Source organism: Coregonus lavaretus, assembly GCF_964263955.1.
Source record: "Coregonus lavaretus genome assembly, chromosome: 27".
Lineage (NCBI taxonomy): Eukaryota > Metazoa > Chordata > Actinopteri > Salmoniformes > Salmonidae > Coregonus > Coregonus lavaretus.
The window spans coordinates 45,364,509-45,426,825 of record NC_140014.1 but is presented as its reverse complement, the minus strand read 5'-3'; the positions used below and the strand labels follow the sequence as shown (position 1 = coordinate 45,426,825).

General features: G+C 47.9%; 1 protein-coding gene across 1 annotated transcript; it reads left to right on the top strand.

Annotated features, from left to right (window-relative positions):
- Positions 1 to 1,962: 1,962 nt before the first annotated feature.
- On the top strand, positions 1,963 to 43,558 carry LOC311103037 (dynein axonemal assembly factor 9-like; the record flags this gene model as incomplete). The annotated part of the gene is made up of 12 exons (XM_084144529.1): positions 1,963 to 2,109; positions 24,340 to 24,428; positions 24,827 to 24,961; positions 26,861 to 26,986; positions 30,564 to 30,737; positions 30,841 to 30,927; positions 35,597 to 35,703; positions 36,842 to 36,916; positions 40,543 to 40,724; positions 41,606 to 41,671; positions 43,002 to 43,095; positions 43,206 to 43,558. 12 exons carry the CDS (start codon positions 1,963 to 1,965, stop codon positions 43,310 to 43,312), a joined length of 1,389 nt encoding a protein of 462 aa, XP_084000655.1. The 3' UTR covers positions 43,313 to 43,558.
- Between the last annotated feature and the right edge of the window lie 18,759 nt (positions 43,559 to 62,317).

The window sequence follows — 62,317 nt, the reverse complement described above, 5'->3', positions numbered from 1 at the left end:
TGATTCCATATGTGTTATTTCATAGTTTTGATGTCTTCACTATTATTCTACAATGTAGAAAATAGTAAAAATAAAGAAAAACCCTTGAATGAGTAGGTGTGTCCAAACATTTGACTGGTACTGTGTATAAATATATATATATATATATATATATATATATATTTGGATTGAAAAAAGAAAACTGCTTACAAATGCTCTCTGTGAGTTTCATCATCTGCCAACATGGCTGGTAAGGATAGACAGTGGCTGGTGGCTGGTGGCTGGTGGCTGGTGGCTGGTGTTCATTTGGCTGATGGCTGGTGTTCATTTGGCTGGTGGTTGGTGTTCATTTGGCTGGTGGTTGGTGTTCATTTGGCTGGTGGTTGGTGTTCATTTGGCTGGTGGTTGGTGTTCATTTGGCTGGTGGTTGGTGTTCATTTGGCTGGTGGCTGGTGTTCATTTGGCTGGTGGCTGGTGTTAATTTGGCTGGTGGCTGGTGTTCATTTGGCTGGTGGCTGGTGTTCATTTGGCTGGTGGCTGGTGTTCATTTGGCTGGTGGCTGGTGGCTGGTGTTCATTTGGCTGGTGGCTGGTGGCTGGTGTTCATTTGGCTGGTGGCTGGTGGCTGGTGTTCATTTGGCTGGTGGCTGGTGTTCATTTGGCTGGTGGCTGGTGTTCATTTGGCTGGTGGCTGGTGGCTGGTGTTCATTTGGCTGGTGGCTGGTGGCTGGTGTTCATTTGGCTGGTGGCTGGTGGCTGGTGTTCATTTGGCTGGTGGCTGGTGTTCATTTGGCTGGTGGCTGGTGTTCATTTGGCTGGTGGCTGGTGTTCATTTGGCTGGTGGCTGGTGTTCATTTGGCTGGTGGCTGGTGTTCATTTGGCTGGTGGCTGGTGTTCATTTGGCTGGTGGCTGGTGTTCATTTGGCTGGTGGCTGGTGTTCATTTGGCTGGTGGCTGGTGGCTGTTGTTCATTTGGCTGGTGGCTGGTGGCTGGTGTTCATTTGGCTGGTGGCTGGTGTTCATTTGGCTGGTGGCTGGTGTTCATTTGGCTGGTGGCTGGTGTTCATTTGGCTGGTGGCTGGTGTTCATTTGGCTGGTGGCTGGTGTTCATTTGGCTGGTGGCTGGTGTTCATTTGGCTGGTGGCTGGTGGCTGGTGTTCATTTGGCTGGTGGCTGGTGTTCATTTGGCTGGTGGCTGGTGTTCATTTGGCTGGTGGCTGGTGTTCATTTGGCTGGTGGCTGGTGTTCATTTGGCTGGTTGCTGGTGTTCATTTGGCTGGTGGCTGGTGTTCATTTGGCTGGTGGCTGGTGTTCATTTGGCCGGTGGCTGGTGTTCATTTGGCCGGTGGCTGGTGGCTGGTGTTCATTTGGCTGGTGGCTGGTGTTCATTTGGCTGGTGGCTGGTGTTCATTTGGCTGGTGGCTGGTGTTCATTTGGCCGGTGGCTGGTGGCTGGTGTTCATTTGGCTGGTGGCTGGTGTTCATTTGGCTGGTGGCTGGTGTTCATTTGGCTGGTGGCTGGTGTTCATTTGGCTGGTGGCTGGTGTTCATTTGGCTGGTGGCTGGTGTTCATTTGGCTGGTGGCTGGTGTTCATTTGGCTGGTGGTTGGTGTTCATTTGGCTGGTGGTTGGTGTTCATTTGGCTGGTGGCTGGTGTTCATTTGGCTGGTGGCTGGTGTTCATTTGGCTGGTGGTTGGTGTTCATTTGGCTGGTGGCTGGTGTTCATTTGGCTGGTGGCTGGTGTTCATTTGGCTGGTGGCTGGTGTTCATTTGGCTGGTGGTTGGTGTTCATTTGGCTGGTGGCTGGTGTTCATTTGGCTGGTGGTTGGTGTTCATTTGGCTGGTGGTTGGTGTTCATTTGGCTGGTGGCTGGTGGCTGGTGTTCATTTGGCTGGTGGCTGGTGTTCATTTGGCCGGTGGCTGGTGTTCATTTCCCACCCTCCCTGCCAACAGCCCAATTGTTCTCTCATTGAACCACCCCAACATGTTTCCTAATGCTGCTGCGTTCGACAGGTTCCTGCAGCACTTTGCTCTGAGCAGTGTGGGTCAGGAGCCCATCCAGGATGACCACCTGGGGGCACTGTTCCCCACGCCAGACACCAGGAACCATCTGGCAGGACGCACTGACAAGGTAACTAACCCTCTGGCAGGACACACTGACAAGGTAACTAACCCTCTCACAGGACAGACTGACAAGGTAACTAACCCTCTCACAGGACGCACTGACAAGGTAACTAACCCTCTCACAGGACACACTGACAAGGTAACTAACCCTCTCACAGGACACACTGACAAGGTAACTAACCCTCTCACAGGACGCACTGACAAGGTAACTAACCCTCTCACAGGACACACTGACAAGGTAACTAACCCTCTCACAGGACACACTGACAAGGTAACTAACCCTCTCACAGGACACACTGACAAGGTAACTAACCCTCTGGCAGGACAGACTGACAGGGTAACTAACCCTCTCACAGGACACACTGACAAGGTAACTAACCCTCTCACAGGACAGACTGACAAGGTAACTAACCCTCTCACAGGACAGACTGACAAGGTAACTAACCCTCTCACAGGACACACTGACAAGGTAACTAACCCTGTCACAGGACAGACTGACAGGGTAACTAACCCTCTCACAGGACAGACTGACAAGGTAACTAACCCTCTCACAGGACAGACTGACAAGGTAACTAACCCTCTCACAGGACACACTGACAAGGTAACTAACCCTCTGGCAGGACAGACTGACAAGGTAACTAACCCTCTGGCAGGACACACTGACAAGGTAACTAACCCTCTCACAGGACACACTGACAAGGTAACTAACCCTCTCACAGGACACACTGACAAGGTAACTAACCCTCTGGCAGGACAGACTGACAAGGTAACTAACCCTCTGGCAGGACACACTGACAAGGTAACTAACCCTCTCACAGGACACACTGACAAGGTAACTAACCCTCTCACAGGACACACTGACAAGGTAACTAACCCTCTCACAGGACAGACTGACAAGGTAACTAACCCTCTCACAGGACACACTGACAAGGTAACTAACCCTCTGGCAGGACACACTGACAAGGTAACTAACCCTCTCACAGGACAGACTGACAAGGTAACTAAAGCTCTGGCAGGACAGACTGACAAGGTAACTAACCCTGTCACAGGACAGACTGACAAGGTAACTAACCCTCTCACAGGACAGACTGACAAGGTAACTAACCCTCTGGCAGGACACACTGACAAGGTAACTAACCCTCTGGCAGGACAAACTGACAAGGTAACTAACCCTCTCACAGGACAGACTGACAAGGTAACTAACCCTTTGGCAGGACACACTGACAAGGTAACTAACCCTCTCACAGGACAGACTGACAAGGTAACTAACCCTCTGGCAGGACAGACTGACAAGGTAACTAAAGCTCTGGCAGGACAGACTGACAAGGTAACTAACCCTGTCACAGGACAGACTGACAAGGTAACTAACCCTCTCACAGGACAGACTGACAAGGTAACTAACCCTCTGGCAGGACACACTGACAAGGTAACTAACCCTCTGGCAGGACAAACTGACAAGGTAACTAACCCTCTCACAGGACAGACTGACAAGGTAACTAACCCTTTGGCAGGACACACTGACAAGGTAACTAACCCTCTCACAGGACAGACTGACAAGGTAACTAACCCTCTGGCAGGACACACTGACAAGGTAACTAACCCTCTCACAGGACAGACTGACAAGGTAACTAACCCTCTGGCAGGACACACTGACAAGGTAACTAACCCTCTCACAGGACAGACTGACAAGGTAACTAACCCTCTCACAGGACAGACTGACAAGGTAACTAACCCTTTGGCAGGACACACTGACAAGGTAACTAACCCTCTCACAGGACAGACTGACAATTCTCACAGGACAGACTGACAAGGTAACTAACCCTCTCACAGGACACACTGACAAGGTAACTAACCCTCTGGCAGGACACACTGACAAGGTAACTAACCCTCTCACAGGACAGACTGACTAGGTAACTAACCCTCTGGCAGGACACAGTGACAGGGTAACTAACCCTCTGGCAGGACACACTGACAGGGTAACTAACCCTCTCACAGGACAGACTGACAAGGTAACTAACCCTCTCACAGGACAGACTGACAAGGTAACTAACCCTCTCACAGGACAGACTGACAAGGTAACTAACCCTCTCACAGGACAGACTGACAAGGTAACTAACCCACTCACAGGACAGACTGACAGGGTAACGAACCCTCTCACAGGACAGACTGACGAGGTAACTAACCCTTTGGCAGGACACACTGACAAGGTAACTAACCCTCTCACAGGACAGACTGACAAGGTAACTAACCCTCTCACAGGACAGACTGACAAGGTAACTAACCCACTCACAGGACAGACTGACAGGGTAACTAACCCTCTCACAGGACAGACTGACAAGGTAACTAACCCTTTGGCAGGACACACTGACAAGGTAACTAACCCTCTCACAGGACAGACTGACAAGGTAACTAACCCTCTCACAGGACAGACTGACAAGGTAACTAACCCTCTCACAGGACACACTGACAAGGTAACTAACCCTCTCACAGGACAGACTGACAAGGTAACTAACCCTCTGGCAGGACACACTGACAAGGTAACTAACCCTCTCACAGGACAGACTGACAAGGTAACTAACCCTCTCACAGGACAGACTGACAAGGTAACTAACCCTCTCACAGGACACACTGACAAGGTAACTAACCCTCTCACAGGACACACTGACAAGGTAACTAACCCTCTCACAGGACACACTGACAAGGTAACTAACCCTCTCACAGGACAGACTGACAAGGTAACTAACCCTCTCACAGGACACACTGACAAGGTAACTAACCCTCTCACAGGACACACTGACAAGGTAACTAACCCTCTCACAGGACACACTGACAAGGTAACTAACCCTCTCACAGGACAGACTGACAAGGTAACTAACCCTCTCACAGGACACACTGACAAGGTAACTAACCCTCTCACAGGACACACTGACAAGGTAACTAACCCTCTCACAGGACACACTGACAAGGTAACTAACCCTCTCACAGGACAGACTGACAAGGTAACTAACCCTCTCACAGGACACACTGACAAGGTAACTAACCCTGTCACAGGACAGACTGACAGGTTAACTAACCCTCTCACAGGACAGACTGACAAGGTAACTAACCCTCTCACAGGACAGACTGACAAGGTAACTAACCCTCTCACAGGACACACTGACAAGGTAACTAACCCTCTGGCAGGACAGACTGACAAGGTAACTAACCCTCTCACAGGACAGACTGACAAGGTAACTAACCCTCTCACAGGACAGACTGACAAGGTAACTAACCCTCTGGCAGGACAGACTGACAAGGTAACTAACCCTCTCACAGGACACACTGACAAGGTAACTAACCCTGTCACAGGACAGACTGACAAGGTAACTAACCCTCTCACAGGACACACTGACAAGGTAACTAACCCTCTCACAGGACACACTGACAAGGTAACTAACCCTCTGGCAGGACAGACTGACAAGGTAACTAACCCTCTGGCAGGACACACTGACAAGGTAACTAACCCTCTCACAGGACACACTGACAAGGTAACTAACCCTCTCACAGGACACACTGACAAGGTAACTAACCCTCTCACAGGACACACTGACAAGGTAACTAACCCTCTGGCAGGACAGACTGACAAGGTAACTAACCCTCTGGCAGGACACACTGACAAGGTAACTAACCCTCTCACAGGACACACTGACAAGGTAACTAACCCTCTCACAGGACACACTGACAAGGTAACTAACCCTCTCACAGGACACACTGACAAGGTAACTAACCCTCTCACAGGAGAGACTGACAAGGTAACTAACCCTCTCACAGGACAGACTGACAAGGTAACTAACCCTCTCACAGGACACACTGACAAGGTAACTAACCCTCTCACAGGACAGACTGACAAGGTAACTAACCCTCTGGCAGGACACACTGACAAGGTAACTAACCCTCTCACAGGACACACTGACAAGGTAACTAACCCTCTCACAGGACACACTGACAAGGTAACTAACCCTCTGGCAGGACAGACTGACAAGGTAACTAACCCTCTGGCAGGACACACTGACAAGGTAACTAACCCTCTGGCAGGACACACTGACAAGGTAACTAACCCTCTCACAGGACAGACTGACAAGGTAACTAACCCTCTGGCAGGACACACTGACAAGGTAACTAACCCTCTGGCAGGACACACTGACAAGGTAACTAACCCTCTCACAGGACAGACTGACAAGGTAACTAACCCTTTGGCAGGACACACTGACAAGGTAACTAACCCTCTCACAGGACAGACTGACAAGGTAACTAACCCTCTGGCAGGACACACTGACAAGGTAACTAACCCTCTCACAGGACACACTGACAAGGTAACTAACCCTCTGGCAGGACACACTGACAAGGTAACTAACCCTCTGGCAGGACACACTGACAAGGTAACTAACCCTCTCACAGGACAGACTGACAAGGTAACTAACCCTTTGGCAGGACACACTGACAAGGTAACTAACCCTCTCACAGGACAGACTGACAAGGTAACTAACCCTCTCACAGGACAGACTGACAAGGTAACTAACCCTCTCACAGGACACACTGACAAGGTAACTAACCCTCTGGCAGGACAGACTGACAAGGTAACTAACCCTCTGGCAGGACAGACTGACAAGGTAACTAACCCTCTGGCAGGACAGACTGACAAGGTAACTAACCCTCTGGCAGGACACACTGACAAGGTAACTAACCCTCTGGCAGGACAGACTGACAAGGTAACTAACCCTCTGGCAGGACACACTGACAAGGTAACTAACCCTCTCACAGGACACACTGACAAGGTAACTAACCCTCTCACAGGACAGACTGACAAGGTAACTAACCCTTTGGCAGGACACACTGACAAGGTAACTAACCCTCTCACAGGACAGACTGACAAGGTAACTAACCCTCTCACAGGACAGACTGACAAGGTAACTAACCCTCTCACAGGACACACTGACAAGGTAACTAACCCTCTGGCAGGACACACTGACAAGGTAACTAACCCTCTCACAGGACAGACTGACAAGGTAACTAACCCTCTGGCAGGACACAGTGACAGGGTAACTAACCCTCTGGCAGGACACACTGACAGGGTAACTAACCCTCTCACAGGACAGACTGACAAGGTAACTAACCCTCTCACAGGACAGACTGACAAGGTAACTAACCCTCTCACAGGACAGACTGACAAGGTAACTAACCCACTCACAGGACAGACTGACAGGGTAACGAACCCTCTCACAGGACAGACTGACGAGGTAACTAACCCTTTGGCAGGACACACTGACAAGGTAACTAACCCTCTCACAGGACAGACTGACAAGGTAACTAACCCTCTCACAGGACAGACTGACAAGGTAACTAACCCACTCACAGGACAGACTGACAGGGTAACTAACCCTCTCACAGGACAGACTGACAAGGTAACTAACCCTTTGGCAGGACACACTGACAAGGTAACTAACCCTCTCACAGGACAGACTGACAAGGTAACTAACCCTCTCACAGGACAGACTGACAAGGTAACTAACCCTCTCACAGGACACACTGACAAGGTAACTAACCCTCTCACAGGACAGACTGACAAGGTAACTAACCCTCTGGCAGGACACACTGACAAGGTAACTAACCCTCTCACAGGACAGACTGACAAGGTAACTAACCCTCTCACAGGACAGACTGACAAGGTAACTAACCCTCTCACAGCAAACACTGACAAGGTAACTAACCCTGTCACAGGACAGACTGACAGGGTAACTAACCCTCTCACAGGACAGACTGACAAGGTAACTAACCCTCTCACAGGACAGACTGACAAGGTAACTAACCCTCTCACAGGACACACTGACAAGGTAACTAACCCTCTGGCAGGACAGACTGACAAGGTAACTAACCCTCTGGCAGGACAGACTGACAAGGTAACTAACCCTCTGGCAGGACAGACTGACAAGGTAACTAACCCTCTGGCAGGACACACTGACAAGGTAACTAACCCTCTCACAGGACACACTGACAAGGTAACTAACCCTCTGGCAGGACAGACTGACAAGGTAACTAACCCTCTGGCAGGACACACTGACAAGGTAACTAACCCTCTCACAGGACACACTGACAAGGTAACTAACCCTCTCACAGGACACACTGACAAGGTAACTAACCCTCTCACAGGACAGACTGACAAGGTAACTAACCCTCTCACAGGACACACTGACAAGGTAACTAACCCTCTGGCAGGACACACTGACAAGGTAACTAACCCTCTGGCAGGACACACTGACAAGGTAACTAACCCTCTCACAGGACAGACTGACAAGGTAACTAACGCTCTGGCAGGACAGACTGACAAGGTAACTAACCCTGTCACAGGACAGACTGACAAGGTAACTAACCCTCTCACAGGACACACTGACAAGGTAACTAACCCTCTCACAGGACAGACTGACAAGGTAACTAACCCTCTCACAGGACAGACTGACAAGGTAACTAACCCTCTGGCAGGACACACTGACAAGGTAACTAACCCTCTGGCAGGACACACTGACAAGGTAACTAACCCTCTCACAGGACAGACTGACAAGGTAACTAACCCTCTGGCAGGACACAGTGACAGGGTAACTAACCCTCTGGCAGGACACACTGACAGGGTAACTAACCCTCTCACAGGACAGACTGACAAGGTAACTAACCCTCTCACAGGACAGACTGACAAGGTAACTAACCCTCTCACAGGACAGACTGACAAGGTAACTAACCCACTCACAGGACAGACTGACAGGGTAACGAACCCTCTCACAGGACAGACTTACGAGGTAACTAACCCTTTGGCAGGACACACTGACAAGGTAACTAACCCTCTCACAGGACAGACTGACAAGGTAACTAACCCTCTCACAGGACAGACTGACAAGGTAACTAACCCACTCACAGGACAGACTGACAGGGTAACTAACCCTCTCACAGGACAGACTGACAAGGTAACTAACCCTTTGGCAGGACACACTGACAAGGTAACTAACCCTCTCACAGGACAGACTGACAAGGTAACTAACCCTCTCACAGGACAGACTGACAAGGTAACTAACCCTCTCACAGGACACACTGACAAGGTAACTAACCCTCTCACAGGACAGACTGACAAGGTAACTAACCCTCTGGCAGGACACACTGACAAGGTAACTAACCCTCTCACAGGACAGACTGACAAGGTAACTAACCCTCTCACAGGACAGACTGACAAGGTAACTAACCCTCTCACAGGACACACTGACAAGGTAACTAACCCTTTCACAGGACAGACTGACAGGGTAACTAACCCTCTCACAGGACAGACTGACAAGGTAACTAACCCTCTCACAGGACAGACTGACAAGGTAACTAACCCTCTCACAGGACACACTGACAAGGTAACTAACCCTCTGGCAGGACAGACTGACAAGGTAACTAACCCTCTGGCAGGACAGACTGACAAGGTAACTAACCCTCTGGCAGGACAGACTGACAAGGTAACTAACCCTCTGGCAGGACACACTGACAAGGTAACTAACCCTCTCACAGGACACACTGACAAGGTAACTAACCCTCTGGCAGGACAGACTGACAAGGTAACTAACCCTCTGGCAGGACACACTGACAAGGTAACTAACCCTCTCACAGGACACACTGACAAGGTAACTAACCCTCTCACAGGACACACTGACAAGGTAACTAACCCTCTCACAGGACAGACTGACAAGGTAACTAACCCTCTCACAGGACACACTGACAAGGTAACTAACCCTCTGGCAGGACACACTGACAAGGTAACTAACCCTCTGGCAGGACACACTGACAAGGTAACTAACCCTCTCACAGGACAGACTGACAAGGTAACTAACGCTCTGGCAGGACAGACTGACAAGGTAACTAACCCTGTCACAGGACAGACTGACAAGGTAACTAACCCTCTCACAGGACACACTGACAAGGTAACTAACCCTCTCACAGGACAGACTGACAAGGTAACTAACCCTCTCACAGGACAGACTGACAAGGTAACTAACCCTCTGGCAGGACACACTGACAAGGTAACTAACCCTCTCACAGGACAGACTGACAGGGTAACTAACCCTCTCACAGGACAGACTGACAGGGTAACGAACCCTCTCACAGGACAGACTGACAAGGTAACTAACCCTCTCACAGGACAGACTGACAAGGTAACTAACCCTCTGGCAGGACACACTGACAAGGTAACTAACCCTCTCACAGGACACACTGACAAGGTAACTAACCCTCTCACAGGACACACTGACAAGGTAACTAACCCTCTCACAGGACAGACTGACAAGGTAACTAACCCTCTCACAGGACACACTGACAAGGTAACTAACCCTCTGGCAGGACACACTGACAAGGTAACTAACCCTCTGGCAGGACACACTGACAAGGTAACTAACCCTCTCACAGGACAGACTGACAAGGTAACTAACGCTCTGGCAGGACAGACTGACAAGGTAACTAACCCTGTCACAGGACAGACTGACAAGGTAACTAACCCTCTCACAGGACACACTGACAAGGTAACTAACCCTCTCACAGGACAGACTGACAAGGTAACTAACCCTCTCACAGGACAGACTGACAAGGTAACTAACCCTCTGGCAGGACACACTGACAAGGTAACTAACCCTCTCACAGGACAGACTGACAAGGTAACTAACCCTTTGGCAGGACACACTGACAAGGTAACTAACCCTCTCACAGGACAGACTGACAAGGTAACTAACCCTCTGGCAGGACACAGTGACAGGGTAACTAACCCTCTGGCAGGACACACTGACAGGGTAACTAACCCTCTCACAGGACAGACTGACAAGGTAACTAACCCTCTCACAGGACAGACTGACAAGGTAACTAACCCTCTCACAGGACAGACTGACAAGGTAACTAACCCACTCACAGGACAGACTGACAGGGTAACGAACCCTCTCACAGGACAGACTGACGAGGTAACTAACCCTTTGGCAGGACACACTGACAAGGTAACTAACCCTCTCACAGGACAGACTGACAAGGTAACTAACCCTCTCACAGGACAGACTGACAAGGTAACTAACCCACTCACAGGACAGACTGACAGGGTAACTAACCCTCTCACAGGACAGACTGACAAGGTAACTAACCCTTTGGCAGGACACACTGACAAGGTAACTAACCCTCTCACAGGACAGACTGACAAGGTAACTAACCCTCTCACAGGACAGACTGACAAGGTAACTAACCCTCTCACAGGACACACTGACAAGGTAACTAACTCTCTCACAGGACAGACTGACAAGGTAACTAACCCTCTGGCAGGACACACTGACAAGGTAACTAACCCTCTCACAGGACAGACTGACAAGGTAACTAACCCTCTCACAGGACAGACTGACAAGGTAACTAACCCTCTCACAGGACACACTGACAAGGTAACTAACCCTTTCACAGGACAGACTGACAGGGTAACTAACCCTCTCACAGGACAGACTGACAAGGTAACTAACCCTCTCACAGGACAGACTGACAAGGTAACTAACCCTCTCACAGGACACACTGACAAGGTAACTAACCCTCTGGCAGGACAGACTGACAAGGTAACTAACCCTCTGGCAGGACAGACTGACAAGGTAACTAACCCTCTGGCAGGACAGACTGACAAGGTAACTAACCCTCTGGCAGGACACACTGACAAGGTAACTAACCCTCTCACAGGACACACTGACAAGGTAACTAACTCTCTGGCAGGACAGACTGACAAGGTAACTAACCCTCTGGCAGGACACACTGACAAGGTAACTAACCCTCTCACAGGACACACTGACAAGGTAACTAACCCTCTCACAGGACACACTGACAAGGTAACTAACCCTCTCACAGGACAGACTGACAAGGTAACTAACCCTCTCACAGGACACACTGACAAGGTAACTAACCCTCTGGCAGGACACACTGACAAGGTAACTAACCCTCTGGCAGGACACACTGACAAGGTAACTAACCCTCTCACAGGACAGACTGACAAGGTAACTAACGCTCTGGCAGGACAGACTGACAAGGTAACTAACCCTGTCACAGGACAGACTGACAAGGTAACTAACCCTCTCACAGGACACACTGACAAGGTAACTAACCCTCTCACAGGACAGACTGACAAGGTAACTAACCCTCTCACAGGACAGACTGACAAGGTAACTAACCCTCTGGCAGGACACACTGACAAGGTAACTAACCCTCTCACAGGACAGACTGACAGGGTAACTAACCCTCTCACAGGACAGACTGACAGGGTAACGAACCCTCTCACAGGACAGACTGACAAGGTAACTAACCCTCTCACAGGACAGACTGACAAGGTAACTAACCCTCTCACAGGACAGACTGACAAGGTAACTAACCCTCTTGCAGGACAGACTGACAAGGTAACTAACCCTCTGGCAGGACAGACTGACAAGGTAACTCACCCTCTCACAGGACAGACTGACAAGGTAACTAACCCTCTGGCAGGACACACTAACAAGGTAACTAACCCTCTCACAGGACAGACTGACAAGGTAACTAACCCTCTGGCAGGACACACTGACAAGGTAACTAACCCTTTGGCAGGACACACTGACAAGGTAACTAACCCTCTCACAGGACAGACTGACAAGGTAACTAACACTCTCACAGGACAGACTGACAAGGTAACTAACCCTCTCACAGGACAGACTGACAAGGTAACTAACCCACTCACAGGACAGACTGACAGGGTAACGAACCCTCTCACAGGACAGACTGACGAGGTAACTAACCCTTTGGCAGGACACACTGACAAGGTAACTAACCCTCTCACAGGACAGACTGACAAGGTAACTAACCCTCTCACAGGACAGACTGACAAGGTAACTAACCCACTCACAGGACAGACTGACAGGGTAACTAACCCTCTCACAGGACAGACTGACAAGGTAACTAACCCTTTGGCAGGACACACTGACAAGGTAACTAACCCTCTCACAGGACAGACTGACAAGGTAACTAACCCTCTCACAGGACAGACTGACAAGGTAACTAACCCTCTCACAGGACACACTGACAAGGTAACTAACCCTCTCACAGGACAGACTGACAAGGTAACTAACCCTCTGGCAGGACACACTGACAAGGTAACTAACCCTCTCACAGGACAGACTGACAAGGTAACTAACCCTCTCACAGGACAGACTGACAAGGTAACTAACCCTCTCACAGGACACACTGACAAGGTAACTAACCCTTTCACAGGACAGACTGACAGGGTAACTAACCCTCTCACAGGACAGACTGACAAGGTAACTAACCCTCTCACAGGACAGACTGACAAGGTAACTAACCCTCTCACAGGACACACTGACAAGGTAACTAACCCTCTGGCAGGACAGACTGACAAGGTAACTAACCCTCTGGCAGGACAGACTGACAAGGTAACTAACCCTCTGGCAGGACAGACTGACAAGGTAACTAACCCTCTGGCAGGACACACTGACAAGGTAACTAACCCTCTCACAGGACACACTGACAAGGTAACTAACCCTCTGGCAGGACAGACTGACAAGGTAACTAACCCTCTGGCAGGACACACTGACAAGGTAACTAACCCTCTCACAGGACACACTGACAAGGTAACTAACCCTCTCACAGGACACACTGACAAGGTAACTAACCCTCTCACAGGACAGACTGACAAGGTAACTAACCCTCTCACAGGACACACTGACAAGGTAACTAACCCTCTGGCAGGACACACTGACAAGGTAACTAACCCTCTGGCAGGACACACTGACAAGGTAACTAACCCTCTCACAGGACAGACTGACAAGGTAACTAACGCTCTGGCAGGACAGACTGACAAGGTAACTAACCCTGTCACAGGACAGACTGACAAGGTAACTAACCCTCTCACAGGACACACTGACAAGGTAACTAACCCTCTCACAGGACAGACTGACAAGGTAACTAACCCTCTCACAGGACAGACTGACAAGGTAACTAACCCTCTGGCAGGACACACTGACAAGGTAACTAACCCTCTGGCAGGACACACTGACAAGGTAACTAACCCTCTCACAGGACAGACTGACAAGGTAACTAACCCTTTGGCAGGACACACTGACAAGGTAACTAACCCTCTCACAGGACAGACTGACAAGGTAACTAACCCTCTGGCAGGACACACTGACAAGGTAACTAACCCTCTGGCAGGACACACTGACAAGGTAACTAACCCTCTCACAGGACAGACTGACAAGGTAACTAACCCTTTGGCAGGACACACTGACAAGGTAACTAACCCTCTCACAGGACAGACTGACAAGGTAACTAACCCTCTCACAGGACACACTGACAAGGTAACTAACCCTCTCACAGGACACACTGACAAGGTAACTAACCCTCTCACAGGACAGACTGACAAGGTAACTAACCCTCTCACAGGACACACTGACAAGGTAACTAACCCTCTGGCAGGACACACTGACAAGGTAACTAACCCTCTGGCAGGACACACTGACAAGGTAACTAACCCTCTCACAGGACAGACTGACAAGGTAACTAACGCTCTGGCAGGACAGACTGACAAGGTAACTAACCCTGTCACAGGACAGACTGACAAGGTAACTAACCCTCTCACAGGACACACTGACAAGGTAACTAACCCTCTCACAGGACAGACTGACAAGGTAACTAACCCTCTCACAGGACAGACTGACAAGGTAACTAACCCTCTGGCAGGACACACTGACAAGGTAACTAACCCTCTGGCAGGACACACTGACAAGGTAACTAACCCTCTCACAGGACAGACTGACAAGGTAACTAACCCTTTGGCAGGACACACTGACAAGGTAACTAACCCTCTCACAGGACAGACTGACAAGGTAACTAACCCTCTGGCAGGACACACTGACAAGGTAACTAACCCTCTGGCAGGACACACTGACAAGGTAACTAACCCTCTCACAGGACAGACTGACAAGGTAACTAACCCTTTGGCAGGACACACTGACAAGGTAACTAACCCTCTCACAGGACAGACTGACAAGGTAACTAACCCTCTCACAGGACAGACTGACAAGGTAACTAACCCTCTCACAGGACACACTGACAAGGTAACTAACCCTCTGGCAGGACACACTGACAAGGTAACTAACCCTCTCACAGGACAGACTGACAAGGTAACTAACCCTCTGGCAGGACACAGTGACAGGGTAACTAACCCTCTGGCAGGACACACTGACAGGGTAACTAACCCTCTCACAGGACAGACTGACAAGGTAACTAACCCTCTCACAGGACAGACTGACAAGGTAACTAACCCTCTCACAGGACAGACTGACAAGGTAACTAACCCACTCACAGGACAGACTGACAAGGTAACTAACCCTCTGGCAGGACACACTGACAAGGTAACTAACCCTCTCACAGGACAGACTGACAGGGTAACTAACCCTCTCACAGGACAGACTGACAGGGTAACGAACCCTCTCACAGGACAGACTGACAAGGTAACTAACCCTCTTGCAGGACAGACTGACAAGGTAACTAACCCTCTGGCAGGACAGACTGACAAGGTAACTAACCCTCTCACAGGACAGACTGACAAGGTAACTAACCCTCTGGCAGGACACACTAACAAGGTAACTAACCCTCTCACAGGACAGACTGACAAGGTAACTAACCCTCTCACAGGACAGACTGACAAGGTAACTAACCTTCTGGCAGGACAGACTGACAAGGTAACTAACCCTCTGGCAGGACAGACTGACAAGGTAACTAACCCTCTCACAGGACAGACTGACAGGGTAACTAACCCTCTCACAGGATAGACTGACAAGGTAACTAACCCTCTCACAGGACAGACTGACAATGTAACTAACCCTGTCACAGGACAGACTGACAAGGTAACTAACCCTCTCACAGGACAGACTGACAATGTAACTAACCCTCTCACAGGACAGACTGACAAGGTAACTAACCCTCTCACAGGACAGACTGACAAGGTAACTAACCCTGTCACAGGACAGACTGACAAGGTAACTAACCCTCTCACAAGACAGACTGACAAGGTAACTAACCCTCTCACAGGACAGACTGACAGGGTAACTAACCCTGTCACAGGACAGACTGACAAGGTAACTAACCCTCTCACAGGACAGACTGACAAGGTAACTAACCCTCTCACAGGACAGACTGACAAGGTAACTAACCCTGTCACAGGACAGACTGACAAGGTAACTAACCCTCTCACAGGACAGACTGACAAGGTAACTAACCCTCTCACAGGACAGACTGACAAGGTAACTAACCCTGTCACAGGACAGACTGACAAGGTAACTAACCCTGTCACAGGACAGACTGACAAGGTAACTAACCCTCTCACAGGACACACTGACAAGGTAACTAACCCTGTCACAGGACAGACTGACAAGGTAACTAACCCTGTCACAGGACAGACTGACAGGGTAACTAACCCTGTCACAGGACAGACTGACAGGGTAACTAACCCTGTCACAGGACAGACTGACAAGGTAACTAACCCTCTGGCAGGACAGACTGACAGGGTAACTAACCCTCTGGCAGGACAGACTGACAAGGTAACTAACCCTCTCACAGGACAGACTGACAAGGTAACTAACCCTGTCACAGGACAGACTGACAGGGTAACTAACCCTGTCACAGGACAGACTGACAAGGTAACTAACCCTCTCACAGGACACACTGACAAGGTAACTAACCCTCTGGCAGGACAGACTGACAAGGTAACTAACCCTCTGGCAGGACAGACTGACAAGGTAACTAACCCTCTGGCAGGACAGACTGACAAGGTAACTAACCCTCTGGCAGGACACACTGACAAGGTAACTAACCCTCTCACAGGACACACTGACAAGGTAACTAACCCTCTGGCAGGACAGACTGACAAGGTAACTAACCCTCTGGCAGGACACACTGACAAGGTAACTAACCCTCTCACAGGACACACTGACAAGGTAACTAACCCTCTCACAGGACACACTGACAAGGTAACTAACCCTCTCACAGGACAGACTGACAAGGTAACTAACCCTCTCACAGGACACACTGACAAGGTAACTAACCCTCTGGCAGGACACACTGACAAGGTAACTAACCCTCTGGCAGGACACACTGACAAGGTAACTAACCCTCTCACAGGACAGACTGACAAGGTAACTAACGCTCTGGCAGGACAGACTGACAAGGTAACTAACCCTGTCACAGGACAGACTGACAAGGTAACTAACCCTCTCACAGGACACACTGACAAGGTAACTAACCCTCTCACAGGACAGACTGACAAGGTAACTAACCCTCTCACAGGACAGACTGACAAGGTAACTAACCCTCTGGCAGGACACACTGACAAGGTAACTAACCCTCTGGCAGGACACACTGACAAGGTAACTAACCCTCTCACAGGACAGACTGACAAGGTAACTAACCCTTTGGCAGGACACACTGACAAGGTAACTAACCCTCTCACAGGACAGACTGACAAGGTAACTAACCCTCTGGCAGGACACACTGACAAGGTAACTAACCCTCTGGCAGGACACACTGACAAGGTAACTAACCCTCTCACAGGACAGACTGACAAGGTAACTAACCCTTTGGCAGGACACACTGACAAGGTAACTAACCCTCTCACAGGACAGACTGACAAGGTAACTAACCCTCTCACAGGACACACTGACAAGGTAACTAACCCTCTCACAGGACACACTGACAAGGTAACTAACCCTCTCACAGGACAGACTGACAAGGTAACTAACCCTCTCACAGGACACACTGACAAGGTAACTAACCCTCTGGCAGGACACACTGACAAGGTAACTAACCCTCTGGCAGGACACACTGACAAGGTAACTAACCCTCTCACAGGACAGACTGACAAGGTAACTAACGCTCTGGCAGGACAGACTGACAAGGTAACTAACCCTGTCACAGGACAGACTGACAAGGTAACTAACCCTCTCACAGGACACACTGACAAGGTAACTAACCCTCTCACAGGACAGACTGACAAGGTAACTAACCCTCTCACAGGACAGACTGACAAGGTAACTAACCCTCTGGCAGGACACACTGACAAGGTAACTAACCCTCTGGCAGGACACACTGACAAGGTAACTAACCCTCTCACAGGACAGACTGACAAGGTAACTAACCCTTTGGCAGGACACACTGACAAGGTAACTAACCCTCTCACAGGACAGACTGACAAGGTAACTAACCCTCTGGCAGGACACACTGACAAGGTAACTAACCCTCTGGCAGGACACACTGACAAGGTAACTAACCCTCTCACAGGACAGACTGACAAGGTAACTAACCCTTTGGCAGGACACACTGACAAGGTAACTAACCCTCTCACAGGACAGACTGACAAGGTAACTAACCCTCTCACAGGACAGACTGACAAGGTAACTAACCCTCTCACAGGACACACTGACAAGGTAACTAACCCTCTGGCAGGACACACTGACAAGGTAACTAACCCTCTCACAGGACAGACTGACAAGGTAACTAACCCTCTGGCAGGACACAGTGACAGGGTAACTAACCCTCTGGCAGGACACACTGACAGGGTAACTAACCCTCTCACAGGACAGACTGACAAGGTAACTAACCCTCTCACAGGACAGACTGACAAGGTAACTAACCCTCTCACAGGACAGACTGACAAGGTAACTAACCCACTCACAGGACAGACTGACAAGGTAACTAACCCTCTGGCAGGACACACTGACAAGGTAACTAACCCTCTCACAGGACAGACTGACAGGGTAACTAACCCTCTCACAGGACAGACTGACAGGGTAACGAACCCTCTCACAGGACAGACTGACAAGGTAACTAACCCTCTTGCAGGACAGACTGACAAGGTAACTAACCCTCTGGCAGGACAGACTGACAAGGTAACTAACCCTCTCACAGGACAGACTGACAAGGTAACTAACCCTCTGGCAGGACACACTAACAAGGTAACTAACCCTCTCACAGGACAGACTGACAAGGTAACTAACCCTCTCACAGGACAGACTGACAAGGTAACTAACCTTCTGGCAGGACAGACTGACAAGGTAACTAACCCTCTGGCAGGACAGACTGACAAGGTAACTAACCCTCTCACAGGACAGACTGACAGGGTAACTAACCCTCTCACAGGATAGACTGACAAGGTAACTAACCCTCTCACAGGACAGACTGACAATGTAACTAACCCTGTCACAGGACAGACTGACAAGGTAACTAACCCTCTCACAGGACAGACTGACAATGTAACTAACCCTCTCACAGGACAGACTGACAAGGTAACTAACCCTCTCACAGGACAGACTGACAAGGTAACTAACCCTGTCACAGGACAGACTGACAAGGTAACTAACCCTCTCACAAGACAGACTGACAAGGTAACTAACCCTCTCACAGGACAGACTGACAGGGTAACTAACCCTGTCACAGGACAGACTGACAAGGTAACTAACCCTCTCACAGGACAGACTGACAAGGTAACTAACCCTCTCACAGGACAGACTGACAAGGTAACTAACCCTGTCACAGGACAGACTGACAAGGTAACTAACCCTCTCACAGGACAGACTGACAAGGTAACTAACCCTCTCACAGGACAGACTGACAAGGTAACTAACCCTGTCACAGGACAGACTGACAAGGTAACTAACCCTGTCACAGGACAGACTGACAAGGTAACTAACCCTCTCACAGGACACACTGACAAGGTAACTAACCCTGTCACAGGACAGACTGACAAGGTAACTAACCCTGTCACAGGACAGACTGACAGGGTAACTAACCCTGTCACAGGACAGACTGACAGGGTAACTAACCCTGTCACAGGACAGACTGACAAGGTAACTAACCCTCTGGCAGGACAGACTGACAGGGTAACTAACCCTCTGGCAGGACAGACTGACAAGGTAACTAACCCTCTCACAGGACAGACTGACAAGGTAACTAACCCTGTCACAGGACAGACTGACAGGGTAACTAACCCTGTCACAGGACAGACTGACAAGGTAACTAACCCTCTGGCAGGACAGACTGACAAGGTAACTAACCCTCTCACAGGACAGACTGACAGGGTAACTAACCCTGTCACAGGACAGACTGACAGGGTAACTAACCCTGTCACAGGACAGACTGACAAGGTAACTAACCCTCTGGCAGGACAGACTGACAAGGTAACTAACCCTCTCGCAGGACAGACTGACAAGGTAACTAACCCTCTCACAGGACACACTGACAAGGTAACTAACCCTCTGGCAGGACAGACTGACAAGGTAACTAACCCTCTCACAGGACAGACTGACAAGGTAACTAACCCTCTCACAGGACAGACTGACAAGGTAACTAACCCTGTCACAGGACAGACTGACAAGGTAACTAACCCTGTCACAGGACAGACTGACAGGGTAACTAACCCTCTGGCAGGACAGACTGACAAGGTAACTAACCCTGTCACAGGACAGACTGACAAGGTAACTAACCCTGTCACAGGACAGACTGACAGGGTAACTAACCCTCTGGCAGGACAGACTGACAAGGTAACTAACCCTCTGGCAGGACAGACTGACAAGGTAACTAACCCTCTCACAGGACATACTGACAAGGTAACTAACCCTCTGGCAGGACAGACTGACAGGGTAACTAACCCTCTGGCAGGACAGACTGACAGGGTAACTAACCCTCTCACAGGACAGACTGACAGGGTAACTAACCCTCTGGCAGGACAGACTGACAGGGTAACTAACCCTCTCACAGGACAGACTGACAGGGTAACTAACCCTGTCACAGGACAGACTGACAGGGTAACTAACCCTCTCACAGGACAGACTGACAGGGTAACTAACCCTCTCACAGGACAGACTGACAAGGTAACTAACCCTCTCACAGGACAGACTGACAAGGTAACTAACCCTCTCACAGGACAGACTGACAAGGTAACTAACCCTGTCACAGGACAGACTGACAAGGTAACTAACCCTGTCACAGGACAGACTGACAAGGTAACTAACCCTCTCACAGGACAGACTGACAAGGTAACTAACCCTCTCACAGGACAGACTGACAAGGTAACTAACCCTCTGGCAGGACAGACTGACAGGGTAACTAACCCTGTCACAGGACAGACTGACAGGGTAACTAACCCTCTCACAGGACAGACTGACAAGGTAACTAACCCTCTCACAGGACAGACTGACAAGGTAACTAACCCTCTCACAGGACAGACTGACAAGGTAACTAACCCTCTTGCAGGACAGACTGACAAGGTAACTAACCCTCTGGCAGGACAGACTGACAAGGTAACTCACCCTCTCACAGGACAGACTGACAAGGTAACTAACCCTCTGGCAGGACACACTAACAAGGTAACTAACCCTCTCACAGGACAGACTGACAAGGTAACTAACCCTCTGGCAGGACACACTGACAAGGTAACTAACCCTCTCACAGGACAGACTGACAGGGTAACTAACCCTCTCACAGGACAGACTGACAGGGTAACTAACCCTCTCACAGGACAGACTGACGAGGTAACTAACCCTCTCACAGGACAGACTGACAAGGTAACTAACCCTCTCACAGGACACACTGACAAGGTAACTAACCCTCTGGCAGGACACACTGACAAGGTAACTAACCCTCTCACAGGACAGACTGACAGGGTAACTAACCCTCTCACAGGACAGACTGACAAGGTAACTAACCATCTCACAGGACAGACTGACAAGGTAACTAACCCTCTCACAGGACAGACTGACAAGGTAACTAACCCTCTTGCAGGACAGACTGACAAGGTAACTAACCCTCTGGCAGGACAGACTGACAAGGTAACTAACCCTCTCACAGGACAGACTGACAAGGTAACTAACCCTCTGGCAGGACACACTAACAAGGTAACTAACCCTCTCACAGGACAGACTGACAAGGTAACTAACCCTCTCACAGGACAGACTGACAAGGTAACTAACCTTCTGGCAGGACAGACTGACAAGGTAACTAACCCTCTGGCAGGACAGACTGACAAGGTAACTAACCCTCTCACAGGACAGACTGACAGGGTAACTAACCCTCTCACAGGATAGACTGACAAGGTAACTAACCCTCTCACAGGACAGACTGACAATGTAACTAACCCTGTCACAGGACAGACTGACAAGGTAACTAACCCTCTCACAGGACAGACTGACAATGTAACTAACCCTCTCACAGGACAGACTGACAAGGTAACTAACCCTCTCACAGGACAGACTGACAAGGTAACTAACCCTGTCACAGGACAGACTGACAAGGTAACTAACCCTCTCACAGGACAGACTGACAAGGTAACTAACCCTCTCACAGGACAGACTGACAGGGTAACTAACCCTGTCACAGGACAGACTGACAAGGTAACTAACCCTCTCACAGGACAGACTGACAAGGTAACTAACCCTCTCACAGGACAGACTGACAAGGTAACTAACCCTGTCACAGGACAGACTGACAAGGTAACTAACCCTCTCACAGGACAGACTGACAAGGTAACTAACCCTCTCACAGGACAGACTGACAAGGTAACTAACCCTGTCACAGGACAGACTGACAAGGTAACTAACCCTGTCACAGGACAGACTGACAAGGTAACTAACCCTCTCACAGGACACACTGACAAGGTAACTAACCCTGTCACAGGACAGACTGACAAGGTAACTAACCCTGTCACAGGACAGACTGACAGGGTAACTAACCCTGTCACAGGACAGACTGACAGGGTAACTAACCCTGTCACAGGACAGACTGACAAGGTAACTAACCCTCTGGCAGGACAGACTGACAGGGTAACTAACCCTCTGGCAGGACAGACTGACAAGGTAACTAACCCTCTCACAGGACAGACTGACAAGGTAACTAACCCTGTCACAGGACAGACTGACAGGGTAACTAACCCTGTCACAGGACAGACTGACAAGGTAACTAACCCTCTGGCAGGACAGACTGACAAGGTAACTAACCCTCTCACAGGACAGACTGACAGGGTAACTAACCCTGTCACAGGACAGACTGACAGGGTAACTAACCCTGTCACAGGACAGACTGACAAGGTAACTAACCCTCTGGCAGGACAGACTGACAAGGTAACTAACCCTCTCACAGGACAGACTGACAAGGTAACTAACCCTCTCACAGGACACACTGACAAGGTAACTAACCCTCTGGCAGGACAGACTGACAAGGTAACTAACCCTCTCACAGGACAGACTGACAAGGTAACTAACCCTCTCACAGGACAGACTGACAAGGTAACTAACCCTGTCACAGGACAGACTGACAAGGTAACTAACCCTGTCACAGGACAGACTGACAGGGTAACTAACCCTCTGGCAGGACAGACTGACAAGGTAACTAACCCTGTCACAGGACAGACTGAAAAGGTAACTAACCCTGTCACAGGACAGACTGACAGGGTAACTAACCCTCTGGCAGGACAGACTGACAAGGTAACTAACCCTCTCACAGGACATACTGACAAGGTAACTAACCCTCTGGCAGGACAGACTGACAGGGTAACTAACCCTCTGGCAGGACAGACTGACAGGGTAACTAACCCTCTCACAGGACAGACTGACAGGGTAACTAACCCTCTGGCAGGACAGACTGACAGGGTAACTAACCCTCTCACAGGACAGACTGACAGGGTAACTAACCCTGTCACAGGACAGACTGACAGGGTAACTAACCCTCTCACAGGACAGACTGACAGGGTAACTAACCCTCTCACAGGACAGACTGACAAGGTAACTAACCCTCTCACAGGACAGACTGACAAGGTAACTAACCCTCTCACAGGACAGACTGACAAGGTAACTAACCCTGTCACAGGACAGACTGACAAGGTAACTAACCCTGTCACAGGACAGACTGACAAGGTAACTAACCCTCTCACAGGACAGACTGACAAGGTAACTAACCCTCTGGCAGGACAGACTGACAGGGTAACTAACCCTGTCACAGGACAGACTGACAGGGTAACTAACCCTCTCACAGGACAGACTGACAAGGTAACTAACTTAGATGACTATTCTTCGCAGCTCCCACTACTTCCCAGTGTGTTGATTGTCCAGGAGACTGATGTACCTGTGTGTTTGTATGATAACAGGTGGTTATAACCATCATCTCTGGACTACCAGGCAGCCACAAGAACAGACTGGCTAACTTCCTGGTCCAGCTGAATAGAGAAGGAGGAAGGTGAGACAAGTCAATAGGAACTATGACCCTGACCCACTGTACAGTATGTGGCTGACTGTGGTGTTTGAACTATGACCCTGACCCACTGTACAGTATGTGGCTGACTGTGGTGTTTGAACTATGACCCTGACCCACTGTACAGTATGTGTCTGACTGTGGTGTTTGAACTATGACCCTGACCCACTGTACAGTATGTGGCTGACTGTGGTGTTTGAACTATGACCCTGACCCACTGGACAGTATGTGGCTGACTGTGGTGTTTGAACTATGACCCTGACCCACTGTGGTGTTTCTAGCTGTGTGTGTGTATATTCAACCAGGTGGGTTGTCTACTGATCAGGTCCAGACAGCAGTGATGGTGTCTAACTAGTGTTTCTCCTGTGTGTGTTGATGTGTAGGTGGGTGGTATACCATCCAGAACCAGACAGCAGTGATGGTGTCTCCACCTCCCACCTGCAGCGCTACCTGTCCTGCTTCCTGGAGACTCAGAGAGCACCTGGAGGGAAACCCCGACTACTGCTGCTCACTCCTGGGTATGTCCACATTAAGCTGTGTACCGGTGTCTGAGATCATAATGTCCCATGTAGCTTACAAAAGACAAGTCAACCAGCCAGACAGACCCTCCATCAGCTGCTGGTGTCACTGTTTAAGTCTGTGTAGATGTATTAAACGTGGTCCAGGCGGTGCTGTCCCACTGTTTAAGTCTGTGTAGATGTATTAAACGTAGTCCAGGCGGTGCTGTCCCACTGTTTAAGTCTGTGTAGATGTATTAAACGTGGTCCAGGCGGTGCTGTCCCACTGTTTAAGTCTGTGTAGATGTATTAAATGTGGTCCAGGCGGTGCTGTCCCACTGTTTAAGTCTGTGTAGATGTATTAAACGTGGTCCAGGCGGTGCTGTCCCACTGTTTAAGTCTGTGTAGATGTATTAAACGTGGTCCAGGCGGTGCTGTCCCACTGTTTAAGTCTGTGTAGATGTATTAAACGTAGTCCAGGCGGTGCTGTCCCACTGTTTAAGTCTGTGTAGATGTATTAAACGTAGTCCAGGCGGTGCTGTCCCACTGTTTAAGTCTGTGTAGATGTATTAAACGTGGTCCAGGCGGTGCTGTCCCACTGTTTAAGTCTGTGTAGATGTATTAAACGTAGTCCAGGCGGTGCTGTCCCACTGTTTAAGTCTGTGTAGATGTATTAAACGTAGTCCAGGCGGTGCTGTCCCACTGTTTAAGTCTGTGTAGATGTATTAAACGTGGTCCAGGCGGTGCTGTCCCACTGTTTAAGTCTGTGTAGATGTATTAAACGTGGTCCAGGCGGTGCTGTCCCACTGTTTAAGTCTGTGTAGATGTATTAAACGTAGTCCAGGCGGTGCTGTCCCACTGTTTAAGTCTGTGTAGATGTATTAAACGTGGTCCAGGCGGTGCTGTCCCACTGTTTAAGTCTGTGTAGATGTATTAAACGTGGTCCAGGCGGTGCTGTCCCACTGTTTAAGTCTGTGTAGATGTATTAAACGTGGTCCAGGCGGTGCTGTCCCACTGTTTAAGTCTGTGTAGATGTATTAAACGTAGTCCAGGCGGTGCTGTCCCACTGTTTAAGTCTGTGTAGATGTATTAAACGTGGTCCAGGCGGTGCTGTCCCACTGTTTAAGTCTGTGTTGATGTATTAAACGTAGTCCAGGCGGTGCTGTCCCACTGTTTAAGTCTGTGTAGATGTATTAAACGTAGTCCAGGCGGTGCTGTCCCACTGTTTAAGTCTGTGTAGATGTATTAAACGTGGTCCAGGCGGTGCTGTCCCACTGTTTAAGTCTGTGTAGATGTATTAAATGTGGTCCAGGCGGTGCTGTCCCACTGTTTAAGTCTGTGTAGATGTATTAAACGTAGTCCAGGCGGTGCTGTCCCACTGTTTAAGTCTGTGTAGATGTATTAAACGTGGTCCAGGCGGTGCTGTCCCACTGTTTAAGTCTGTGTAGATGTATTAAACGTAGTCCAGGCGGTGCTGTCCCACTGTTTAAGTCTGTGTAGATGTATTAAACGTAGTCCAGGCGGTGCTGTCCCACTGTTTAAGTCTGTGTAGATGCATTAAATGTGGTCCAGGCGGTGCTGTCCCACTGTTTAAGTCTGTGTAGATGTATTAAACGTGGTAGTATACACCCGGCTTAACCCTGACTATGTCTCTGTCTCTATCTGTATACACCCGGCTTAACCCTGACTATCTCTCTGTCTCTATCTGTATACACCCGGCTTAACCCTGACTATCTCTCTGTCTCTATCTGTATACACCCGGCTTAACCCTGACTATCTCTCTGTCTCTATCTGTATACACCCGGCTTAACCCTGACTATCTCTCTGTCTCTATCTGTATACACCCGGCTTAACCCTGACTATCTCTCTGTCTCTATCTGTATACACCCGGCTTAACCCTGACTATCTCTCTGTCTCTAGATGTACAGATGTGTTAGACGTGGTCCAGGCGGTGCTGTCCCATCCAGACGCTGTGGTCCAGGCCTGTTTCACCATCGGGGCGGTCACAGCCTGCGTGAACCCTCTCAGCTCATACATGGAACACAGGTCAGCACACCTTTCACTGGTCACACCTAGGGCTGTGGTGGTCACACCTAGGGCTGTGGTGGTCACACCTAGGGCTGTGGTGGTCAGCACACCTTTCACTGGTCACACCTAGAGCTGTGGCGGTCAGCACACCTTTCACTGGTAACACCTAGGGCTGTGGCGGTCACGAAACTTCGTCAGCCGGTGATTGTCAAGCAAATAACTGTCGGTCTCACGGTAATTTACCGTTAATTAACAAACACATTTAGCATCTCCTGGCTTCCACACATAGCCTACAAGCCACTGATGCAGACCTTTGGAACATCTACATTTTAAAAAGTCTAATAAATCCATGTAATATAGCCTACACCTTCACAATAAATCCATTATTTATTTTAGACAGGTCTAAAGAAACATGATATGAAGAAAATGCAGTCTATTTCAGAAGAACAGAATAGCATCCTCTGAGTTGTCCTTATGTTAGGCCCTGATCTGGCCATGCCATATGGCTGTGGGCTACACTAGTTCATTTAGCAGACAAGATTAGCTTAGAATTCCATGGCATTATTTTATATTATTTTATAGTATGAAGAATAGAATTGAACAAAGCTGAATAAAATAGAAAGGATATTTTCTCCAAACGATTTGAGGGATTGTGCACAGGCGGCTATTCTGTGTTGAGCGGTTAACAAAGAAACAGGTCCTCCTATATGCTTAATTTAGAGTTATTCATGTAACTTTAGTTGTTCTACATGTTTTGATTTTTAATACATTGTAAGGCTGCATGTTGCGACTAATGATGATTTTAAAAAAGTTGCTTGAAAGGCATGAGCTAGCTCTGCTTTGTTTTTTGGCGCAGGCTGTACACACGGTCGTGACGTGACTTACTTTAATGTATGACTGTTATTTATTGAATCACCGAACTATGTTAAATTATCACTTGATTGAATTAATCAGTTAACAATTAACTCATTAGGAATTTGGGGCACCACGGAATAAGTTGTTTAATGAGTTACCATCTCCCGAATTAAACTCTTAGAAGATATGTTATATATCGATAACAGTCACTTGTCACATAATTGATGGTAGCCAGTAGTTTTTAACTGTAATGCTGTTGATTGGTGACGATGACATGAACATGAGTTGGTGTTGACGTCCATACAGGCGTTATACTCTGATTTTTACCTCAACATAGTGTGAAATACAGTTAATACTTTACTTTACACCAAGCGTCATAACCTGTTACAATAGGGTCATAACACTGTCATGACACCTGCTGTGACATATTGCCTCATTTTACGGCTGGTTATGACACCTACATAAGAGTGTAAATCCCATATGACACTATGACACTGTCAAGAAGCATTATGACCATCTTAATCATATGAGCCAGATAGGTCTATCACCTACAGGCCTTTACATCAGTCATCAGTCAGAAAGAGGGTGTCTTGTCCTGCTCCTGAAATCTGCTCCTGCATTCATCCCAGTCATCAGCAACAGAGCATCGGGGTCGGTGCATGTCTGACATCAATGTGTGATTTATAATGATAATTTTAATATGGTCAATAAAAAAATATGAAGTAAACATACTGTTGACAAGTAGGCTATGGTGTAATGGAATGGTTTGCCCTGTGTGGTAGGTTTGGTGGTGTTATGTAGGTGTCATAACCAGCCATAAAATAACGCAATACACTACATGGCCAAAGGTATGTGGACACCTGCTCGTCGAACATCTCATTCCAAAATCATGGGCTTTAATATGGAGTTGGTCCCCCCTTTGCTGCTATAACAGCCTCCACTCTTCTGGGAAGGCTTTCCACTAGATGTTGGAACATTGCTGCAGGGACTTGCTTCCATTCAGCCACAAGAGCATTAGTGAGGTCTGGCACTTATGTTGGGCGATTAGGCCTGGCTCACAGTGGACGTTCCAATTCCTCCTAAAGGTGTTCGATGGGGTTACATTTACATTTTACATTTTAGTCATTTAGCAGACGCTCTTATCCAGAGCGACTTACAGAAGCAATTAGGGTTAAGTGCCTTGCTCAAGGGCACATCGACAGATTTTTCACCTAGTCGGCTCAGGGATTAGAACCTGCAACCTTTCGGTTACTGGCACAACGCTCTTACCCACTAAGCTACCTGCTCTGTGCAGGCCAGTCAAGTTCTTCCACACCGATCTCGACAAACCATTTCTGTATGGACCTCGCTTTGTGCATGGGGGCATTGTCATGCTGAAACAGGAAAGGGCCTTCCCCAAACTGTTGCCACAATGTTGGAAGCACAGAATCATCTAGAATGTCATTGTATGCTGTAGCGTTAAGATTTCCCTTCACTGGAACTAAGGGGCCTAGCCCGAACCATGAAAAACAGCCCCAGACCATTATTCCTCCTCCATCAAACTTTACAGTTGGCACTATGCATTCGGGCAGGTAGCGTTCTCCTGGCATCCACCAAACCCAGATTAGTCCGCCAGACTGCCAGATGGTGAAGTGTGATTCATCACTCCAGAGAACGCGTTTCCACTGCTCCAGAGTCCAATGGCGGCGAGCTTTACACCACTCCAGCTGGCGCTTGGCCATGGAAACCCATTTCATGAAGCTCCCGACCAACAGTTCTTGTTTTGCTTCCAGAGGCAGTTTGGAACTCGGTAATGAGTGCTGCAACCGAGGACAGACTATTTTTACGCGCTACGTGCTTCAGCACTCGGCGGTCCCGTTCTGTGAGCTTGTGTGGCCTACCACTTCACGGCTGAGCCGTTGTTGCTCCTAGACGTTTCCACTTCACAATAACAGCACTTACAGTTGACCGGGGCAGCTCTAGCATGGCAGAAATTTGACAAACTGACTTGTTGGAAAGGTGGCATCCTATGACGGTGCCACGTTGAAAGTCACTGAGCTCTTCAGTAAGGCCATTCTACTGCCAATGTTTGTCTATGGAGATTGCATGGCTGTGTGCTTGATTTTATACACCTGTCAGCAATGGGTGTGGCTGAAATATCAAAATCCACTAAATTGAAGGGGTGTCCACATACTTTTGTGTATATAGTGTATGTCACAACAGGTGTACATATATGGGTCATGACAGTGTTACGATATATGACATGGTTATGACTGTGTTATGATATGACATGGTTATGACTGTGTCAAGTAAAGTGTTACCGGAATACACATGTAAGCAATAGCATAAATGGAGACTCATTTTGCTGGGGGCAATGAGGAGACTCACGGCCTTTTCCCCCACCCGTTTCCATGGCACCTTTTACCCCACCCGTTTCCATGGCAATTCCATTGTTTCAGTCGAGGTCCATTGACCTCTTAACCATATCTATGTTAACTGATGTGGCTCATGCAATGGAATGGAATTTTTTTAATGTCAATTGAGTTGATTCAACAAATCACAGCACAGATTGATGGGTAAACTTCCTGTTTTGCTTCTATGGGTACAATCGCAATGGCCGCCAGTCCACCCATTATGCCATCATTGACTTAAATGGGGACGTCCGTTCTCTTTTTATGGGGCTAACTGGGTGTGATTAGCCTAATGCTGAACTAAACCCATCTGTACCATAACTGATGGATATCTGATTCTACCTGTATAGGTTTGTCTTCCCTAAGCTGGTGGAGCAGTGCAGCCAAGGTATAGTGAGTACAGTCGTCTTCACTGGACTGACAGCAGACCAGAAGAACCCTCTCCTCCAAAGTGTACAACAGCTGATCCGGTCAGCCAATCCCAACGCTGTCTTTGTCCTGGCAGAGAGAGGAGCTGTTACCAGGTAGATTAGCCTGATGGAGTCTTACCTAATTTCTATCTGAATCTGAAGTCTTTCAGTGATTCTCATGGTTCCTTGTGTAACAGTGCATCATTCCCTTCTATAGGAATGAGGATGTGAAGATGATTATGTCTGAGAGCAGCTTCTCTGAGGCTCAGATGATGAGAGCCCGTTACCTGCTCTACCCTGGCTGGTAAGATGATCTCTCCCTCTCTCCTTCTCTCCTCTCCCTCTCTCCTTCCCCTCTATCTATCCTCTTCTTCTCTCCTCTCTCTCTCCTTCCCCTCTATCTCTCCTCTCCTTCTCTCCTCTCTCCTTCCCCTCTATCTATCCTCTACTTCTCTCCTCTCCCTCTCTCCTTCCCCTATATCTATCCTCTTCTTCTCTCCTCTCTCTCTCTCTCCTTCCCCTCTATCTCTCCTCTCCCTCTCTCATCTCCCTCTCTCCTTCCCCTCTATCTCTCCTCTCCCTCTCTCCTCTCCCTCTCTCCTTCCCCTCTAACTCTCCTCTCCCTCTCTCCCTCTCTCCTCTCCCTCTCTCCTTCCCCTCTATCTCTCCTCTCCCTCTCTCCTCTCCCTCTCTCCTTCCCCTCTATCTCTCCTCTCCCTCTCTCCTCTCCCTCTCTCCTTCCCCTCTAACTCTCCTCTCCCTCTCTCCCTCTCTCCTCTCCCTCTCTCCTTCCCCTCTATCTCTCCTTCCCCTCTATCTCTCCTCTCCCTCTCTCCTCTCCTTCTCTCCTCTCCCTCTCTCCCTCTCTCCTCTCCCTCTCTCCTTCCCCTCTAACTCTCCTCTCCCTCTCTCCCTCTCTCCTTCCCCTCTATCTCTCCTCTCCCTCTCTCCTCTCCTTCTCTCCTCTCCCTCTCTCCCTCTCTCCTCTCCCTCTCTCCTTCCCCTCTATCTACCCTCTCCCTCTCTCCTCTCCCTCTCTCCTTCCCCTCTAACTCTCCTCTCCCTCTCTCCCTCTATCTCTCCTCTCCCTCTCTCCTCTCCTTCTCTCCTCTCCCTCTCTCCCTCCCTCCTCTCCCTCTCTCCTTCCCCTCTATCTACCCTCTCTCCTCTCCCTCCCTCCTCCAGCTCTAGCTCTCCTCTCCCTCTCTCCCTCTCTCCTCTCCCTCTCTCCTTCCCCTCTATCTCTCCTCTCCCTCTCTCCTCTCCTTCTCTCCTCTCCCTCTCTCCCTCTCTCCTCTCCCTCTCTCCCTCCCCTCTATCTACTCTCTCCTCTCCCTCTCTCCTTCCCCTCTAACTCTCCTCTCCCTCTCTCCCTCTCTCCCTCTCTCCTCTCCCTCTCTCCTTCCCCTCTATCTCTCCTCTCCCTCTCTCCTCTCCTTCTCTCCTCTCCCTCTCTCCCTCTCCCTCTCTCCTTCCCCTCTATCTACCCTCTCCCTCTCTCCTCTCCCTCCCTCCTCCAGCTCTAGCTCTCCTCTCCCTCTCTCCCTCTCTCCTCTCCCTCTCTCCTTCCCCTCTATCTCTCCTCTCCCTCTCTCCTCTCCTTCTCTCCTCTCCCTCTCTCCCTCTCTCCTCTCCCTCTCTCCTTCCCCTCTATCTACCCTCTCCCTCTCTCCTCTCCCTCTCTCCTTCCCCTCTAACTCTCCTCTCCCTCTCTCCCTCTCTCCTCTCCCTCTCTCCTTCCCCTCTATCTCTCCTCTCCCTCTCTCCTCCAGCTCTCTCCTCCAGCTCTAGCTCTCCTCTCCCTCTCTCCCTCTCTCCTCTCCCTCTCTCCTCTCCCTCTCTCCTCTCCCTCTCTCCTTCCCCTCTATCTACCCTCTCCCTCATTCCTCTCCCTCTCTCCTCTCCCTCTCTCTTCTCCCTCTCATACATTATTTACGTAAGTATTCAGATGCTTTGCTATGAGACTTGAATTTGAGCTCAGGTGCATCCTGTTTCCATTGATCATCCTTGAGATGTTTCTACAACTTGATTGGAGTCCATCTGTGGTAAATTCAATTGATTGGACATGATTTGGAAAGGCACACACCTGTCTATATAAGGTCCCATAGTTGACAGTGCATGTCAGAGCAAAAATCAAGCCATGAGGTCGAAGGAATTGTCCGTAGAGCTCCGAGACAAGATTGTGTCGAGGCACAGATCTGGGGAAGGGTACCAAAACATGTCTGCAGCATTGAACATAGTGGCCTCCATCATTCTTAAATGGAAGAAGTTTGGAACCACCAAGACTCTTCCTAGAGCTGGCTGCCCGGCCAAACTGAGCAATCGGGGGAGAAGGGCCTTGGTCAGGGAGGTGACCCGATGGTCACTCTGACAGAGCTCCAGAGTTCCTCTGTGGAGATGGGAGAACCTTCCAGAAGGACAAGCATCTCTGCAGCACTCCACCAATCAGGCCTTTATGGTAGAGTGGCCAGACGGAAGTCACTCCTCAGTAAAAGGCACATGACAGCCCGCTTGGAGTTTGCCAAAAGGCACCTAAAGACTCTCAGACCATGAGAAACAAGATTCTCTGGTCTGATGAACCCAAGATTGAACTCTACAACACTCACTACTAAGTTCCAAACTGCTTCTGGAAGCAACATCAGCACAATAACTGTTCGTCGGGAGCTTCATGAAAAGGATTTTCCATGGCCGAGCAGCCACACACAGGCCTAAGATCACCATGCGCAATGCCAAGCGTCGGCTGGAGTGGTGTAAAGCTCGTTCTCTGGAGTGATGAATCACGCTTCACCATCTGGCAGTCCGACGGCCGAATCTGGGTTTGGTGGATGCCAGGAGAACGCTACCTGCCCCAATGCATAGTGCCAACTGTAAAGTTTGGTGGAGGCGGAATAATGGTCAGGGGCTGTTTTTCATGGTTCGGGCTAGGCCCCTTAGTTCCAATGAAGGGAAATCTTAACGCTACATCATACAGTGACATTCTAGACGATTCTGTGTTTCCAACTTTGTGGCAACAGTTTGGGGAAGGCTCTTTCCTGTTTCAGCATGACAATGCCCCCGTGCACGAGGTCTATACAGAAATGGTTTGTTGAGCCTCCCAAGTGGTTTGTTGAGATCAGTGTGGAAGAACTTGACTGGCCTGCACAGAGCCCTGACCTCAACCCCATTGAACACCTTTGGGATGAATTGGAACGCTGACTGCGAGCCAGGCCTAATCTCCCAACATCAGTGCCCGACCTCACTAATGCTCTTGTGGCTGAATGGAAGCAAGTCCCCACAGCAATGTTCCAACATCTAGTGGAAAGCCTTCCCAGAAGAGTGGAGGCTGTTATAGCAGCAAAGGGGGGGACCGACTCCATATTAATACCCATGATTTTGGAATGAGGTCTTTGACGAGCACGTGTCCACATACTTTTGGTCATGTATTGTATGTGTTGAGCTTTAAGAGATTTGCACCACTTTTCAACCTCATGTTCATTATCTCCAGCACAATACCAGCGTCTACAAATGTGAAAACATATATAAAGTTGAATAGTTCTACGCGATGACATCATCAAAAGTAAAAATAATTTGAAAATAAAATGATTTTCAAACACTGAGTTTCGCGGTGACGTGGGGAGCAAAAATACCCTCTCTCTGGCTAGAAACTTTTAATCCTACCCTGTGATGTTACAGAGAAGCCTTTTTTAGGACCTTATCTTTTTAACCACAGATCAAATCAAATCACATTTTATTTGTCACATGCGCCGAATACAACAGGTGTAGACCTTACCGTGAAATGCTTCCTTACAAGCCCTTAACCAACAATGCAGTTCAAGAAATAGAGTTAAGATAATATTTACTAAATAAACTAAAGTAAAAAATAAAATAACACAATAAAATAACAATAATGAGGCTATATACAGGAGGTACCGGTACCCAGTCAATATGCGGGGGTACAGGTTAGTGGAGGTAGTTTGTACATGTAGGTAGGGGTAAAGTGACTATGTACTGATAATAAACAGCGAGTAGCAGCAGTGTAAAAACAAGGTGGGGGGGGGGGGGGGGTCAATGCAAATAGTCCAGGTGGCCATTTGATGAATTGTTCAGCAGTCTTATGGCTTGGGGGTAGAAGCTGTTAAGGAGCCTTTTGGTCCTAGAATTGGCGCTCCGGTACCGCTTGCCGTAGATCATAGAAACGTGCTGTTTTCACATATGTAGACACTGGTATGGTGCTGGAGATGATGAACATGAGGTTGAAAAGTGGTGGAATTGCTATTTAATGTCAACCCCTGCTGCTGAGCTCAGTGGTGTTTCCTCTCTCCATACAAGGCCTTGAGAGCTCAGCTTCTATCATAACCTGTCAGTCTGATCATTGACCCCTCATTAGCTTCTATCATAACCTGTCAGTCTGATCATTGACCCCTCATTAGCTTCTATCATAACCTGTCAGTCTGATCATTGACCCCTCATTAGCTTCTATCATAACCTGTCAGTTTGATCATTGACCCCTCATTAGCTTCTATCATAACCTGTCAGTCTGATCAAGGACCCATCATTGCTGTTGATCTCTAGCTAGCGTTACATCAGTGCAGACCACTACCAGTCTGCCCTCTCCTATTGCAGCAGACCACTACCAGTCTGCCCTCTCCTACTGTAGCAGACCACTACCAGTCTGCCCTCTCCTACTGCAGCAGACCACTACCAGTCTGCCCTCTCCTACTGTAGCAGACCACTACCAAGCTGTTGGCCAGGCGGTTGCCATGGACACAGACTGGCTGGCCTCTCTACCTCTGGACCAGTCCATTTATACACCAGACGTCACCTCATTGGTCAGCTTGCCTCATTAGAACTGGTTCTAAAAGCAGCTCAAACACAGGGTATCTGCTGAGAGCTTGCTATTATCTGCTATTAGAGGGATTCTCTGAGACTCCTTTTGACCTACTCAATGCAGCATGCATGAATGCCCGTCACAAGGTTTAATGTGTGTCTGTCAGGTGTAAGGGCCGGTTCAGCAGTGGCTGTGGGTCCCTGTCTCTGGTCCACCAGTGTGTGATGTTCAGCCTTCCCCTGGAGAGACCTCTGTTTCTGACACACTGTAAAGGTAAGAACCTCCTAATAATTACATCAATCAATAAAGTGGAACCCATAAAGACCATTCTCTCCTAATATGGAGTCTGAGGTGTCATGACATGGCACACGTTCCTAAAAGATTCCCAGTACAATAGAATTGGAATGATTTAATTATATCAAATGGTATTTGTCACGTGCTGAATACAACAGGTGTAGTAGACCTTACCGTGAAATGCTTACTTACAAGCCCTTAACCAACAATGCAGAGTTAAAAAGTAAGAAAGAAAATAAATAGATAAGGAGACCATAGACTAGATGTACCAGAACTACCAAGTCAATGTGCAGGGTACCAGGTAGTGGAGTTAACATGTAGGAGTAAAGAGACTAGGCATAGATAATAAACAGAGAGGAGCAGGATGTGTTAAAGTGTGTCTGTGTGTATGTGAGCGTATGTAGTGTGTGTGGGTTGTAGTGGCAGTGTAGTATGTGTGAGTGAGTGTGCATGGAGCCAGTGCAAGAATGTCATTAAATAAAAAAAGGGGTAAATGTAAATAGTCCAGGTAGCCATGAACTGTTCAGCAGTCTAATGGCTTGGGGGTAGAAACTGCTAATAGTCTGGGTAGCCATGAACTGTTCAGCAGTCTAATGGCTTGGGGGTAGAAACTGCTAATAGTCTGGGTAGCCATGAACTGTTCAGCAGTCTAATGGCTTGGGGGTAGAAACTGCTAATAGTCTGGGTAGCCATGAACTGTTCAGCAGTCTAATGGCTTGGGGGTAGAAACTGTTAAGGAACCTTTTGGTCCTAGAGTTGGCGCTCCGGTACCGCTTGCCGTGCGGTAGCAGAGAGAACAGTCTATGACTTGGGTGGTCTTTGACAATTTTTAGGGTCTTCCTCTGACACCGCCTGGTATAGAGGTCCTGGATCGCAGGGAGCTCGGCCCCAGTGATGTACTGGGCCGTACACACTACCTTCTATAGCGCCTTGCGGTCGGATGCCGAGCAGTTGTCATACCAAGCGGTGATGCATCTAGTCAATATGCTCTCAATGGTGCAGCTGTATAACTTTTTGAGGATCTATATAGTGTACAATACAATGCTTAACCATGTATATGATGCAGTAAAATATTTTATACAGTTTGATATCCTACCAGTCTCTCTCTGCCCCCTAGCCTTCAAGTCAGCTCTGAGTCCAAACCCTTTCAGAGGAAATGTCTACAACATCTGGGGGAAGGTCCTCTTCTCTGGTAGGGTCTCTGTTATTCTCACTCACTGACAATAGGATGAGTAGACGTGTTTAGTTGTACTACTTATCAATAATCATACAGGTATTATTGTACTACTTATCAATAATCATACAGGTATTATTTCAGATGTCTTCTGTAATACTAAATGAATGTCAATATTTAACCTGTACTTGCATTCCCAGTTGTGGTTGTTATAAGATAAATGTTTGCCCTCAAGGCAGGCAGCACCAGCTGAGGGTAGGAAACTGTTCTTTAAGAGTTGAGCTCCTTCACTCTCCACTGGTTTAGTTTGGTTAACTTCACCCTCCACTGGTTTAGTTTGGTTAACTTCACTCTCCACTGGTTTAGTTTGGTTAACTTCACTCTCCACTGGTTTAGTTTGGTTAACGTCACTCTCCACTGGTTTAGTTTGGTTAACTTCACTCTCCACTGGTTTAGTTTGGTTAACGTCACTCTCCACTGGTTTAGTTTGGTTAACTTCACTCTCCACTGGTTTAGTTTGGTTAACTTCACTCTCCACTGGTTTAGTTTGGTTAACGTCACTCTCCACTGGTTTAGTTTGGTTAACTTCACTCTCCACTGGTTTAGTTTGGTTAACGTCACTCTCCACTGGTTTAGTTTGGTTAACGTCACTCTCCACTGGTTTAGTTTGGTTAACTTCACTCTCCACTGGTTTAGTTTGGTTAACTTCACTCTCCACTGGTTTAGTTTGGTTAACTTCACTCTCCACTGGTTTAGTTTGGTTAACTTCACTCTCCACTGGTTTAGTTTGGTTAACTTCACTCTCCACTGGTTTAGTTTGGTTAACTTCACTCTCCACTGGTTTAGTTTGGTTAACTTCACTCTCCACTGGTTTAGTTTGGTTAACTTCACTCTCCACTGGTTTAGTTTGGTTAACTTCACTCTCCACTGGTTTAGTTTGGTTAACTTCACTCTCCATTGGTTTAGTTTGGTTAACGTCACTCTCCACTGGTTTAGTTTGGTTAACTCCACTCTCCACTGGTTTAGTTTGGTTAACTTCACTCTCCACTGGTTTAGTTTGGTTAACTTCACTCTCCACTGGTTTAGTTTGGTTAACTTCACTCTCCACTGGTTTAGTTTGGTTAACTTCACTCTCCACTGGTTTAGTTTGGTTAACTTCACTCTCCACTGGTTTAGTTTGGTTAACTTCACTCTCCACTGGTTTAGTTTGGTTAACGTCACTCTCCACTGGTTTAGTTTGGTTAACTTCACTCTCCACTGGTTTAGTTTGGTTAACTTCACTCTCCACTGGTTTAGTTTGGTTAACGTCACTCTCCACTGGTTTAGTTTGGTTAACTTCACTCTCCACTGGTTTAGTTTGGTTAACGTCACTCTCCACTGGTTTAGTTTGGTTAACTTCACTCTCCACTGGTTTAGTTTGGTTAACTTCACTCTCCACTGGTTTAGTTTGGTTAACTTCACTCTCCACTGGTTTAGTTTGGTTAACTTCACTCTCCACTGGTTTAGTTTGGTTAACTTCACTCTCCACTGGTTTAGTTTGGTTAACTTCACTCTCCACTGGTTTAGTTTGGTTAACTTCACTCTCCACTGGTTTAGTTTGGTTAACTTCACTCTCCACTGGTTTAGTTTGGTTAACTTCACTCTCCACTGGTTTAGTTTGGTTAACTTCACTCTCCATTGGTTTAGTTTGGTTAACGTCACTCTCCACTGGTTTAGTTTGGTTAACTCCACTCTCCACTGGTTTAGTTTGGTTAACTTCACTCTCCACTGGTTTAGTTTGGTTAACTTCACTCTCCACTGGTTTAGTTTGGTTAACTTCACTCTCCACTGGTTTAGTTTGGTTAACTTCACTCTCCACTGGTTTAGTTTGGTTAACTTCACTCTCCACTGGTTTAGTTTGGTTAACTTCACTCTCCACTGGTTTAGTTTGGTTAACGTCACTCTCCACTGGTTTAGTTTGGTTAACGTCACTCTCCATTGGTTTAGTTTGGTTAACGTCACTCTCCACTGGTTTAGTTGGGTTAACGTCACTCTCCACTGGTTTAGTTTGGTTAACGTCACTCTCCACTGGTTTAGTTTGGTTAACGTCACTCTCCACTGGTTTAGTTTGGTTAACGTCACTCTCCACTGGTTTAGTTTGGTTAACGTCACTCTCCACTGGTTTAGTTTGGTTAACTTCACTCTCCACTGGTTTAGTTTGGTTAACTTCACTCTCCACTGGTTTAGTTTGGTTAACGTCACTCTCCACTGGTTTAGTTTGGTTAACGTCACTCTCCACTGGTTTAGTTTGGTTAACGTCACTCTCCACTGGTTTAGTTTGGTTAACTTCACTCTCCACTGGTTTAGTTTGGTTAACTTCACTCTCCACTGGTTTAGTTTGGTTAACTTCACTCTCCACTGGTTTAGTTTGGTTAACTTCACTCTCCACTGGTTTAGTTTGGTTAACTTCACTAACCACTGGTTTAGTTTGGTTAACTTCACTCTCCACTGGTTTAATTTGGTTAACTTCACTAACATTTTAACATTTTACATTTTAGTCATTTAGCAGACGCTCTTATCCAGAGCGACTTACAGTTAGTGAGTGCATAAATTTTCATACTGGCCCCCCGTGGGAAACGAACCCACAACCCTGGTGTTGCAAAGGCCCTGCTCTACCAACTGAGCCCTGCTCTACCAACTGAGCCCTGCTCTACCTACTGAGCCCTGCTCTACCAACTGAGCCCTGCTATACCAACTGAGCCCTGCTCTACCAACTGAGCCCTGCTCTACCTACTGAGCCCTGCTCTACCTACTGAGCCCTGCTCTACCAACTGAGCCCTGCTCTACCAACTGGGCCCTGCTCTACCAACTGGGCCCTGCTCTACCAACTGAGCCCTGCTCTACCAACTGGGCCCTGCTCTACCTACTGAGCCCTGCTCTACCAACTGAGCCCTGCTCTACCTACTGAGCCCTGCTCTACCAACTGAGCCCTGCTCTACCAACTGAGCCCTGCTCTACCAACTGAACCCTGCTCTACCAACTGAGCCCTGCTCTACCAACTGAACCCTGCTCTACCAACTGAGCCCTGCTCTACCAACTGAACCCTGCTCTACCAACTGAGCCCTGCTCTACCAACTGAGCCCTGCTCTACCAACTGAGCTACAGGGGGCCACTGGTTTAGTTTGGTTGATTAGTTTCTCTTCACTTTATTCATACAGATGTTTATGTGATGTTGTTGAATGAGGAGCGAGAGCAGAATGAAGAGAGAGCAGATGTCTGAGAGAGCAGATGTCTGAGAGAGCAGATGTCTGAGAGAGCAGATGTCTGAGAGAGCAGATGTCTGAAATGTGGAGGTTGAATGATTCTGTAGCTGATGGTCCTAGGCGTGTTCCTTACTAGTTTCTGTGAATTTTAAGTTACCGTCCATTGAATTACACTAGTTGCATTGATTTTGTTTGTTCATGTCTTCCATTGAATGGTCCATGTTGTTTGAGTCATTCTGGAGTTGGATCATGGATAGATGGATGTTGTAGCACTGAACCCCTCCTTATCCTCAGCATGCTGTCTGGTATATGTAGCTGCCACAGTGGTAGGTCCATCAGACCAGGCATTAGACCATCAGACAGGTCAGTGAGATGCTGATATATCTCCATGTTCTTCTCCAGACTCTGAGAGGATGATGGAGGTGAGCTACAACACTGTGAGTGGGAACCTCTGTATCACCCAGCAGCCCCTGGGGGACAGCCACCAGGGAGACCAGGAGCCCTCTGGATGCTTCCTGGTGTTCCATGGAGTGGGATTGACACAGGAGGCCCTGAAGGACTGGCTGAGGTTCTGTGTAAAACAGGTACAACACTGACTAACTGACCAACTACTTGAACTCACAGCTCATCTAACTGACCATCTAACTGAACTGACCATCTAACTGAACTGACCAACTAACTGACCATCTAACTGAACTGACCATCTAACTGAACTGACCAACTAACTGACCATCTAACTGACCATCTAACTGACCATCTAACTGACCATCTAACTGACCATCTAACTGAACTGACCATCTAACTGACCATCTAACTGAACTGACCATCTAACTGAACTGACCAACTAACTGACCATCTAACTGACCATCTAACTGAACTGACCATCTAACTGAACTGACCATCTAACTGAACTGACCATCTAACTGACCATCTAACTGAACTGACCATCTAACTGAACTGACCATCTAACTGACCATCTAACTGACCATCTAACTGAACTGACCAACTAACTGACCATCTAACTGAACTGACCATCTAACTGAACTGACCATCTAACTGACCATCTAACTGAACTGACCATCTAACTGACCATCTAACTGACCATCTAACTGACCATCTAACTGACCATCTAACTGAACTGACCATCTAACTGACCATCTAACTGACCATCTAACTGACCATCTAACTGAACTGACCATCTAACTGACCATCTAACTGACCATCTAACTGAACTGACCATCTAACTGACCATCTAACTGACCATCTAACTGAACTGACCATCTAACTGAACTGACCATCTAACTGACCATCTAACTGACCATCTAACTGAACTGACCATCTAACTGAACTGACCATCTAACTGACCATCTAACTGACCATCTGCTGTAGACAAGTTGCAGACGGTGATGTTATTGTCACTAACATCAGAGGTAATATAGTCATCTTGGTGTTGTCTTGTTTTCAGAAGGAGGTGAGGAAGGTGAAGAGGACCCAGATGAGCCTCTCTCCTCAGGAGATCAGGAACATCCATGTGAGTGTTCCTCTAATATCATATATAATATATCATCTCTCTTTACCCGCCTGTCCGTCTGTCTAACTGCCTGCCTGTCTGTCTGGCTACCTGCCTGTCTGTCTACCTGCCTGTCTGTCTACCTGCCTGTCTGTTTGTCTGTCTACCTGCCTGTCTGTCTACCTGCCTGTCTGTCTGCCTGTCTACCTGCCTGTCTGTCTGTCTAACTGCCTGTCTGTCTGTCTGTCTGTCTGTCTGCCTGTCTGTCTGTTTGTCTGTCTACCTGCCTGTCTGTCTGCCTGTCTACCTGTCTACATGTCTGTCTGCCTGCCTGTCTGCCTGTCTGTCTGTTTGTCTGTCTACCTGCCTGTCTGTCTGTCTAACTGCCTGCCTGCCTGCCTGTCTGTCTGTCTGTCTGCCTGTCTGTCTGCCTGTCTGTCTGCCTGTCTGCCTGTCTGTCTGCCTGTCTGTCTGCCTGTCTGTCTGTCTGTTTGTCTGTCTACCTGCCTGTCTGTTTGTCTGTCTACCTGCCTGTCTGTCTACCTGCCTGTCTGTCTGCCTGTCTACCTGTCTGTCTGTCTGCCTGTCTGTCTACCTGCCTGTCTGTTTGTCTGTCTACCTGCCTGTCTGTTTGTCTGTCTACCTGCCTGTCTGTCTGCCTGTCTACCTGTCTGCCTGCCTGTCTGTTTGTCTGTCTACCTGTCTGTCTGTTTGTCTGTCTACCTGCCTGTCTGTCTGCCTGCCTGTCTGTCTGTCTGTCTGTTTGTCTGTCTACCTGCCTGTCTGTTTGTCTGTCTACCTGCCTGTCTGTCTGCCTGTATGTCTGTCTGTCTACCTGCCTGTCTGTCTACCTGCCTGTCTGTCTGTCTACCTGCCTGTTTGTCTGTCTACCTACCTGCCTGTCTGTCTGCCTGTCTGTCTGTCTGTCTGTTTGTCTGTCTACCTGCCTGTCTGTCTGCCTGTCTGTCTGTCTGTTTGTTTGTCTGTCTGCCTGTCTGTTTGTCTGTCTACCTGCCTGTCTGTCTGCCTGTCTGTTTGTCTGTCTACCTGCCTGTCTGTTTGTCTGTCTACCTGCCTGCCTGTCTACCTGCCTGTCTGTTTGTCTGTCTACCTGCCTGTCTGTTTGTCTGTCTACCTGCCTGCCTGTCTACCTGCCTGCCTGTCTGTCTGCCTGTCTGTCTGTCTGTTTGTCTGTCTACCTGCCTGTCTGTCTACCTGTCTGTCTGCCTGTCTGTCTGCCTGTCTACCTGTCTGTCTGTCTGCCTGTCTACCTGTCTGTCTGTCTGCCTGTCTACCTGCCTGTCTGTCTGTCTACCTGCCTGTCTGTCTGTCTGTGTGTTTCTGTGTTCAGGTGAAGAGACATCTGGACCCTTTACCTCCAGGCTTCTTCTACAATGGACAACAGTATGTCAGTTTCTTTGGAGAAAAGAACAACTTCCATCCACGTATCCTTTTATCGCTACTGTCTGTCCTCAACACAACCATTGTAAAACCATAGCATCTTATACAGACCTACTATCGTTGGTTTAGCTGTCCTTACATTAAGCCCCTGCAGAAATGGACCAGTTCATAGCGGAGTATGTTGAGGAGGCCAACAGAGAGATCGACCTCTTCAACAATCGGCTGGAGCAGCAGCAGCACCATGACCTGTTTGACCCTTAGTGACCCCTAATGACCCCCAGGGTTAGGGTTAGAGGTCGTCTGTCTCGTCCTTTTACTGTTTGTCCTCTCCTTCTCAGCACATCTCAAAGGGAAACACGGGGGAGTGGGGCAGGGAGACTATTACCATACATACTGTAACCTCCACTATACCATACATACTGTAACCTCCACTATACCATACATACTGTAACCTCCAGTATACCATACATACTGTAACCTCCACTATACCATACATACTGTAACCTCCACTATACCATACATACTGTAACCTCCACTATACCATACATACTGTAACCTCCACTATACCATACATACTGTAACCTCCACTATACCATACATACTGTAACCTCCACTATACCATACATACTGTAACCTCCACTATACCATACATACTGTAACCTCCACTATACCATACATACTGTAACCTCCACTATACCATACATACTGTAACCTCCACTATACCATACATATATGGGTGATAAACATAACTGAATCAAGACATTATTATGGCGAGAGAGTACAAGCTTTCCGTCCAGATGACAGGTTCAACTTTACAGTGTCAGTCAGTATCATTCTAGTGCTAGGTAGGTTTCTAATAGGCCAGGAGAATTGGTTGTATTTGTAGGCTGGCTGTTGGTGGGACTCCACTGGTTCCCTAATGGGTATCCCAAGAAACGCTCTCCTCTCTCGTCTCCTTTCCTGACCGGTCATATGATCTACAGCCCACCTGTTAGTTAGCTGCTCTCTGTATCTGCCTGGTGTGGTGATAGAAACTGGAACTACTAGCTAGACCAGCACACAGCTCTAGTCAGCATAGCAACACGGTCAGGGCTGGATCCCTCATCTCTCCATCCTCAGTAGCATAATGTCATGATGTGGGTGGGCTACTGGTTGGAATGGGGATGAGGCCAGTTTGGGCTGGGTTAGGAGGGTTTGGGTTGAGCGTGGGGAGGGTAGGACTGGTGTTGAGGGATGGGTTAGTAGTGGTGTCTACAGGGATGGGTTAGTAGTGGTGTCTACAGGGATGGGTTAGTAGTGGTGTCTACAGGGATGGGTTAGTAGTGGTGTCTACAGGGATGGGTTAGTAGTGGTGTCTACAGGGATGGGTTAGTAGTGGTGTCTACAGGGATGGGTTAGTAGTGGTGTCTACAGGGATGGGTTAGTAGTGGTGTCTACAGGGATGGGTTAGTAGTGGGATATTACAGGGATGGGTTAGTAGTGGTGTCTACTGGGATGGGTTAGTAGTGGTGTCTACAGGGATGGGTTAGTAGTGGTGTCTACAGGGATGGGTTAGTAGTGGTGTCTACAGGGATGGGTTAGTAGTGGTGTCTACAGGGATGGTCAGGGTCTTTAGTGGTGGTGTTGACCACATGCAGTTCCTTGATGTGGGACTTAAGCTGCATCCACCACCTGTTAGATAGATAGATGGTGGAGGTATCTTACATGTTCTCTCAGGACCACCTGTCATGTGATGTTCCTGGTGATGGGACTTAAGCTGCATCCACTACCTGTTAGATAGATGGGATTTAAGCTGTGTCCACTACCTGGTAGATAGATGGGATTTAAGCTGTGTCCACTACCTGGTAGATAGATGGGATTTAAGCTGTGTCCACTACCTGTTAGATAGATGGGATTTAAGCTGCGTCCACTACCTGGTAGATAGATGGGATTTAAGCTGTGTCCACTACCTGGTAGATAGATGGGATTTAAGCTGTGTCCACTACCTGTTAGATAGATGGGATTTAAGCTGTGTCCACTACCTGGTAGATAGATGGGATTTAAGCTGTGTCCACTACCTGGTAGATAGATGGGATTTAAGCTGTGTCCACTACCTGTTAGATAGATGGGATTTAAGCTGCGTCCACTACCTGTTAGATAGATGGGATTTAAGCTGTGTCCACTACCTGTTAGATAGATGGGATTTAAGCTGTGTCCACTACCTGTTAGATAGATGGGATTTAAGCTGTGTCCACTACCTGTTAGATAGATGGGATTTAAGCTGCGTCCACTACCTGTTAGATAGATGGGATTTAAGCTGTGTCCACTACCTGGTAGATAGATGGGATTTAAGCTGTGTCCACTACCTGGTAGATAGATGGGATTTAAGCTGTGTCCACTACCTGTTAGATAGATGGGATTTAAGCTGTGTCCACTACCTGTTAGATAGATGGGATTTAAGCTGTGTCCACTACCTGGTAGATAGATGGGATTTAAGCTGTGTCCACTACCTGGTAGATAGATGGGATTTAAGCTGCGTCCACACTACATGATATTCACCGCGGATGTCATGTTCATGCAACATCCTGATATTGTTAGGATGTGGTGTGTTGTGGAGGCATCGTACATGTTCCTTCAGGACTACATCTATAGTAGAACCATCCACTCAGACAATACTAATACGGCACTACTTCAATACTAGTACTACACTACTACAATACTAGTACTACACTACTACAATACTAGTACTACACTACTACAATACTAGTACTACACTACTACAATACTAGTACTACACTACTACAATACTAGTACTACACTACTACAATACTAGTACTACACTACTACAATACTAGTACTGCACTACTACAATACTAGTACTACACTACTACAATACTAGTAATACAGTATATCTGTCTGACTGACCAAGCCTGTCATCATACAGTCCATCTATACCAAGCCTGTCATCATACAGTCCATCTATACCAAGCCTGTCATCATACAGTCCATCTATACCAAGCCTGTCATCATACAGTCCATCTATACCAAGCCTGTCATCATACAGTCCCTCTATACCAAGCCTGTCATCATACAGTCCCTCTATACCAAGCCTGTCATCATACAGTCCCTCTATACCAAGCCTGTCATCATACAGTCCCTCTATACCAAGCCTGTCATCATACAGTCCCTCTATACCAAGCCTGTCATCATACAGTCCCTCTATACCAAGCCTGTCATCATACAGTCCCTCTATACCAAGCCTGTCATCATACAGTCCCTCTATACCAAGCCTGTCATCATACAGTCCCTCTATACCAAGCCTGTCATCATACAGTCCCTCTATACCAAGCCTGTCATCATACAGTCCCTCTATACCAAGCCTGTCATCATACAGTCCCTCTATACCAAGCCTGTCATCATACAGTCCCTCTATACCAAGCCTGTCATCATACAGTCCCTCTATACCAAGCCTGTCATCATACAGTCCATCTATACCAAGCCTGTCATCATACAGTCCATCTATACCAAGCCTGTCATCATACAGTCCATCTATACCAAGCCTGTCATCATACAGTCCATCTATACCAAGCCTGTCATCATACAGTCCATCTATACCAAGCCTGTCATCATACAGTCCATCTATACCAAGCCTGTCATCATACAGTCCATCTATACCAAGCCTGTCATCATACAGTCCATCTATACCAAGCCTGTCATCATACAGTCCATCTATACCAAGCCTGTCATCATACAGTCCATCTATACCAAGCCTGTCATCATACAGTCCCTCTATACCAAGCCTGTCATCATACAGTCCATCTATACCAAGCCTGTCATCATACAGTCCCTCTATACCAAGCCTGTCATCATACAGTCCATCTATACCAAGCCTGTCATCATACAGTCCCTCTATACCAAGCCTGTCATCATACAGTCCCTCTATACCAAGCCTGTCATCATACAGTCCATCTATACCAAGCCTGTCATCATACAGTCCCTCTATACCAAGCCTGTCATCATACAGTCCCTCTATACCAAGCCTGTCATCATACAGTCCATCTATACCAAGCCTGTCATCATACAGTCCCTCTATACCAAGCCTGTCATCATACAGTCCCTCTATACCAAGCCTGTCATCATACAGTCCATCTATACCAAGCCTGTCATCATACAGTCCCTCTATACCAAGCCTGTCATCATACAGTCCCTCTATACCAAGCCTGTCATCATACAGTCCATCTATACCAAGCCTGTCATCATACAGTCCCTCTATACCAAGCCTGTCATCATACAGTCCCTCTATACCAAGCCTGTCATCATACAGTCCATCTATACCAAGCCTGTCATCATACAGTCCATCTATACCAAGCCTGTCATCATACAGTCCCTCTATACCAAGCCTGTCATCATACAGTCCCTCTATACCAAGCCTGTCATCATACAGTCCATCTATACCAAGCCTGTCATCATACAGTCCCTCTATACCAAGCCTGTCATCATACAGTCCATCTATACCAAGCCTGTCATCATACAGTCCCTCTATACCAAGCCTGTCATCATACAGTCCCTCTATACCAAGCCTGTCATCATACAGTCCCTCTATACCAAGCCTGTCATCATACAGTCCATCTATACCAAGCCTGTCATCATACAGTCCATCTATACCAAGCCTGTCATCATACAGTCCCTCTATACCAAACCTGTCATCATACAGTCCATCTATACCAAGGCTGTCATCATACAGTCCATCTATACCAAGCCTGTCATCATACAGTCCATCTATACCAAGCCTGTCATCATACAGTCCATCTATACCAAGCCTGTCATCATACAGTCCATCTATACCAAGCCTGTCATCATACAGTCCCTCTATACCAAGCCTGTCATCATACAGTCCCTCTATACCAAGCCTGTCATCATACAGTCCATCTATACCAAGCCTGTCATCATACAGTCCCTCTATACCAAGCCTGTCATCATACAGTCCCTCCCATGCTTGACATGCCACTGTCTGTCTTAATAGAGAATGATCCAGTCCTCTGCTAGACGTGCTACTGTCTTAATAGAGAATGATCCAGTCCTCTGCTAGACTTGCTTCTGTCTTAATAGAGAATGATCCCTAGCCACTAAGTTAGTTACTTTTGTGTCCATGCATGTTCCAGTCAGATTCACACCCAGTCAGTCAGTCAGGAAAGAGAGACAGACTACATCACGTCACAATCCTCCAGACCCACGTTACTATTCATTCTCTTAGCTTACAATCCCTCCCTCTCCTTAACTTTATCAAGTGCAATTGTACTCTGTTTTTATATGTATTCTAACTACCTTCACAGAACTATTTTAAGGACTAGCTGATTAAATAAGGACTGCATTCTCAGTCTCAGCATTGGAGTGAGTTGAGATTTGCTCAACGTTCAGTAGCATGCTGTTCTAATCCCTAAAGCTCTGTGTCTGTCTCCGGATGACTGGTCTCTTCTGACAAGTCCTCTGTCTGCTTAGAGCAAAAGTTGTTTTCATTCGCAATACCACAGAGACCTGGTTGAGTCAGAGACACAGAGCCATAGCTGAGGGTGATTGGTATTCTACAGCATTAGACTGAAGATGCCATAACTAGAGGGCTTAATGGGCCATGTTAGGAAACAGACACTGATTGGTCTACGGCTTAGCTATCAGTCCTTAAAGGGTTCTAGAGGGATATTATTATGATAGAACATGTTTGTGACAGTAACATTACTTAGTAGCACATATGATACCACACTATCTGCATGTGTTAGGATGTCCTTTTAATATATAAATGATATATTCTGATACTGTTGCCTTTCACCAAACTGGTACAACCAAGAGAAAATGATCACATTTATTTTACAGAACTGGTGAGAATTGAAGTACCTCAAAGACACCACAAGAGTATTTTTGTAATGTTGTGAATTGAACAGAGAAAAAGCTAAGTGTCAATCTTTTTCTCACACAATTGAATAAAGAAGCAAAGCAGAGAAATGTTGTGAGACGTGAAGTTTCTCTGGTCCAGCAGTGCCTTGGCCCGTTACCATACGGCTAAGAAATAACCCTGTTCAGATCTCCAGCCCCCTCTAGTCTACGTTCTACTGTTACTGTACATGACGGGGCTGGAGGCTGGGGAACCGTGCTGAAACGGTATTGGTGAAAGGAACCGTGCTGAAACAGCCTGGGTACCAGTCTATTTGTGCCATCATGCCACTCCTTGGCGGTTTGGCATGACAAGGAGACACAAACAGATCTGGGACCAGCTACCTTAAACAGTGTTGGTGAAAGGAATGAATCCATGGAATTGTTCTTTAAGCAATGTGTTACTCAGCCAAAGGGGGCAGTAAGTCCCGGGGGAGGGAGGTCACTCGAGGGCTCACACCATTTCTAGTAGTAAAGAAATTATACAAAGCAAAAATTATTCTGGATGGAAACCGGGTCCTCATTATTCTGAATGGAAACCGGGTCCTCATTATTCTGGATGGAAACCGGGTCCTCATTATTCTGAATGGAAACCGGGTCCTCATTATTCTGGATGGAAACCGGGTCCTCATTATTCTGGATGGAAACCGGGTCCTCATTATTCTGAATGGAAACCGGGTCCTCATTATTCTGAATGGAAACCGGGTCCTCATGTGGTTCTGGTTTCAAGGCTGTTGTCGAAAATGAGGATGATGAGTTAGTGGTTGAAGTAGAGCAGCTTACCCTGTCCTAATAGTTAACTGGGTACAGGGCAGGGTAGTGGTCAGCTGTTTGGTTTGGTTAGGTGACCCACCTTATTGCACAGTGGGCCCCAGAACAGAGCCCTCTAGAGGTTCTCCCCTGTAACTCAGAGCTAAATCTATGGTTCTGATTCAACTCTTCCCCCTCAACCCTCTGGCTACGTTGGATTCATGATGTATGTGGATGCTAGCAGCTTGTAGCTGAAGTTATAGGACAAAAACAAAGTTTAGTGTTCCCTGGTTTTATATGAGGGAAATGTGACCAGTTCTAATAAAGGAGTAGTCTGGAGATTGGCTCCAAGGTTCCAAAAAGACCACATTTGGAATATATGCACTTTTTGATGAAAACTGACATTTGAATTCATTGTATTTTTATGTTTTGTAATGGAGTAATTATCTCATCTGTAGTCAAAGTGATCCTTCTCAGGCCTACAGTAACTTATACAGTACCCTGACTTACAGTAACTTATACAGTACCCTGACTTACAGTAACTTATACAGTACCCTGACTTACAGTAACTTATACAGTACCCTGACTTACAGTAACTTATACAGTACCCTGACTTACAGTAACTTATACAGTACCCTGACTTACAGTAACTTATACAGTACCCTGACTTACAGTAACTTATACAGTACCCTGACTTACAGTAACTTATACAGTACCCTGACTTACAGTAACTTATACAGTACCCTGACTTACAGTAACTTATACAGTACCCTGACTTACAGTAACTTATACAGTACCCCGACTTACAGTAACTTATACAGTACCCTGACTTACAGTAACTTATACAGTACCCTGACTTCAACAGTCTGGCCAGGCCTACAGTAACTTATACAGTACCCTGACTTCAACAGTCTGGCCATTCCGTCCTTTAGGTGTTAAAAGGAATCAAAAGTTTCAGTGGGAGTAATAACTCAGGTATATACACTACTGTTCAGAAGTTTGGGGTCACTTAGAAATGTCCTTGTTTTCGAAAGAAAGGCAATTTTTTTGTCCATTGAAATAACATCAAAATTGATCAGAAATACAGTGTAGACATTGTTAATGTTGTAAATGGCTATTGTAGCTGGAAACGGCTGATTTTTTATGGAATATCTACATAGGCGTACAGAGGCCCATTATCAGCAACCATCAGTCCTGTGTTCCAATGGCACGTTGTGTTTGTTAATCCAAGTTTATCATTTTAAAAGGCTCATTGATCATTAGAAAACCCTTTCTTCTGAAACACGTCAGTCTATTCTTGTTCTGAGAAATGAAGGCTATTCTATGCGAGAAATTGCCAAGAAACTGAAGATCTCGTACAACAGTTGCAAAGAAAAAGCCATATCTCAGACTGCCCATCTTAATCTTTTCTTTTTATTGGCCAGTCTAAGATATGGCTTTTTCTTTGCAACTCTGACTAGAAGGTCAGCATCCCGGAGTCGCCTCTTCACTGAAGCTGCCAGTTGAGGACCTGTGAGGCGTCTGTTTCTCAAACTAGACACTAATGTATTTGTCCTCTTGCTCAGTTGTGCACCGGGGCCTCCCACTCCTCTTTCTATTCTGGTTAGAGCCAGTTTGCGCTGTTCTGTGAAGGGAGTAGTACACAGCATTGTACGAGATCTTCAGTTTCTTGGCAATTTCTCGCATAGAATAGCCTTCATTTCTCAGAACAAGAATAGACTGACGAGTTTCAGAAGAAAGTTATTTGTTTCTGGCCATTTTGAGGCTGTAATCGAACCCACAATTGCTGATGCTCCAGATACTCAACTAGTCTCAAGAAGGCCAGTTTTATTGCTTCTTTAATCAGCATAACGGTTTTCAGCTGTGCTAACATAATTGCAAAAGGGTTTTCTAATGTTCAATTAGCCTTTTAAAATGATAAACTTGGATTAACAAACACAACGTGCCATTGGAACACAGGACTGATGGGTGCTGATAATGGGCCTCTGTACGCCTATGTAGATATTCCATTAAAAACCAGCCGTTTCCAGCTACAATAGCCATTTACAACATGAACAATGTCTACACTGTATATCTGATCAATTTGAAGTTAATTTAATGGACAAAAAATTGCTTTTCTTTCGAAAACAAGGACATTTCTAAGTGACCCCAAACTTTTGAACGGTAGTGTAGGTCTATAGGAAGGTTATAGGTCAGGGCCCAGATTCACAAAACCTTCTTAAGAAGACATTTATTCTTAACTGCCATTTATTCCTTAACTATAGACTTCTGAAGAAAGTTAAGCAAAGTTGCTATTCCTCAAAAAGGTTATTGGAAATGTCATTGCGTTATTTCATGTTGTTTCTCTTTAAGTAAAAGGTTAAGAAGAAATTAGATTCTTGAAAATAAAGTTATTGTATTTGTTCTTGGATAGCTAAACTCAGGGCAGTGAGAGAATAAGCTAATTAAAGCAATTGAACGTGTTTAATTCACTCACAAACTTCATCTGAAAGTTTAAGTATTAATTATTTGAAACCCAAGAACGTGTTCTAGAACAGTAATCTCAGTACGAAATATGCTAACATGATTGCCATTGCTAGCTAGATAGTTAGCTAAATCGGTTTGCCTAGTGACAATCATTTTAAACAGATAGTTCCGTTTGTAAGAAGATATTTGAGAAGTTTGTAAGAAAATCATAAAATCTTAAGATATTGTTGAGGAATTGCACTAATGAACTATCTTATGAACGAAAAAAAATTCTTAAGAAGCTTCTTACATTTTTGCATAAGAAGTATTTAGTGAATCTGGGTCCACGTTTCCACCCTGTCAAACGCAGGTTCAGTAGTGGTTAGTCTGCCAATCCTAATCAGAAGCTGATAGCCCATTGTATGGGGAAAAACTCTTATGACAACTACATTTATAAATTTGAAAATGTATTGATTTAAATTGGAGGTAGTTTATGGCATGAACATGGTGGTAAACTAAAGACTGTCTTTTCACCTCTACAACCAAGTTATTACATTAAAATAAACTCATCTATATTGCCTCAAAAAATGATTTCCGATGTGGAACTTGAAAAGTGCCAACATGTTTGAGGATGTTCACAGAAAGCATGTGAAATTAACTGAGTCGCATTTGCACAAAACTACTGTAACTTTTTTTTTCTTCCTGTGACTGATGCTTTTATAACCTTATTGTGGTATTTATTGCACCAAATAATCCATTAAAATATTGATATGGTTAAATAGTCTCATTATTTTTGTCATTGTCAGATATTAGTGTATATACAGTACCTTGCAAAAGTATTCAGACCCCTTGGATTTCTTCAAATTTGTGTTAACGTGGTTTTCAATGGATTTCATTGTAATTTATTCAACAACATACTCTGTCAAAGTGGAAGAAATTTTTAACTTTTTTATTTTTATTTTTAAGATTAACGATTAAGTAACTAAAATATAGTCATTGCATAAGGATTGACCCTCTTTGTTTAGACGGGGCTAAATTAGTTCAGGAGTAAAATGTGTCTTAACAAGTCACATTATAACTTTATATGGACTCACTTTGTGTGTAATAAGTGTTTAACATAATTTTTTAAATAATCATTAATCTGTCCCCCATACATACATATGTAAGGTCCCTCAGTCAAGTATTGAATTTCAAGCAACTACAAAGACCAGGGAGCTTTTTGAAAGCCTCAGAAAGGGCAGTGATTGGTAGATGGCTAACAATAACAATTCAGACATGGAATAGCTCTTGAATGATGGGGTAAAATGTTGATTTCAACCTAAATAGACGTACCCAAATGTAATTATTTTTCATGAGATGGCCATAAACAGTAACAGGTAATGTTGCATCATTTTAGAAAGGTCTGGAACTTCTGGTCAAATGTTTTATAAACTGCTGAGGTGTGCTCACTTTGGAGGACATGGTACAAATATTATCAAAATATGAAAAATCATTATTGTTTTTACTTCAACAGAAGTGGGGAAATAGGATTTAAATTGACTGATATGCATTCTAAATATAGTAAAAAATCAAATTATAAACGACTTAATATAAGATTTCACCTTTCATATAACTGTAAAATAAATATGATCATACTTGGTGACAGTACAATATTGCCACCATTTCATAACTGAGGACAGAGAATGTTCTCCTAAACGTCTACTAAGCAGGCAGACACCATTCAAGTGTGTGCAGAATCATTACAACTACAGCTTTAAGAACGAAGTGTTCTATATCGTGGAGCTCCGCCCCATAGGGGAGCTCTGCTCCTAGTGGTTTACCCTCTGCCCTAAGGCAGCAACAGCCTGAAGCAAAATTATGCACACACCTGCAGCCAATGGGAGCACAGGTGTCCCTATAAGAGGGGACGCCTCCCCTCAATCAGCCTCCCATTATCTTCAGCGACTGGACGACTAGACTGAAGAAGCCAAGAAGAGAAGAGAAGACTCAGGAAGAAATCGCCGTCGATGAGCCAGCCATCGACGTCTTCTAAAATGAGCACGCCAGGAGATTTTCCACCCCCAAAAGCCCTTTTCAGGGCTCAGTGCCGATGCTCCTCCATGGCATCTGCGGACCCCCACGACCTTTGTTTCGTGTGTTTGGGGCCGCAGCATGCCAAGGAAGGAACCGGCAATCCCCCTAATTGCGCCTCCTGCGCCCTCCTTCCTATGAAGGTGACGAAGCAGCGTTGGGCGTTCTTTAGGGAGGATATCCCCCTAGAGGATGTACTGTCTCTTCTCGCCTCTGCTTCAGAGGCGTCGTCGGACAGTGCTGGCTCAGGGGATGACAAGGAGAGAGACACAGAGATGGATGTTCCAATGGAACAATCCGACCCTCTGGCGCCAACCTTCAAGACCCCCTTCCCTATGGGGAGTGTGAGATCTGAAGGCTCCTTGTGCGATGACGACACGGGCTCTGTTACGTCAGCAGCCCTGTCCTTCGCAGCGGCCTCTCTGCGTGCGGACTTTCCCGAACTCATTGAGAGAGCCGCCAATCGACTCGAGATAGCGCTGCCCCCTGCTCCCCCCCCTGTGGAGGTCGACATGATGGAGGGCGGCCCCTACTCTAGACCGAGGAAGGCAGCTGAGCCGATGGCTCCTGCTATGCCTTCCCTCTGAAAATATGTGCAGGGCTCGTGGGATACACCCCTGGCGGCGTGTTCGCCGGCCAAAGTGTACACCCCATTCACGAGAGTGGCTGGACGTGAGTGGGCTGCTAAGGGAATCCCTAGGCTCGAGAGCGCCATGGCGGCGTATCTAGTGCCGGGTTCGAGTCCCTGGGCGGCCTCCAAGAAAGCCACCTTGCCAGCACAAAAGGACAGACTCACAGCACAGCTGGCTGAGAAGTCCTTTACGCTGGGAGCCCAGGCTGTGTCAGCGGCTAACAACATTGCCCTCCTCGCGGCCTCCCTATCCCGTCTAACAACGGGTAGGTCTGAGTTGACCAGCGAGGAGATTGAAGAGGCGCAATTCTACATTTGACACAGGCGTCAGCGATATGCGCAGGCCGGTCCATGGCCACCTCGGTGGTCATGGAACGTCACCTCTGGCTGTCAATGACAGCCATGAAGGAGACGGACAGAGCCTCGCTGCTAAACGCTCCCGTCTCTAGCGAGGGCCTCTTTGGGGTCGCCGTTAAGGAGGCGACGGAACGTTTTGGTAAGCTAGACGAAGAGAGAAAGCACCTGGCTAAACACCTGCCATTGGCAGGCAAGTCTAGCCGGGCTTCAACTAACCCGTCAACCTCTAACGCCCCCAGTAGAACTACAGGGAGGCGACGGGCCAGGCGACAGGCGCCTACCACCGACAGCAGGCGAGCGGGCTCGGCCCCTCCAGCGACGACGGTGGTGGCGACGATTCCGCCGGCGAGAGAGGTCGTCACAAAACCGTCCTGGCAACACCAGAAGGTCAGCCAGAAACGACGGCGTCAATGACGGGACGAGGGGGAGAGGACGGATGACGGCTCGGCGCTGGACGCGACAGAGCCCACTGTTCCCCCCCACCCTACTGTTCAGGGCATGGAGGGAAATGTTTATTGTTGTTATGTGAATAAAGAGTTGGCTCCCACTGACATTGTCACAAAAGAGCCTTTCTTCCATGACACATTGCAGAGTACTTCACGTCCTATAAAATTCTCTCACCATCCTGAGTGTAGCTCAACCCACCAAGAGTGCGTAGTTGAACACACTCAGGAGAGGAAAGAGAAAAAGGTAGCAAGGCGCAGCCTTAGCTCACCTGTTAAGGACCTCTTACTACAGACTCCTAGGAGCTCTGTAGTAAAGGTCTCACATAGCAGGCAGCTGTCTCAGTCTAAGTCTGACATGAAGACGCAGCCGCTAGCTGGGAATGACGCCTTGCTTCAGGCTAACGCCTCAGCCAGCGCAGTTCAGACCTGTGCGACGTTCACGGAGGGCGGGAATACTAGAGTTACAGGTGTAACCAATGTATGGGCGCCCCCGGTTAATTCAGAACGTAACAATGCCCACTACTCTGAGTGCAGCTCACCACACCTAGAGTGTGCTGTTGAGCAGCCTCATGAGACCAGTAAAAAATAGGTATTGTGGCGCCACCTTGTGGTACCAGTTAGAGACCACACTTTCCAGAACTGTTGAGTACTGCAGTGGACGGATCTCATGACAAGCAGCAGACTCAGTCAGACAATGACATGATGACGCAATTGCTATCCGGGGAGGGCGCTCTGTCTCAGGTTAATACCTCAGTCAGTGCAGCTCAAAACCGTGCTGCGTTCACGGAGGGCCGGGAGCAAAGGAACAAAGGGCTATATTCGCCTTATTTCCTAGTGCCCAAAAAGACGGGGGGAGTGAGGCCGATTTTGGATTTACGCACTCTCAACGAGAGCATAACCAAACGACCCTTCCGAATGCTGACGACAAAACGTCTACTGGAATGTGTCCAGAAAGGAGACTTTTGTACAAGCATAGACCTAAAGGACGCGTACTTCCATGTGCCGATACAATCGCGTCACAGGAAGTTTCTGCGGTTCGCCTTTCAAGGGGTGGCGTACGAGTTCACGAGGATGCCATTCGGGTACGCCCTGGCACCTCGAACGTTTTCCAAATGTGTGGAGGCGGCAATGGAACCGCTGCGTCATCAAGGGATAAGGCTATTAGCCTACCTAGACGACCTACTGGTTCTCGCCCCGTCAGCAGAGCTGGCGTTCACTCACACAACACAGACAGTGATTCATCTCACGCGTCTGGGGTTCGCTGTGAATTGGAAAAAGAGCGCACCCTGGCCCAGTCATCAGATTGTCTACCTGGGGCTACAGCTAGACACTGTAATGATGAGGGCTCGAATTTCGGACCCTCGAAGGGTAGCATTGTTGCTAGCCCTGAGGAAGTGTCGTCCGAATCACACGGTGACGGCGCTGTCGATCATGTCACTTTTGGGTCTCATGTCGTCAGCCCACTCTGTGGTCCCGCTGGGACTCCTGCACATGCGCAGAATATAGCGATGGTTCGCCCAACTAAGACTAGACCCAGTGCGTCAACGTCATCGGTTGGTGGTGGTTCCTCTCTCGCTAAGAGCAGACCTGGACTATTGGAGGAATCCGAGCGTTCTCACGCACGGAGTCCCGATGGGCAAGGTGTCATCCTACATTCCAGTGTTTACAGATGCCTCTCTGACTGGATGGGGAGGGACATGTCAGACTCAAGCGATAGGAGGTGTATGGCCTCAATCAGGTCGTCACATAAACCTCTTGGAGTTGGAAACGGTTCGACTGGTTCTGACCCACTTCGCGCCTACCCTTCGGGGTCGCGATGTGCTGGTCTGGTCAGACAACCGGACCACAGTAGCCCACATAAATCGCCAGGGAGGAGTCAGGTCTCCTGCTCTCCATCGGGCGGCAGAGGAATTGTGGCTGTGGGCTCACGAGCACCTTCGCTCATTGAGAGCAGCACACATTCCGGGCTACTTGAACGTAGGAGCAGACCTCATGTCAAGAGGGGGTCCTCGAGACGACGAGTGGTGTCTGCACCCGGACATTGTTCTCCGAATTTGGGAACAGTTCGGGAGAGCCGAGGTGGATCTGTTCGCGTCACGCGTGAACGCGCAATGTCCCCTATGGTTCTCTCTGAGGGAACAGGACGAGCCACCACTGGGAAGAGACGCATTCGCGCACTACCCGTGGCCGAAAGTTACATTTACATTTTTACATTTTAGTCATTTAGCAGACGCTCTTATCCAGAGCGACTTACAGTTAGTGAATACATTATTTTTTTTTATACTGGCCCCCCGTGGGAATCGAACCCACAACCCTGGCGTTGCAAACGCCATGCTCTATCAACTGAGCTACATCCCTGCCGGCCATTCCCTCCCCTACCCTGGACGACGCTGGGCCAATTGTGCGCCGCCCATGAGTCTCCCGGTCGCGGCCGGCTGCGACAGAGCCTGGATTTGAACCAGGATCTCTAGTGGCACAGTTAGCACTGCGATGCAGTGCCTTAGACCACTGCGCCACTCAGGAGTAAGTTCTCCTGTATGCATTCCCTCCGCTGTCTTGCATTCTCCCACTGCTAGCCAGGGTGAGGTCAGGGGGGCTGTCAGTGATACTGATAGCGCCCGATCGCCCGGGGGCTCCGTGGTTTGCGGAGATGAGTCAGATGTTGATTGCGCCACCTTGGCCAATTCCACATCGACGGGACGCGTTGACTCAGGCGGGAGGCTCGATAGGGCAGTGGCCCATAATCGGCCAACCACTGAAGGCTTGGTTCCTGAATGGGACAGGTTGAGGCGCCGTGGGTTATCTGATGCAGTGATCAGAACCATACAAGGTGCACGAGCCAGTTCCACTTCTAGGATGTATACCAGCAGATGGAATGTTTTCTCACGATGGTGTGACACACAGGCCGTAGACCCCATGAACTGTCAGGTTGAGAGTGTGCTCTCTTTTCTGCAGTTTATGTTTGATAAGCAGAAATCGCCCTCCACCATTCGGGTGTTTGCAGCGGCAATTTCAGCTGGTCATGAGGGGTTTGACGGAAAGAACGTGTTCAGTCACCCATTAGTGAAACGTTTCTTATTGGGAACACGGCGGCTTAGGCCAATGCTTAGAGCTACGCTGCCCCAGTGGGATTTGGCTTTGGTTCTCGAAGCGCTATGTAAGTCGCCGTTCGAGCCATTGAATCAAATACCCCTCAAGATGCTGTCTATCAAGACGGCACTGTTGCTCGCCTTGACTACCGCTAAGAGGGTCAGTGATTTGTGTGCCCTGTCGACGAGACCCGACTGCCTTGCCATTAATGGCGATTTGAGCAGAGCGGTGTTACGTCCTAACCCGGCGTTTGTACCGAAGGTTATTAGCAGTGCATATAGATCACAGACCGTGGAGTTGTGGGCTTTTTCTCCCCCTCCTCATGGGGAGAGGAGTGAGGAAAAGCTTCATTGTCTGTGCCCAGTGCGCGCTTTGGCGTGTTACGTTGAGCGCACAGCAGCGATTAGGTCATCGCCTCAGCTGTTTGTGTGTCACGGTGCGGCTGCATTAGGTAGACCACTTTCAAAACAGCGATTGTCTCATTGGCTTTGTGAAGGTATTTAGACAGCTTACGAGGCAGCGGGGCGACAACTGCCTCAGGGTATCAGAGCTCACTCCACTCGTGGAGTAGCAGCTTCTACTGCCCTCTTCAGAGGAACAGGGGTAGAGGATATTTGTAGAGCAGCGTCATGGTCGACACCGTCTCCATTCGATCTGTACTCAGCGTGGCTGAAGGGAGATCTTGAGCAAGAAAGAGAGGGAAAAAGCAGGACTGTGGACATGGGTGTCCATCAGGCTCGCTTTGGTTAAGAAGACATATTCTGCTCTATCTATTAGATATGTCTTCTAACTCTTTGGCTCGATCTGTACTCAGCGTGGCTGAAGGGAGATCTTGAGCAAGAAAGAGAGGGAAAAAGCAGGACTGTGGACATGGGTGTCCATCAGGTCCGCTTTGGTTAGGAAGACATCTTTTTGACAGATATGTTTTCTAACTCTTTGGCTCTGTCTATACTCAGCAAAGCTGAAAGGAGATTTTGAGCCAGGAAGAGAGGATAAAGCAGGACAATGGACAGGTTCCCATCAGGTCCGCTTTGGTTAGGAAAACATGTTTTTTGATAGATAGGCTTTCTATCTCTCTTGCTCGATTGTACTCAGCATAGCTGAAGGGGAATCTTGAGATAGAAGAGAGAAAAGCAGGACGATGGAAACAGGTTTCTATCAGGTCCGCTTTGGATGGAAAGCATATCTTGTGGCATGACTCTTGACTGACAGGGTCAGTATAGTAGAGACATGTATTGAATTGACAGAATGTGAGGTCATCTATCTGATTGTTCAGTTTAGTATGACTTATATTTTGTTCCTGCCTACTAATCTCTGGGATTCCATTGAGTGAGTGAGGTGGTCTACTGGGCACATAATGTAGAGTGATACTTGGTGTCATTCCATTAGTGGTCGGTGGTGTTTTCACAGGATATTGAGGCACATCTATCTGCTAGTACAGATTAGTGTAGCTTCTATTCTGGTGATCTGCCCACTAGTCATTGGCATTGCCATTGGACTAGGTGGGGCGGGTCTTTAACCGATGACGCGGTATATTGTGACGCCCGTAGGGGTTTTTAGTTGCAGTACTGCGGGAATTGGTTGCGGCCATTGCTAGGCTTGACCTTTTCATTTTTTAATGGGAAGTGTTAGGCTCGGCAGGGAGTACATTTTGGAGCGCTACGCTCCGCCTTAAACCACTAGGAGCAGAGCTCCCCTATGGGGCGGAGCTCCACGATATAGAACGATTAGTTACCGGAGTGTAACTCCAGTTCTATGAGTGGAGCGGAGCCCCATAGGACTTAAGGCCCTGCCGACCCTCTCTAGTCTCGCTGAAGATAATATCTCGGGAGGCTGATTGAGGGGAGGCGTCCCCTCTTATAGGGACACCTGTACTCCCATTGGCTGCAGGTGTGTGCATAATTTTGCTTCAGGCTGTTCTGCCCTAGGGCAGAGGGTAAACCACTAGGAGCAGAGCTCCCCTATGGGGCTCCGCTCCACTCATAGAACTGGAGTTACACTCCGGTAACTAATCGATTTCCTCTGTCTTTGACCAAGTGAAAGTGGTCGTGTCAATTCTATGAAATGATTAATACTTTTATTTTTTTATTGAGCTGTAAATATGAGATTATCACAGCGAGATGAAACTGTCGGATTCAGTAGACTGTCACCGTTCATATGCCATCTCCCAGGCTGTGCTCAGATGAAGAGCAAATCTATTATTTATCGGTATAGGCCAGAACATGTGACATCACTCCCTATGCAAATGTGGGGTCTGAAACCTGACACTTCAAGTCAGCTCTGCTGAGAGAGTGGAAGCAGAGAGCAGACAGATGGGGCTTTCTGGCACTATAAGGCACGGGACCCGACGGCGTTCACAGAGCCCTTTGTACACCAAAATGTCAGTCGGAACCGGTCCAGAACAGCTCAAAGTCCCCCATATAGGGGACTTAACATCTAAGAGTGATCAAGTTAATAATGATGCTGTGGATTATGTATTAAACCACCCAGACACATCAAAGATACAGTCGTCCTTCTGAACTGAGCTGCAGGACAGGAATGAAACTGCTCAGGGATGTTACCATGAGACCATTGGTGATTTTAAAACGGCTACAGAGTTCAATGGCTGTGATAGGAGAAAACTGAGGATGGATCAACAACAATGTAGTGTGGCGTAGGGTGGATAAGCCACCAGGGGGAGACTCGTCAAGGCCTGTTGACGGACTGAGTCGACATCACGCGGCGGTGGCTCCCTCTGCTGGACGTGCCAGGTCTAGACGGGTCCTCCGGCCAGGACTAATTGGGGCTGATTGAGGCTGGTGAGTGATCAAGGGGCTGATTGCTCACCAGCCAGACGGGGCCCATAAAGCTGCCAGGAGGGCAGCACACGGGAGGGTTGGAGGTAGTTAGAGGTTGCTACCGGACAGACGTCCTCACGGTCTGATAGAACCGAGGGGCTCGGTGTTCTACCCCAGAGGAGGGGCTCGGGGTTCTACCCCAGAGGAGGGGCTCGGTGTTCTATCCCAGAGGAGGGGCTCGGGGTTCTACCCCAGAGGAGGGGCTCGGGGTTCTACCCCAGAGGAGGGGCTCGGGGTTCTACCCCAGAGGAGGGGCTCGGGGTTCTACCCCAGAGGAGGGGCTCGGTGTTCTACCCCAGAGGAGGGGCTCGGGGTTCTACCCCAGAGGAGGGGCTCGGGGTTCTACCCCAGAGGAGGGGCTCGGGGTTCTACCCCAGAGGAGGGGCTCGGTGTTCTACCCCAGAGGAGGGGCTCGGGGTTCTACCCCAGAGGAGGGGCTCGGGGTTCTACCCCAGAGGAGGGGCTCGGGGTTCTACCCCAGAGGAGGGGCTCGGGGTTCTACCCCAGAGGAGGGGCTCGGTGTTCTACCCCAGAGGAGGGGCTCGGGGTTCTACCCCAGAGGGGCTCGGGGTTCTACCCCAGAGGAGACCGCATTCCCCGGAGCCCAGAGCCTTGAAACTGAGGTATCACACTTGTGTCTGATCTGTGTAAACGTTTAGATCAAACCCCCTGGTCTGCCTCTAAAATAACGACCTAAAGTGACTGAAAAGAAGAATACAGATATACAGAACATCCT